This window comes from Dermacentor andersoni, chromosome 3, assembly GCF_023375885.2.
Source record: "Dermacentor andersoni chromosome 3, qqDerAnde1_hic_scaffold, whole genome shotgun sequence".
NCBI lineage: Eukaryota > Metazoa > Arthropoda > Arachnida > Ixodida > Ixodidae > Dermacentor > Dermacentor andersoni.
In genome coordinates this window covers 192,056,255-192,117,202 of record NC_092816.1, presented here as the reverse complement: position 1 = coordinate 192,117,202, position 60,948 = coordinate 192,056,255, and the positions used below count along the sequence as shown (strand labels likewise).

Below are 60,948 nucleotides of genomic sequence, written 5' to 3'. Positions count from 1 at the left end.
ACCGCAAGCAGTTGCACCAAGGAAACACATAGCAGAGCAGCCAGAGCAAAGAACCTTTTTTTGGTCACTTAAATAGAAACGTGCATGCAAGCAAGAAAGTCACGATCACACGAAGTGAGCTACTGGTATTCTCTCGAACGTGTAGTTCCTTATTCTAACAAAAGTTCTTGCCGTATCGAATACAGTGTGCTCTCAAGCCGGTACAAGCGTCAATACAAGTGCACAATTGAATGCAGTTTTATTCTACGCTTTTGATGCAAATGAGCAAGAGAAGTGTCACTCGGAAAACTGCGATCGCGCTACCATTCAAAACTATCGGAAAAGATAGGTGATTTTTTTCCCCATACATGCGTCATTTTTGCCCTAAGATACTGCTTAGCGGCCTTTTGAAACAATATTTCTGTTCGCGACGCCGGCTTAGCCAACATTATTTTAACACCTACGTCATGCAAACGAAATAAAATTGAAATAGGCTTACCTCATGAGCATTAGTTATGAGCGTGCGTTCAGTGCTGAACTTCAGTCGTGAGCAGGCTATGGCGTGTCCAAGCGCATACATGGTACCCGAACACAGGACAACTTCTTCGATGCGTGCAGTTTTGTAAACGAAGTGAAACACATTCACCATAAATATCCCCGTGCTATGACGGCACATGTCGAGCACACAAGCGTGCAGCACACAGCGACAAAACCGGAACTTATGCCAGTTCGAACATGCCGAGACTCAAGCAGCGTAACCATGAACCGCTTCTGTTCTTCGCTCCCGATGCGTCAATCTCTCTTCCTCCTTGGGGCCTTGCTCCACTCTTGAGTACAAACTAAGACATATTTACGATAAACTAACAACATTTACAACAATAAACGATAAAAGCCGGCTCACTGCACACGTACAGCTTCGTCTACCGCTCCTTAGACCGGATGGATGGATGAATGTGATGAGCGTCCCTTTTAGAACGGGGCGGTGGGTTGCGCCACCAAGCTCTTGCTATTATATTGCCTGATGTCCTACCAAGGCTAAAAGAAAGACAAAAAAAGACGATGAACTCCCACTACTGAATTTTCTGACCCGCTATTGTGAACTTTGCTTTTGCACGTCTCCGTTTTTTGTCGTTTCCCTACTTTTCTTCCACCGATCTTCCAATCGCTTCTTACTAATCTCTATTGCGGACATGTTTACTTTGCCCCTGCTCTCGCTGAACCCAAGGGTTCCAAGGATGCCAATGGTGCTAAATCGACCGCTGGGAAGATGTCTTCACATTCTAATAAAACATGCTCCATCGTTTCCTTAGCTTTACCGCAGCAAGCGCAGCAGGCACATAATTCTTTGTCTCTCCCAAAGCAGACAAACCACATCGTGGGGGGGTGCCCTAAGCACCCCCTTCTCCCTTTCTTTAGGCAATTAATATCTAGTGAGGAGCAGTGGGAGGTTGCCTTGCACAGCTCCAGGTCCGATCTTCAGGAGGCCATCCTGGAGTGGGCTGAGAGGATAAAGGAGGCCTACTTCAAGTAGTTCCTCCCCCCACCCTCTATTCCATTGCCCCCTTCCCTTTAAAGAGGGATAAATAAAGTTTTTCATCATCATCATCATCATAATTCTTCTTCTTTCTTATATCTCGCGTAGCAGGTGCGTGTTCTAAGGCATCCTGATCTCGCTTCGAAAAGCAATGAGCTTCCCTTTGCGTTATCATAATTTCTTTCTTTCCTGGTTTCATTTTTTCTTCTTAATTAGTTACTCATGACAGGTTTCCTTCCATTGCCGCCACCCATGAGATTATTTCAGCCTCTCTGACTTTCCGCTTGATGTTCTTTGTTGCTCTGTTGCTGACCCTAAAGACCGCATACTTGCTGGTAAGCTTCGTAGTTCTTTTCCTCCACAGTGAATCAATGTTCTTTCCTGTACTACTACCTCAACATTCTGCCAGTCCATTTACTTTCTTCAATATTCCTCAGTCTTTCTTCATAATAAATTTTATTGTGAGCTTCCTTCACTTCAAAACTAGTTCAGCCCATGCCATCCTGCACAGCTTCATTTGTAGTCTTCCCGTGAGCGCCCAATGCGAGGCGACACACTGACCTTTGGTTCCCACCGAGTCCTGATTATACCCCTGATTTAAAGCAAACAACCACATTTCCAAAAATAAGTCCTGGAACCATTACACCTTTTCACACACCGCGGAGCCCCTCGTACCTATTGCATTCCCATATAGCGCTCTGTGCTTCATTATGGCTGCATTTATTTTCCCCTTTACTGTTATTGTTTTTTCCTGTGTTTCCATATATTTATTGTCTTCGTTTATCCATATAGCAAGGTATTTATATTCGTTGACCCTAAGTATTTCGTGGCCCTGTATTGCCACTGTCTGTTCACTGTTTTCATTGAATACCATAACACCTGATTTTCTAACACTAAATTTCAAAGCTATATTCTCGCCTTCCTGTCCACTGATACTAGCGAGACGTTGAAAATCACTTTGCTTGTTAGCTAGCAACACAATGTCGTCCGCATCAAATAAACCTTGAAGCTGCTGCTCTACTACTGCACCCGCCTGTTTGTATGAGAGATTAAACCCGATATTACTACCTTCCAGCGCTCTTTCCATCCTCACCATGTACATCATAAAGAGCAGTGGGGATAAAAAGCATCCCTGCCTCAGTCCTTTGTCGATGTCAACTTTCTCCATGTTCCTCATCCCTTCCCATCCAGCGCAAACGGTATTTTCTAGGTAAATATCTCGCAAAAGCTGTAGAAAATCGTCACCTAAGCCTTCCCCTTCCAGAATTTTCCACAAAATGTTGCTGTCTACGTTGTGATACGCTGCTGTAATGTCTTAAAAGGCCACATGCAACGGTCTGCTTTCTACTCTTGATATCTGATTGATTGATTGATTAAAAACTTTATTGTTCCACCGAGCTGGGGTGCCCGCCTCTTAACCTAACGTAGGTAGGGGGGGAGGACGAAGCAGTCCCCGCGCGTTGAGGACGGTGAGTCTTCACGGCCTCAACGGCCAGGCGGATTGCTCGACGCTGGTCGTCTTCAGCCTCGCTCTGGAGCAAGGCCTCCCAGGCTTCTCTACTGTCAATGTTTTCCTTGGCCCTTGGGGAGCCAGCACACTCCCATATTATATGGTCTAGCGTACCTTTTCGCTTACAAATTTTGCAGAGGGCGCCGTTATAGTCCCTCGTCTGTGTTAAGTAGATCCAATGTGGTGATGTATAATTGTTTCCCTGGAGGCGTCGCCAAATGCGAGCGTCCTCCAGAGAGAGAGACCGATGCGGAGGCAGAAAGATTCTTCTTACGGCTTTGTAGTGATCGACAATTTCCCTGTACGTGATCATGCTATCTTTTAGCCCTGGAACTGGCTGCTCTAGAGTTGCCCGGTGGTAGAGTGCTCGGGCGAGCTCGTGAGCGGCTTCGTTGCCTGGGACTCCTTCATGGGCCGGTACCCAAATAAAAGTTATGTCCCTCCTGGGAGGGTTTTTGAGTAGAAGGTGGAGGGCTTCTTCCGAGATTCTCTCTTTGTTAAAATTTCGGATAGCTAATTTGTTATCGCATAATATTACTTCCGCTTTTGTACCCGCACAAGCGAGCACTACTGCAACCTCCTCGGCTGTACAGGCGTCCCTCGTGCACGTGGAGCACGCTATCTTAACGCACCCGTCGCCATTAACCACCGTCGATACCGCAGCCCCGCCTCTGCCGCAAGCGGCGTCTACGTACGCTACGTTATGCGCGAGTGTGTTTTTAAGTTTATTTACTAGAGCCTTAGCCCTGTGAGCTCTCCTCTCTTTGTTGTAGATAGGATGCATATTTTTAGGTAGGGAGGCGATTTGGAAGCGTTTACGCACGTCCAACGGAATGTCTTTCTTGTCAGTCGGGGCACCCCTGTCGCATTGAATTCCTACCCATCCCATGATTTTTCTCCCCGTTTTAGACTGGCCTAATCTTTCCAACTGAGACACTCGTACTGCCTCAGTGAGTTCAGCTAGCGTGTTATGAACCCCCATTTTGAGGAGGAGGTCTGTCGAGGTCGAGTCTGGGAGCCCTAGGGCTCTCTTAACGCTCTTCCTAATGATCGCATCTATTTTATCTTCTTCTTCTAGTTTAAACACAAGATACGGTGTGGCATACGCTATACGGCTGGTAATGAAGGCTTGCATGAGTCTGAGGAGGCTGTTCTCTTTGAGGCCCCTGCCTTTGAGTGAAATTCTCCTAAAGATCCCCGGGACCTGCGCCACGTATCCTTCTAGCTTTTTGATTGTCGTGAAGTTGCATCCATTTCTCTGAATATACATGCCCAGAATTCTTATTTCCTCCACCTTGGGAACCTCATTTCCGTTTAGAAAAACAGTGATGGGTCTGCTACTCCCAGCGTGTCTCCTTCGATGTTTTGGCTCAATTATTAACAGCTCCGATTTCTGTGGCGAGCACGCCAAGCCTCTGCTGGCCGCATACTCTTCCACCATATTCGCCGCTATCTGTAGTTTAAGTTCGATGGCTGCGTCACTCCCACTGTTAACCCAGATGATACCATCCGCGTACATGCTAAATTTGTTCGCTTTAATCTTATTGAGTTCCGCCGGGAGACCCCTCATCGCTATGTTGAATAGGAAGGGTGAGAGCACCGACCCTTGCGGGGTTCCCTTGCTCCCAAGTGTGATGGGAGGGGATTTTACATCCAGAAATTTTATATTCGCCTCCCTCTGTGACAGAAACTCTTTGACGTATGCATATACCCTGTGTCCCACACCTACCTCTTCGAGACCTACCAAGATAGCCTTATGGCTAACGTTGTCAAATGCCTTGGTGAGGTCGAGACCTAGGATCACCCTGGTGTCAGTTGAGTCGTATCGGTCTAGGATACCATGCTTAAGTCTGAGCATGACATTTTGTGTACTGAGCCCTGGCCTGAAGCCAACCATTTCATGCGGCCAGAGATCATTCTCCTCCATGTACCTAGTCAGTCTCGTTTGAACAACATGCTCCATCAATTTCCCTACACACGAGGTGAGGGAGATTGGTCGCATGTTGTTCAAGCCGGGTACTTTGCCTGGCTTGGGAATAAAGACTACGTCCGCCTGTTTCCATGTTTTTGGGAGTTCTCCTTTCTCCCACACCTGGTACACGAATTTGGTTAATGCAATGATGGACTCATCGTCTAGAATCCTAGGAGCTGTGTTTGTTATCCCGTCCGGACCGGGGGCCGATCTCTTTCTGAGGTTATTAATCTCTGCTCTAACCTCTGTCGTGGTGATTGGAGCATCGAGATCTGGATTGGGAGGTCCCTCGTAGTCCCTAAACACCTCGCTCTGATGATATACAACGGAAGCGCAGCGCGCACTGCCTCCTGGTGAGCACTCTGTCAGCACAGAGAAAACAGAATCGGTTTCGTTTTCGCGTTTGTGCTCCATTTGCTGGAACAGCAAAATAATTGTTTGACAAATAATTGAATTCTCAAAGAGGAGAACGCTTTCTCTCCCACAAGGCTGTACATTTTATAGAAAAAGGTGAAGAAAGCAAGAAAAAGAAAGGCAGGGAGGTCAACCAGACGGTTTGCTACTGGGGATAGGCAACCACAGTGTTGCAATGCAGTGCAAGGCAGTGCACTGCGATGCGTCAATAAGCTCTAGTATAGTGTTAATTTGGGTTGGTTGGTGCATGTAATGAGGGGATAAATAATGAGTTATGTCAAAACATTTACCTATCGATAAAGCTCATGGAACCAATGGTGTTGCATGCTGGGTCAAAAAGAAATAAAGCGCCAATTATTACGCAAACTCGGCACTGGACGTTCTTTCTTTTTTTTTTCATTTTGACAGTACACACAGTACTAGCACGGTACTAGGTCCTTCATCTTCAGTCACCTCCCCTGTAGCTTGTACACATGTCGGTGCATGCTCGCGATCTTTATTCTGCCGTACAAGAACGTGTCTTGTTTCAAGATGCAGCGCCAAATGTTTCGATTTCAGCTTACCGTAAGAATTGACAGCACATGAACAGTAAATATTATGCGTAATCCTTGTGTGCCAATGAATGGACAGTTATTGACAATCCTTGTGTGCCAATGAATGGACAGTTATTGACAAAGACGAGATATTCTGGAATTATGGGAATGAGTTAAACCAACTACATTACAGTTCAGCAAACCCCTTTCACTCGTGGGTTAATTGCTTCACGGATTCAAAAATTTCTTCCAGCCGTTGTACTTGGATCGATAGGCCACCAGTTCCCTTACCGACCATTTGTTGCTAAATGTAAACGCAGTTACGGTCATTATACCACTTCTTGCGTTTCGGTACTGACTTGTAGTGCGCACAACTTTTGGCGTAGAGCACCAATGTATCAGTGCACCAGCATCTGAGAGCCGCAAGTTTGTTTACATTAGCACATATGCCCACGGCTCTTCGTTCGCTTAAACCTATATGCTGAATTGTTAACTACAAAGCGCTTAATTTGAGAACATTGCAAACACACGCATATGTTCGCGCATACGATCAGAGTTACAAGGCCCGCATGCGCGGCAAACTGCGACGGGTATAGAGGATGCGTGTATATATATATATATATATATATATATATATTGATACGATCTGTTATTGCAGCTTTTGGTAGAAGGCTAGCTCTCACGTTTTGTACGTATCTTCGTAATGCGTACAGTTTGCGTGTTCAATAAAATATAGTTAGATGAAACTTTGCTAGTACAAGCGTTCATTCGGACAGCGTGTATAGCTTTCCTCGCAAAAATACGTGTGTTCGCGCATAACAAAAATACAGAATTCCGTCTATTTCGTGCAGAGCATTGTAGCCACTGTATTATTACAGCTATATTTCCGTAGAAATAAAAACGGGGAGCATTTCCGTATATTAACGGCAGCTTTTGCCGCATTTTGGAAATACGGCATACTTTCCGTATTTTTACCTGCAATTCCTCTGTATGATGACGGAAATCCTCCGTATAGTGACGGAAATTTTTTAATGTGATAGTCTAGCTGGGAAATAAGGTCAGGTGGTTTCCGGTATTACGACTGACATAAGTAGGAGTCCCCTTCCGTCCGGCTACAGCCCAATTGTAGCGTGTCCACTTGGGAAGATAGCTGCCTCCAAATGAAGGACTAGGAGCCAAAGGCAAACTCAACTGCTTATGATGAAACAAGAACAATGAAACGATGTAGCAAGTTGCTGAGGACAAAAGGGCTCTGACAGAGAGCAACGCCCACAGCCCACAGCCCACAGCACGCTCGATGATGAGTGTGTGACGGCACAAGGAGCACGGGCTGCGGTGGTTTCTTTTTCGGGGGGGGGGGGAGTGTGACTGTCCCTACAGCCTTTGGCTCCTTGAATATGCCACTGGTCAGACGTCTATCATGTTGCATGACAAAAGCAATATATACGAGTGGCAGGATATGCTGGCGCGCCTTGCATAACTTGCGTACACTATATATCTGCATTTGTGTATATCGTGAGCATTACAGAACCTTTAGTTGCGAGTGTACGGTGCCCAAGTCGTCCATTTTCCTTTCACTGTTTTTATATTTAGGTGTTCACTGTGTATTCAGTGAAGTTTCCTAACGGCAGCACATGATTTGAATCACTGTACTCCACTAAAGTGCGAATTTGGGCCGGTTGGTACAAGCGGCATAAAAAAAACGGGCAACAGTGCAAGACACAAGACGGACGAGTCGGCGATTTGTCCACCTCCTTCTTACGTCAGCTGTGTTTCGCTCTGTTACTTGTTTCTTATGCCACTTGCACTCGACCACTCAACCTTGCACTATAGGTGCAGTGTGCAGCTGTTGGAACCGATATCTGTTGCACCTGTGTTGATTGATACTGTATGAACACTGACGGTTCTGTTTGTATACGTGTGTACAAATATGGAAATCACTTATATAGCAGGCAGAAACTTTGTTCCTTGTGGCACGACGCCAGATGCGCAACATCTATAGATTCATTAGTGCATCGAGCATGGAAAGAACTGTTTTGCACACCGTCTTGGAACATTGTAGGGTTGTACAACATTCCGCACCGCACGTTTTTAGTATTAACCATGCGACATGAAATTACTGCACAATTGTGTACTATGCATTTCTTCTTTGTTTTTGCATCGTCGATAGAGACAGACTGCCCCCTGTAGCACTTGCGCGTGGGCGACGTAGTTCCTCTGCGGCGTTCTGGGGAGGGTCAACACGTACACATTTTATTCCTTTTCACTCGCGCATTACCCAAAAGCAAATGCATGCGTGGACGGCGGTGGTAATTTTCACTATCCCACCCTTTCCCTCCCTTCCCTCTCGACTCTGGATCGCCGAATGGCGGTGGTGGTGGTGGTGGTGTGTGTACAACAGCGGTGGGCCGCGGTGGTCAAGACCGCCCCGCTCCTGGTGACAAGCTCTGAAGAACGCCACCACACCCCGGGGGGGTGGCAGGTGCCTGCGGTGGGCGGAGCTCCGTGCTGCGCTCATCAGACGGCGGGCGTGTAGATGATGAGCGTGCTGCTGGTGGACTTGGGCGGCGACTCCTTGGACGGCGTGCAGGGGGGCGACTCGACCTTGTCTGTCGCGCCTTCCTCGGCGGCGTCCAGCTCCGGCGGCTCCTCTACCACCACGGCGCTGCGACACGGGCAACAGGTGTAACGCCACCGATGGCTCTCAATGCAGCCACCTGACGACGCCTTAACTACTGTTATTTGCTCTAGAGGCCGACCTCATCGAGGTGTTGAGTCGAGCTCGTTATCGCCCTTGCACGTAGCGTTTCTTGTTTTCTTCGAACACTTCTTTTTAAAGGCGCATGCAAGTTACTGAAATCAAGTCGCGACAGACGAATTATTTGCCAAGGCAGTTATAATTTACGACTAACACTGAAACAATACATTGACCGCTTAACTTAAATAAATCAATTAAACTATTCGTTCCAAACTTGACGGCACAATTTTATATAGGAAAATCGAAGGGGAATGGCATAAAAGCTTAGTTCCGTGTTTCTACGTTTCACGATGGCCATCTAGGCCGAAGTAACTGGTGAAGATTCCGCACGGAACGCTCCTCGCTGTGCCATCCTCGCGGGACCTAGTGTGGCGGCGTAAAAATGACGCTTGGCTAAACGGCAGCTCAATGCCACATACCCCTGTGGGTCAAGAACCTGTAAAGCGCCCTTCGGGATCTTCGGGAGTGGCGCACGTATGGGGAGTACTTAATGCCTGCTTCACTTCCGGCGGGGGTGTGCCCCGTATTGCACTATCTTCGGGATCGGTCCACGTATGTGGTGTGCTTAATGCTTGCTTCACTTATGGCGCGGGTCGGCCCGGCATTGCACAGCCTTCGGGATCGGCCCACGTTAGTTTTCGCTGCCGTTCCGTCTTCACAGAGTGGAATGGTTGTCAATTTTTTCACTCCTTTTGGACGGTGATAGTTGTCGGCATCTCCTGGGGTGTGAAGGCCAGTTTTCTCATCGAATCGGTGCCCAAGCGATTAACTCGAGATGAGTTCAGTTGTCACCATCTATTCAACGATCACGCGCATCGCTGTTGCTTCATTAATTCAACCTTATTTGCTTATACTGATCCAGGGACCAGGAAAGGCATTCGGTTCTTAGTCAACTGGTCTGTATGTTCGCGGAACGAGTTGCGGCCGGAGAAAACGCCAGTTGCGTTTAACTTTTCCTATTGCTTCATTATTTCTTCGAGTGACGGCTCGCCGCGACGCTGGCAGATCCTCAGAACCATATAGCCGCGATATGGGTTAGATAAGATGGCAAATAAGATAATGCGAAACAGCGTCCATCATCAGACCCCTGCAATAATTGTTAAACCCATAAGCAATATGACTGTCATTCGTTACCTCGTCTGGCTGTTCCATAATTGCACGGCACTCTTCGTGCAAAATTGACAGCAGGAATCAAGAATCGCAAGGAGTTGAAAAATTAAGCGATCTGCTAAGGGAAAGAGACAAGGCAACAGCCAAACAAGAAGGAACCGCGAAAATTAACAAATTTAAGCGTTGTTTGTGAAAATATTTATCGATCAAATTCTTTTAACTTGCAAATGAAGTAGAGAAAACGCCGCCGGAAGTGGAGAACAATTCCGCGTGTTTTGAATGACGCTTCTACAGTTATCAGTCGAGCCACCTGATGTAGCCACATTTTTGCTGTGCTGATGTGGGTGTTTTTCTAACCCTCCGCGGCTGGCGCAGTGCGTCTAGAACCGCATTGTCCTGCGCTTTACGCGGTTGTACGGGACGGCTGACGCAGGCTCCCATATAACAACACGAGTCGGTTTTGCCACTTGGTAGAGCAGTAAACGACGGATCCAAAAGAACTGTGATTGTTCCACAAAGATATATTTCGCTATAATACTTCCAGAACTAATTGAAAAAGCGCTACTAGAAATCTTTATTTTATACTCTCGCGTGTTTACTTGTTCTTGGCAGTTCTCTTCTTGCGCTTCTTTCATGCGGGATTCCATTTGATGTGGGTCCTTATTTGCCAAGGAGCGGTGTATTTCACAGGCGTACCTGTGAGATACACCTCATTTCAATTTTCTTTTGCGCGTTTACACGTCTTTAGGGCGAATGGTGGGCATTGTTCACATTGTGCTAGTAAAAGTACCTTCGCCCCCCCCCCCCCCCCCCCCTGATTTGCAAAGGATAGTTACCTTGGGTTGGCCCAACGCGTGATGCGGAAGCGATGTGGCTGAGCGCGTGGATCGCGTATGGGAGAGAGTAGACCAGACTGATTGTGGCGAGGATCGATTATGACGAGGGCGCCGCTTAGAGTTAGCACGTACTGAACAGCGTCTTGAAAAGGTCAAACAACCGTTGACGCCTACAAGGCCTGCTCCCAACAGTCACCGCGTAGACAGGCCCCGAAGAGGTAGTAGCGGGCTGGCGTTAGAGAAGGCTGGCTTGCCGACACTAGTAGGCTGGCGTCATGCTCCCCTAGTAATTTTTCTCTCTCCTCCATGGCACCCAAGTATACTCGTGAAAGCTACATCACCGATGTTGAATTTAACTACGATTCACGAGAGCACTTCTTAAAGTCAAGCTCCCGTCGTCGTTCGCTAAGGTTGCGTGGATACTGAGCATTTAGGAAATCCGGCCGCTTCATTGAAGCAACAAAGAAGCCACGATGAATGAATGAATGAAACCACGTTTATTCCACATTAAAATGCGTCGAAGACGCTGCGGTGGAAAGAGGAGGGGTGTTATTGGAAAAGGGGAAGGGTAAGGCTGCCTCCGTTTTATTAATGAACGTCCTGGAGGCAGCTAAGTGGGGGCGTCATGACGCTTGTGCCTGTCGCGGATGTCGGACATTTTAGCCCAGGTTGGCCACGAGCATCTCGAGAGCTGTGGTCAAGGGTGAGAACTATGCACAAAAAGTAACAAAAAAAGGAGCCAGGTTGGAAGAGGAGGAAACGGCTCAGTGCAGCCCAGGCAGTGCGTGTCTTGGGAAGAGGAGAGGTAGAGGTTGAGACCAGCCACAAGAGGCCGGGCGGGTCCCATTGTCCGATTTGGCAGAGCAACTCACGTAGCCTGCACACGTGTAGAACACTGCAGTGCACCCATCATGCCATCGAGCTCTGGCGAGCACTGCTGCTGTTCCTTCAGGACCTTGCAGCACCACCCAGCCACGATGAAGGCATTCCCACAAGCGCAGACGCGCAGCATGACCAGCAAACGACCAGTGCCGCGATTCGGTCGTCAGTCGCGTTTAACTCCCTCCAGCGCGCCTTTCGCGCGTAACGAAGCGCGCCAATGGCGTTCAGTCCAGACGAAACGGGAGAGGTCGAGGGAGCGTTGGGGAATCCTCTTGTCACACTTGAAATCAACTCGCCGGCTGCCATCACGCTTGCTTCTCGAAGCACCATAGCGCACAGCGCCATTGCGTCTAGCTATCAAGCAAGAGGCAAAGCATGCACCACGCGCACGTGCTCGGACGTTGCACGCTTAGCAGCGACCCCCACTTCCCTTCAAAACCTGCCTGCAGCGTTCCGCGGACGCGCGTAATGACCCTTTTAGCGGCGATCCCGTGGGCGCTGCCATGTTTGATCACGTGCTGACGCGTCTATTGCTTGCCTCAGCGGCCTCCCTGTTTGCAATGCATGTGTGTGACGCAGGTGCGGCTCAGCAAACCACTGACTGGGCGGATGGCACGAAGCTTTGGCCACAGCTTCAGAGAACACGGATGAACGCTTTAGGAGCTGATTAAGTTATGTCCAAACGGCGCGAGCAGCGTATATGGTGCCTGCTTTAAAAGCGGGGCTAAATATATACAAAGCTGTCCAAACTTTCCGCTTATGAATTGAATCAGGATCAGTGTGCTTTGCTCTTCGTTCTTTATTTGCCAAATACCTTGAAGCAGCGGCTTGCCACATTTATGACTCAGTAAAGTTCCTCGGTGCAGTCGCTATCTGATTATTTTCTGCCTAATCGCTCGCGGGTGTGCACAGTTCCGATAGATTTTCTTTCTTACTGCCCACAAGGCTTGAAACGCAGCTGTTATACACATAGTAATACCTTGTAGCAAATATGTGTTATCGATAGTAACTCGCTTTACTCTTATGGACCGTCGCGAAACATTCTTCAGCTTCGACTATTCGTGGTCTGTCATTTATTGTGTGTACGTATGTATGTATGTATGTATGTATGTATGTATGTATGTATGTATGTATGTATGTATGTATGTATGTATGTATGTATGTATGTATGCATGTATGTATGCATGTATGTATGCATCTATGTATGCATGTATGTATGCATGTATGTATGTATGCATGTATGTATGTATGTATGTATGTATGTATGTATGTATGTATGTATGTAGTGTGCGCCCATCCACTTATTCTTGATAGGTTGGCTAAGTTTGCGTGTCAGTTGGGGTAGGTGTGTGTGTAGATAATGTGAGCCAAACTTGCGATACTAAGCGGCGCCACTACCTTTCTCATTGCTTAACGAGCGGTGCTCACTCTTGACGAAGTTCCGGGGTTGAAGCCCTTTCCAAGGTCCATCCAAATAGGTCGCGAAGCTTCGGGCAAAACGCGGTTCAGAACAAATTGACATCAACAAAGGTGCTTGTACCCGCCGTGGTTGCTCAGTGGCTATGGTGTTAGGCTGCTGAGCACGAGGTCGCGGGATCGAATCCCGGCCACGGCGGCCGCATTTCGATGGGGGCGAAATGCGAAAACACCCGTGTACTTAGATTTAGGTGCACGTTAAAGAACCCCAGGTGGTCGAAATTTCCGGAGTCCCCCACTACGGCGTGCCTCATAATCAGAAAGTGGTTTTGGCACGTAAAACCCCATAATTTAATTTTTTTTTAAAGGTGCTTGTGGGAGCAGCGATTGAAGCGCGACAATGTTTGGAGGGAACAAACATTGGGAAAGAAAAAAAACGTTTCTGAATCAAAGTGAGATAGTTACATTCATTCAACGAAAATAAAGTTCCTTTACATAATTTTATACATGCGTGACGAGTAAAGAAAAGACAACTCTTTTATTTTATTATTATTGATAAACACCTCTTTTCAGTGCCCATCGTAAGAGGGGCGTTGACGCTGCGCTATCGCATCACAATGCAGCTCTTGAAGTGTACAGAAAGGTGCGCTCGTAAAGTTCACTACGCCACCCCGCCTCACACCTTGTGCTGTTTTGCTTGTCGACGTTTGTCTCAATCTGGTGACCTGAGTACATTCATCGTTTCTTAACATGTTCAGTCGAAAGTAGTAGTGACCGCGCTGGCCGACGGGCTTGGCATTCGACGATAGGACCAGCACTCTACATCCTAAAGCTTTCGTCGGCCTACAAAGAAAGTATGTTCTGTTCAGGGGTGCAATGTCGACACCGGTACGGCTAGCCTTTTCCTGCATGGCTCTCCGCGCTGAAAGCTCGAACCGCTCATCAAGTCGAATGGCGGGGCATTTGAATATGTAGCTCTAACGACAGGCCGCCAAAACAAATTTCGCGCTTTCGAGAACACAATGACGTCACTTCTGTTTTTAACGGATATGGCGTCACATAATTTTTTCTTCCGACGGAAGTGTTCCCTCGTCGCACAGAGATGATGAAGCGTCATGTTTTGAACGTATGGGCTTCTATGGAAGCTTCGCATATTTACCTTGCCCTTTCTTTGAAGGTTAGCGACACAACCCTGGCGGATGAGAAAATTTCTGTATCTTCGAGGAAAGCCGTACATTTCGAAGTGCCGGTAACACGGACAGTTATGGCAGCGGTCCGCGAACTTTGCCACACAGATTCATTCCATTCCTCAATATGCGAGTGACTATTTTCGCAGCAAACTACTGCACAGGTGTTCAAGCCAGCACTCCACAATTTGCAGCCTGATTTAAGCACAGTGCGTCAGCGAAAACTGAGTTGCATTTCCGACAGCTGATACAGAAGCAAGGTAGAAACGGCAATGGTTTCGCATGTGTGCGCTGTCGCTGAGGCCACGTGCGGCGCGCCGCCGAAAGCGCCATCTCGTTTCTTCAGAACAATGTGCTCCTCGAAAAGGGTCAATAGTAAGAAAGCGAGAAGCAGAAGAGATACTGGGAGGGGAGGGGGAGTCGAAGTGGGGCGACAGTCTATCGACTAGACAAAGTGCAACTCCGGCAATTTTTTAACGGTGATCACATTTTTAGGTTACCTTTAGGTTGACGAGACTTCCCTGTCACGCGTCGGATAGAAGATTTGCTCCGCAAATTCGAAAGTAATTTTAAATAAGCGAAAACGAGTGCAAGACCGAAACCTGGTCCAGCAGCCGAGCGAACTTCACGTGACGTCAGGAGTGGGGAAAGCGCGCAAGGCACGTCTCCCACCAGCACGGAGAACGAAAGCGGTGAAGAGCAGACGCTCGGCTGATTTGTCACAGCGCTGGAAGAATGTCTTCGGGTGACGGTGTCAACTGCGCCAGCTCTTAGGAGCTGTCAAACAGTGACAGCTACGATTCCAACGAACTCAACAGTCATGAGCCGCACCGCCCGCCACCGCGAGAGCCAGCGCAATTACACATTGTTACTGCAACATGAACCACTGATTTGATACTGACTGCTTGCTCTTTCAGGCGTTCTACGCCGTCTAAGGGAACAGTTTCTCACACTCCCTATTTGTCATGGAGCGTAGCTTTCCGCGCTTGCATGTCGATTTATAGAGCGCACAATATCCCGAGGAGAACGCCACCGAGTGTCCAAAGCAGTGACCGGTGCATTTGTTTGCATTGGCGTGGTACAGCGACCGCTCGCCGTCCGCTCGAATTATAGTGCAAGACGCGCATCAGTGACACCACTTCTAAATAATACCACCACCACTTCTGAACAAATAACGGCAGAACATAGCAAAGCAGGCGCATGGTGTGCTTTCCATCAGTGGCGCTGCTATGAGCGACCGGACACCTTCGAACACCGCGAGCAGGATGCAGCATAGTACGCGCTGTTAGGCTGCTTATGCCTATCATTCTTCGTACTCTTTCCATGCACACAATTCATGTGTTCTATGAAGTGGACAGACTAATACTTTGCGCGTGCGATCGTTCGTTTAGAGAACGCGTAGTGGAGACGCCGCTGCCAGTACTGACGCTGTTGGCAGCTGAACGCTGTTTGTTTAAGCTGCTGTATCGAAGGGGCCTCCGCATGTTGCCCATTTGGGATAAGAGGCACACAGTGCCAGTCGGAAGGTAAATAATGAGTCAGCATAAGAATACGTAAAGATGCACCCGTGTCTGTGGTCACACTTAATTTGGGGAAGTGCCAGCGAGCGCGACTGGATGCCTTCCGAGAGCGACAACGTACCAATTTCGATACTATGCCGTGTCCTCCCTTTTCGTATGTGTACTGTACGAAATGAATAATAGATTATTTCAAATTATTATGGTCAAAACTGAACTGCAAGAGCAGTTTTCTTCATCCTAATGGCTTAATTAGCTTCAGGTCAGTTGGTCAGGTCCACCGGTAGCATTAACACCCATACTTCTCTTTCTTCGGTTACCGCTTTTCGCCAGGAAACAAGTGTTAAACATTATCGCTCGGCGCAGGGAGTGCCTGCATGTATCACCACTTTTTTGAATGTTATGGATCCGTTGGCTGTGTCACAAAATCTTTTGTAATCTGATTGTACGCGCGATTCGAATTGCGTAGTACTTTCTGGAAACCGCGCGGGCATCAGCGATTACGTTAGAGCCTTCGACCAGTCGCGCACAAAAGTCGACGCGTTTGACCCACAGATCAGATTTTCGACGATCGCCGACTGTTCTCGTCGCTCTGTTTGTGCTTGACTGTAACGTGTTCTTCTGGGCACAGATTCGCCCAACAAAGTATTGAACCATAGCGAAAGAAATTCAACAAGATGGGACACTCTTCAAAAACTGGCAACAGGAAACACGTCACGCCTAGTTTCAACAACATCCGTTAGTTGACGCGATCAGAAAAAAGGAATGTGAAATAAACTTCCAGACAACGTTCTATTTTTTTTATTCCTTCCAACTAAAAGTGAAAAAGTTTTGCGTGTAAATGAACTTATACTTTGCAACTTTTTGTTGCGTTGCCTAGCAACAAGCTAGCGGCACGCCAGACGCGCGTGCATACGTCATGCGCCACACAAGCCGCAGGAGTGAGCGAGGCTGGTCGTACGTGCGAAACTCGCGAGCTCGGCGACCCGTCTGTTTTGGATGTAGCCCATTTTTTGGTCTCCCGGCCTTCTCTATGCTTCTCTTGCGTATCGTCTGCATTTCGACACGGCACCACTGCACTACTGGACTACGGCAAGGTGAGAAATTGTGTTTGACAGTGTGCGGCGCATTTTAAGCACATTTAGGCTTAGTTCGAGTGGCGCAGTTAGCGAAAAACAGCTCCGCCGTCCTGGCGCAGTTAATTTGAGGTAATGCCTCGTCCTGGGAGATGTTCGCGACGCTTTCTATGAGCCGCAACATTACTGTAACTTATTTCGGTAGTTTTTGGGCACGCTTGCCGCGCCCGGCTTATTGACGCAGTAAGCGAAAACCAGCTCGGCCGTGTGACGCATTTGCGCGTGTACAGTACATGCGTGTACTACGTCGTAGCGCCTAAGACAGACAAGTTTTCGCGCATTCTGTGGCCCCCAACATTATTGCAACTAACGTCGTTATATTTGGGGTAGTTTAGAAGCACAGTTGCCGCGCCCGGCTTACTGACGCAGTTAGGGAAAAGCAGCTCGGCTGTGCCGCAGTTAGTTTCGCGTGTACTGAATCTTACTGGTAGAATTTCGTGACGCATTCTCTGACCCGAAAAAGTATTGTAATTTATTTGGTAACTTTTTGGGATATTTTGAGGCTTGCTCGCCGCGCCTGGGATTGTGAAGCTGTTAGCAAAAAAGCAAGCCGGCCATAGTGAGTTAGTTTTGCGTGTACTGAATTTTAGTGGGACAAGTTTGTGACGCATTTTATAGCCCTGTAACAACATATACCTTATTTCGGTACTCACGCTTCTCGAAAACGCGACGAGCGATTGCCGAGTGTGATAACACAGGAGTGTTGCATGCGCCGGCAGGACGCGTAAAAGATAACACGGAGGAGCTCAAGAACATGACATTTATGTATTCTGAGCGACTGAAAACAGGCTTTGCACCCACGAGTCTGACTTGAGTGCGATTAGAAGGCATTCTGCGAGCGTGTAACATGGTCTGGCTGAGCCTGTGTTGTAGCCACCTTTGTGTACTTGGAGTACCATCGTGTCGACTGAGACCAAGTTGTTTTGGAAACGCGCAGTCACCCGTGTATTTGTGCACTTAAAGTGCAGTAAATAATGCCCGGGAAAGGAGGGGTGCTTGAAAATTGGATGTTCAGATTTTATGGCATTGTTTGGGAGGAGTCTTTGCTGCAAAATGTACGTAAAAGTGAATTTATCTGTAATGCCGCTCATTCACCACTTACGCACGTTTCGCCTCTACACGTAATACTCCTGTTAGGTCAATATATCGGAATGATACATGCTTGTAATTTACTTTCTTTCAGCTGATGGCATCCGGTGGAGCATCGTACGGCAACGACTGCTGCTTACCTGGTGCCACAACTTTGGATGAATGCAGAAGATGCCCGGAACGAGCATTTATATATAGCAAAATAAACATTTCATCATTTCAGAAGACGTCTTTCGTTTTCTTTATGAAATTGCACCTGACAGATTCGGCGCAGTCTTGTAAAGGTCAATCGCAATCATTTCTACTTCATAATGAAACGATTCCACGCCAAGGCCACGCGAGCTTCAGCAGAAGCGAAAAAAAAAAAAAAAAATGCCGCGCCGAGCAGCGGAGCCGGCGCGGCGTGTACCAACTGGTGTTCAAAACGCGCGCGCCCAAAACCGAAACCGGAAGGAGTCAACAACATCCGCTTGGTGTGCTACAGTCAATTCGGACGCTGGGCTCTATGGGAGTGTCCGCTCTTGTTGAAATTTTTCTCTCTGGTTGAACTTTTAACTGACTGATTTCGCACTGCGTCATTCTTCACCGTCACTACAACGGGACAGTACAGACGCAGGAACTCGGCGACTGTGATAGGCCTAACCTCGGCTGAACGCGATCGACATCTGCTGAAACTGTATGCGGCCGACAATGCAACACCACTTTCCACTCTTCACTTACCAGTACACACAGAACGTAACTTCTCGCGACAGCAACTCCTCAGGCCAAATAGTAGCTCACGATGGCGGGCTCCTCAACGCTGTCGTCTATGACCTACTGAACTCGAGACCTGCACAGATCTCCCTGCTCCAGCACGCCTAGTCTAGTTAGCCCCTTTTGCCGCTAGGCACAGAGCGTTCGAGCAGAGCGCCGCTAGCTATAACCTGTTCGCTGTAGTCTGCTTCTGCGATCTGTTCAGCGCTCGTGCTGCCATTTCGGCAGGCGCAAAGCGCTTGCATTGGTGGTAAATGAATAACTTCACAAATATAAAAAACAAACAAAAATTTCCAAATGCTTTGCGTTTGAATAGTGAAATTACAGGGGGGGGGGGGCGGAAGGAGGAGCGGTGCAAGAAAAGTAAACAACGAGCATAGGTGGCGGTTGCAGTGCTAGACGGCATAAATTTCCCTTTCTATATAGTCTGCGTAAGAGACTAGAAAAACGGTTTTAAAAGATTCATATGATAATGTAGCTTTTTTGAGTTGATTACAGATAGCATAATGTCGTAGATGACATTAGGATTTACTGCTGTGTGCCGTAGTGAAAGGTAGATGACCTGGTAAACGTATTCGCAAGTAATACCTGCACCCGATATGTGCAATAGGTTGATCGAGTTTGTTTCAAGGAAAGGTGAGCATAGCTTGTTTTTAATGTTGTTGGATGTCTAGCTCAGTAGAAAGCTTGAAAAAAGCTATTCCTATTGCTTTAAAACCTGCTGCACTGCAGGTCTTGTGTCACGCAAGTCTTTTCCAACTACAAAGCTAGCTTTTCTGCGTGGTACGGCGGCAGCATAACGGTAGTGCGAAACATACGTACACAGTGGAGCATATGCGCTATTCTCTTTTTGAACTCCCCACGCATTCATGGACAACTTCTAAGAGGTAAAATTAGTGTAATAGATATGTCGCCGAACGCTATACGGTGGTTTCCACTTTCAAATGAGCGCAGAAGCGAACTTTACAACGTACACAATGAAACTGCTGTGCACTTTACGAATTCTATAAACAATGTGACTTATGATAATCTGCAAGACCTGTGCTGTTTGCCACAGCCTGGAAAAGGCATCAGGAGCGGGTATTTAACGCTAACTTAGATACCGGCGGTCTGCACGCACCGACATTTTTAAGGCTCGGGCGGTCAACTTTTGGGGCCAAGGGACCTACCAAAGCCTTGTGAGGTCACTGTCACTGTGTTCACAACAATCATTAACTAGGCAAGCAGTTCGTTATAACATAGCAGTTGCCGTACTAATTGCAACGCCGCACCAGTGAACCGCAGAGTAGCAGACGAACAGGTTATAAAAGCGACCCCAACGGCCAACGGTTGAACGAGGGTGGGTGGAAGTGGCTCCCATAGAAGCCGGATAACTGTGCAGGTCTGGAGTTCCAGCAGGTCGTGCTGTCCTCTGACATTCATTCCCAGCCTGCTTTGCGTGTGCCGCCTTTTACATCATAACACAATGTGGACAGTAGCTTATGCCGGTTTCACAAGTACACTTCTGATCGCGATCAGGGCTGATCCGGATCGAATTTCTCTATCGCGATCAACAATGGTCGCTGCTACACGGTCCAGTGATCCGGATCGAGTTATTATCGTCTGCTGATCGTCATAAACTCTCAGAAGTGCATAATCTATTTGCTACAAATTCAGATTTGAAGCTAAACATTTCGACAGAATTGCCTGTCTGGTTGGGAAATTGATTAGGACTTGAGACTGACTCCAACCAAATAACTGAATTTTATTAGTCCGACGTTTCGGAGCCCATTCGGCTCCTCCTTCAGGGGGTTGTTCTTCGGGGGGTGGCCGCCACCCCCCGAAGAACAACCCCCTGAAGAAGGACACGGACACCCGCTCACACCCTCGCGGAGGACGGCAACAACGAGGCGGCACAAGACGCGGCTCGAGGGGAGCCGCAGTCGCAAGTGACGCCCCGGCACCATCCGGACGTGACGGTGCAGTAAATGAGTGGGAGTGGGAAGACAGAATCACCACATATAATGACATCCCGAAACACTATACGTTACAGAGGGACATATTCCCGCGACCTCACGCAAAATTGACAAAAAGCAATCTGTCGCATGGCGGCAGTTACAAACTAGGACGTATCCGAATCCTGCGCCCTCGCACATCATATATCCAGATATATATCAAACGGACAAATGCACGTCACGTGAATCCAGAGTCACTCTGGGGCATATATTATGGGAATGCCGAGGGATATAACGAGAACGCGGCCTGTAGCAACAGCCTTTGCCCGCGCTAGGAATCCCCTCCCTCGAGGATCAACTATGGGCCGTCCAGCGGGCCGAGGATGCCGCCAGGACCCACGGACTCCTGGCCGTCACCTAGGCGGGGCCTTTGGCCCTCCCCATCAACTTGCAGGGCACATAATAAAGTTATTTCCTCCTACACTCTGTAGACGCCACTACTTATGATTACGGCGCCTACGACGCGCCAAACGTAAGCCAAGCGCGTTGTCCTCAGCGAGTCAGAGTGAGCTTAGCCAGTGGACCCGTCGCGGCACACCGCGTCGGCTGCGGTGTCTACGCTACGTAGCAGACCGTATAGCTGCATGCAACTGCAGTGCATATGTGCAGCGTTTGTTCTGTCCACGACGGGGCTTCAGTGCGTGCTAGAACTCATACGCTTCAGTCTGGCCTTGCTACGTGGTGCTGACTTGACCGACGGGTAGTATCTACCAAAGGCGGAGAGTTTTCATTTTTTTCCGGAGGGGGGGGGGGGCGCTGGGGCTCAAACAACTTTCCGAAACCCATGTGTGTGTGTTTGTGTGAGTGTTGTGTGTGTTGAGCAAAAAGTCCGGCGACTCATCGTCATTTGTGAGGACTCAATTCGAGAAATCTAGACGATTCTGTAGGTTCCTACTTTCCAAGCATTGGTGCAGGTTAAGGTGGTACGGTTGAAAGGCCGTCATTAGGATCCTCCAAACTGATGACTTGGAAGTTGGTTCTTGGGCGGTCGCGTCCCGCATGCTAGCACGAAGGTTTGAGGCATAAATCCTTGAACATCCATGCGCGGGTTAGGACTCAAAGATGGAGTCCCCTGCCGCTGTTCTTTGAAGCTGGCGGTTCGCCTCAGGGTTTCATAATTTCTGATGATAGTATATGCGTTTGGTCTACCATCACACTTAGATGACTAATATACATATTGTTACGAAGAGTTGCGAATAAATGGTTTTATTTACAGATGGACGATAATCGTAGCGTTATCGTAGCGCAGCCCGGCCTCTCCAACACCTCGTTCTCTTCGTCTTCTCTCTTTTTGTCCACGCCTTTCGTATCCGTTACATTTCCCCGCAAGCAGACGAAGCACGTGGGGCTAGTCAGGATGGACAAGCAGGGTAGAAAGGCTTCAGGCGTGCAATATGAGTCAGCTGAGTTCTGCTTGATCGCCGACCATGGCACAGGAGGCGAGCTATGACGTAAGTGAGTTCGCTCAGGCGGTCCAGAACTAAAAATTGGCCTGAATATTGGGACAATAACTTTTGGCACAATCCACGCTTGCGTTGCGATGTCCAAAGAAGGACCAAGTCACCTTTTTCGAACGATACTTGTACGTGACGGTCGTCCCGTACAAAAATGACTGTTGATTAACCATTGATATATTGTTGGGGAATTGTTGAAACAACAGACTTCAACAAATTTTCAAAAGCAATTGAGTTCGCTCAACACTTGCACAATACATTACCGTTGAGGGTTCTCAATAAACAATTTATTGGGTAATTTGTGTTGATTTTTGTAGTTGTTTTTTTGTTGTGTAGCAGTTGAGTCCCGTATCAATAATTAGGACTCGCATATGAAGACATTCCTAAAATTTAATGCGAAGCGTTCCAACCTCATTGCTGTCGCTTTGAGGCAGGTAGGTTCTTCTTTCGCGTCGTTTTCATTAAGAAAGATGTGCGACTGATGGGGTGGCATTGAACGTCGGCCGTCGAGCCCGGCGCTCTAACCATTAGGCCACGAACGCGAATGCTCCTCTCGTTCGAAAACCAGTAAGTTCTGAAATGCTTGGCGCGTGCGCAGCGTGCCACTTCCTCGTGCTGTCGCTAAAGCTGGCGCTTTCAAGCGCCTATCTCCGGGACCGCCCCGCTTTCGTAGCCGTTTTCTCTATGTAAAAACTGCAGCGTTAGACTAGCTACATGACCGCCCAAATTCATAACGATTTATTTCTTCGCCGGTGTACAAATGCCATCGTCGTTTTAACATACATTATATGACATAGCAATTGGTACGATCCAAAATGAGCACGTTTCGGGGAGCAGAAGAATGCGAAGTTCACTCGCAAACACGGTGACTACGCGCATGTGGAGTTTCCCCAAAGTAGGCACGGCGGCAGCGCGGCCGGCGATAAGACAGGCGCCGACACGCGACGACGCTACCTTCGAGCATCCGACGCGCTGTGGGAACCGTAGGCTGCAAGCGGCGCACACGCTGCAAACATACACGTGAGAGATCTTCGAATTTCCTGCGACACACCCTCTGTCCGGAAAGTAAATATAGCTTTTTTTATCCAACGGCCGTGGTACTAGAGATCAAACAACGAACACGTTTTGAGATCGCAGCGCGCAGCCGCTATAACCACTGACTTCAAAGAGCTTCTGATTCAGAAACAGCCGCAACAGTATCGCAGCTAATTGCTGTATCTGCGGCTGCTCCCGACTCTCGGCTTGCAAGAAGCATGCGATTTATTTGAGCCTCGCCGAACTGTCCTCCTCTCGTCTCCCAAGCCTGCAGGACAGGTCCCGTATGTTCAGTCAAATAGAAGAACACCAAAGGGAAATGACAGAAATTCAGGTAACGGACTGTTATCACACCTTACTTGTCACCTCATCACCTGCAAAGATGCTACAAACTATTCGAGTAGCGTTACTTTTGTAAAAATAATAAAATTAGTAGCAATTTTTACTTCTAGGTGGCGCTACCAACGTCAAGGTAGCGTTCGGGTGCGTGTGTGTGTGCGCACGCGGTTGCAACCGTTGTAGCTTCGGTTTGAGTACGCTTTTGCAACAGTACACATCGTTACCGCTAGTTTCGTAGCCACATATTTTGGTCGTAGTATTTGTTGTTTACGCTACAAATTAGGTTGTTCTTAAAACTATATGAAGGTAAGTGGATGAAAAATTATTACTAATTAATTAGTCGTTTTTCGGTGGGGTTATTTTGTGTTTGAAATGTCTTTATAACTCCATACGACAGTGAAGCTGTGAATGGCTTTCGGACTCAGTTAGTTGCGTGGTTGCCTTGTGTGGTGGTTGACGCCTCGTGCTTTTTGATGACGGTATTTTGTCTTTTCGGACATCATGCCACACATTTTAGTGAAATGCTTTAACGACGATAAGTGGGACGTTTATCCGTTGAAGTCGTTGGCTGACTCAGCTACTAGTCTTCGACTGATGTGCGAGCCTGGCTGTTTTGATGAGTTGCGCGGCAGATGTCATGATGCCTGTTGGAGAGAAGGCACCCCGAAAGAGTCGCAGCGGAACTTCTGCAGATAGGTAAGCAATCTCGTTTTCTTGGGCACGTAGCCTTTTTTCTATTTTGACATTGACAAGCGTGAGATGTGAAGCACACCGTTCACTTTCTTCAAGCAAACCGTATACCCCGGAGCGAAAGCGCGCGATACTAACGCTCGCTGCCGCCATCACTTCGTTTGAAACAATAGTAGGCGAAGAGGCAGCGGCGCCCCACGTGCGTAAAAGTGCATTGCTTCATTTGTTCCTCTCTAATGACCTTTTCTTAACTTGTATGAGAGAATACAATTGGAACATAATGATCAGCTATGAGCAGTGATAATTTTGTACAGTGGCCACGCCATCTTTCATAGGGGCTCACGTGGGCCGTCTAAGCGCTTGTTATCGCGTTCCGATACGTGAGAGGCGCGCTGCCTTTCAAGGTACTTAGGCAGACACTACGAGCTTAGTAGAACCGCGACAAATAATTGTGCAGCAGGTGTGCAGCTGTGCTACTTTTGTACCACACTAGTGCCGGAAGGTGGTGTTGCACGTCACGCTTACGCATTTCGTAACTATGGCGGCCGCCGTGGCAATTTGGGGCTCGAGGTCGTGGATACGATCCCTGCAGCGGCCGCATTCCAAAGGAGCGGAATGCAAAAACGCTCGTGCATTGTGCATTGTATGCACGTAAAAATTTCCAGGAAGTCAAAATTAATACGGAGTCCCCAACTACGACCTGCCTCATAATCAGATCGTTCGTTTCGCACGTAGGACATCATAATTTTTTTTTTTAATACGTAGTGGCTCGTCGTATACCGTACGGTTAGTGTGATCACCTTTTGTGCCGTAGCGGTTAAGCGCGCCTCGATTTAGGTCGCGCCTAGTGGTGCGGCGCACCGCAAAATATATTTCACCTCTTTGGGATTTGCGGAGAACGGCCAACCGATAAGTCGCAGCTTCCGCGCGGTGACTGTACACGGATACACAGCGCAAATGAACAGAGGTGTGGTGACGACGTCGGCAAACACAGCCGCCGACGGTCTCGCCTTATGGCCTATCACTACCAAAACTACCGCAGTAAGCATCTTTATCTAGCGCGGCGCGTTTCTGTTGAAGGCGCACTGCACAATTTTAATTGGCGATAACCGAAACATGCCACCGTACTCTGTTGCCTCTGAGTTGGACCGATCCGAATGTGCGTTGCTTGCAGAAGCGAAAGGAGCGCCACGCGGCGCGTTGTCGCCTCGAGCACCGTTTGCGCGGTGAAGAATGACGCGTGCATGAAGCTAGCTCACTGCGAAGACGCTACCGCGCAAAACGCGCAAGGGCGTGTACGCGACGTTCTGCACACAAATCGCGTGGGATGATCGGAGACACGACGGAGCGGCTAGCTTCAAAGAAGCGGTGCATGTTCTCACTCGTACAGGCACGCTCACGCTCGCATCGCTCTCGGCGTATCTTTAGGTCATTCCTGCTGCTGGACTTCTACCCAAAGATTCGATATCTGCTTGGTGTCGGCTATGCACTGTCGCGTGGTCTTTGGTTCTGCGAGAGCCGGGAATATTTCTCCCCGCTGTGAAAGATCGCTGTGCGTGTCTTAGCTAACATTTACCGTAGCAACCCATTTCCTCCTTTTCTAGACAGCACTCGAAAAGAGTCGCAAATTTTTACTTGCCAGTATAGTGTGTACTTCTATTTTGTGCGTAGTTATGTGCAGTGTGTGACAGATTCTGAATCCGCGCAATCTCATTTTCTGTCCGCATTCCCTTCTCACAGGTTACGCATGCATGCAAATGGCCAGATGCTAAAGTGTTCTACGTCAAGAGCAGCTTGGCGTCGCGCAAGAGACACCCGTCGATATGTGGCTGATTCACTAGCAAGCTCGCATCTCTGTTGCCACTCTCCATCAAGCGGGATTTTTAACTATTTTTTTGTGCTGCTCTGTGGTGTACTAGCTGCCGCATGGACGCTGTGAAGGCTTACTTTTAATTTGCTCTGGCTTTTAGTAGTGAAGGATGGGCTACCTTTTGAGGGGAGGTATTTCCTTTTGCTTGCGAGAATGTTTACCAGCCTAACCAAGTGATACGTGCGTACTGGAAACAGCAACGCGAACAGAGGCGGACGACGGGCGACGAAATAGGTAGGAGCACACACGAGCGCAATTTCAACTAAGTTTATTTTTGAAGACAGGGGTAATAAAGACGCTGGTCAACTTGACAAAGGTAAAGAGCCGTGCATGCGTGGCAGAAACAGCCACGAGCGACAAGAAAAAAAAATATGAAGAAGCCATGTCATGTAGAATAAACGTGCGTGAAAAACGAGAACTATTGGACAAATCTTTCGAAAAAGCGATATATTTGTCCGATGAGTGATACTACCCAACGAGAAATACACTTGAAAACTGCAAGTCTTTCCCACTAAGGGCAACAGATAACTTGGTTATGCACTTGTCTCGTTTGTGATCAATAAATATTGCTTCTGGAACTCCTCTGGTGTTGACGTATAGAGCAGAAAGAACGGTTGTTTCATCACAAAGACCAGAACACAAGAGGACTTATGGAATAATTATTTATTGATCACGAAGAAAAATTCATAAGCAAGATTTCTGTGACCCTTAGTGGGAAAGAGTTGCTGCAGTATTTCTCGTTAATATCACTTACAGGACAAACCTTTCAGTTTTCATGTGTTTTTGTTTTTGACGCACATGTTTGTTCTACAGGACATGTCTTTCGGTCCTTTTTTGTTGTGCCGGGCTGTTTCTGCTGCACATCCATGGCTTTTTCTTTGTGAAGTTGGCCAATGCGTTTAAAATCTTTGTCTTCACGAAGAAACTTCTAGTTGAGTCAGCGTTCATGTGTGTTCCTACCTTAGTTCATCCTTCTCGTCTCTGTTTGGGTGGTTGTCAAATATAAACGTACACCGAATTGGCGAAGTGTCCATAGAATTGATACATGAAACATTTGCTCTGTTTATTTCAAGAAGAACGCTATAGGGTCTTATCTTCTCTGTTTTTAACACTGATGTACATTTTTCTAGTCAACTTCAAGGAGTCCTCTGAGGAAGCCAATAAGAGTGATGGTAACTTCATTTGTGTGAGATTTACGAATTTCATCAATTCAAGGCATGACATGTCAGATGCCTGTAGGTATGCAAGTATTCGTATTTTTTTAAACATAATAAGCTCTAGTTTTCGGTTCTCCTGACGCTGCTTTGTACTTTGCTGCATTCTCCTGACGCAGGAACCTTCTTTTATGCCGTCAGTGCATGGGTTCTTTTTGTATATATTGGAGAAAAAATTGTCTTCAGCTTATATATGCATGTATATCACTTGCAATCTTTTTTTCAACACGGGTGCTGTATCTCCCTCCGTCTTTGTTACTGCTTTGTTCCAATTTTTATGCAACTTTTATGTATATTGTGCAATAAAATTTTGGTAGCATTTTAATAACATTTTACCTGCGCAATTGAGGTCATCGGTTTTTCGTATACGCATTTATTTGCATTTTCACTGTCTCACCAATCTGGCTGTCCAGTCATTGAAACCTTTTCCCATCCTTTATGACGATTTCTGGGGTATTTGATATTGCAAGTGCAGGTGACCATCTATTTGGCTCTTTGGAATTGTGTTAGCCGTGTGTTACTGCTAATTTTCTGTGCTAAATAATTGTTTTCTCTTATCGTTTAAGGTATTAACCTTGCCTTATCTCTTTATTGACTGAGGTACCACTTAGTTGCTGGGTATAGTGAAAAAGGCCCCGAAAGTGCTCTAATTAGCTTTGTGCAAGTCCAGAAAAAATTAAATGAAAATGAGCTCACTAAATTGAGGAAATACCACCAACAAACTCTTCTGTACCTCAATTTAACATATACGAATGGTGTACTGTTGCAAACCTGGCTCGTCAGAAACATGATTCAGGTGTTCACTATGCCCAACAACTTTCTAAATGATGTCTCATCAATTAATAGCTAAGTTGAGTGATCTTATTTTGTAAAATAATTGGACAACCTAAAAATATATACATCTCGAAGACAAAGCTCAGGCAAGTCTACTTTGGTAATTCATTAAATTTTAATCGCGGTGAAAGACGTGTGCTAAAGCTTGTATATATTTACGTGAAGTCATTTGTTTCAAGTCTGTTATTTTGCCTTCTCACAGTCAGCCGTAACTGTTCCTGTGATGGATTAGTGTGCGAAACATTTTAATGTAACGTATTCAGATGTCTTGTGTGTATTCACACGCAAGCAGCTTCAAGTGTTAATGTGTTCAAAGTTGGTTGTTAAAAGGGTATGCTTAAGCCCTGCGTTTTGAGTCGCTTTGCCTTCTAGTCATAAACTTAAGACGCAAGGGAAGACCAGAATGATCGTTTTGATTTAATTCATATGTATAGGTTTTTTCAGATGTATTTACACTGTTAAGAGTGCTGTAGGTACTAGCCTATGTCTCCAGGTTTGGTGTAGTGGTGCCTTATGTACTGTAATAATGTTTCATGGGCACGAATGTTTAGTGTAAATAAAGGTACTTCAAATTGATCAGTCTCTCCTTTGCCTTTGTTTGTGTTTGTGAAAGTTATGAGCAGGCACCGGGGCATGCAAGTGTGAATAGCAAAGCAATTTCAATATATGAATAAAAATCCACTAGCCCAACGAAATGACAATCATAATTCAATGGCCACTTCTGAAATCTCAATGTCATCTCAACTGGGCCACAGTGTACTTTTCAGTGCTGTGACAACAATAACTCAACAACAGGTCAACAGAACTACCACAACATCAGTTTAATACAGCATCAATGGTAACCCAACAACCGTTCAACAAAATGAACACAACGAGCCGTCTAAGCGCAATAGAATTTCAATGGTAACTTAACAATTATTCAACATTGAGACACCTAATGGTGTTTCAATTAAATTTCAGTGGCCAATATTCAAGACCACTCAACAGTCAGCCCAAGAATTCTCCAACAAAATTTCCACAATTTCTCAATGAAAAACTTAACATTGACCAATAATAATTCAATGCCTTCTCAATAATTGTTTTTTGTACGGGGTCGTATCGCTCTTTCGAACGACTTTGCGGGGCCAGAGTACGAAGACGAGCTATTCGACGGGCTTCTTCGGCGAGACACAATGTGTTCGATACAGAATCGTCACTGTGCAGTACGATGGGTAAGAAAGTGTCCAGAGGGCTTCGCGGTAACCTTGCATACAGGAGATGAAATGGGCTATAGTTCGTGGTTTCGTGTTTCGCCGTGTTGTACGCGTAAGTGATGAATGGAAGCACGTCGCCCCAGTTCTTATGATTGGAGATGTACATGGCAAGCATGTTGGTCAGCGTTCTGTTCGTCCTTTCAACGAGGCCATTGGTCTGTGGATGATACGGCGTGGAATGACGGAACTGTGAAGTGCACAAACGAAGTAACTCTACAATGGTATCAGCAGTGAACTGGCGACCACGGTCGCTGATGATGACACGTGGTGGGCCATGACGAAGGACCACGGAACGCAGCAGGAAGACCGCCACGCAAGCAGCGGTGGAAGACGGTATGGCTGCAGTTTCTGCATACCTTGTAAGATGGCCTACGCAGAGAATTATCCAACAGTTCTTGTTGTTAGATAACGGGAATGGACCCAAAAGGTCAATGCCTACTTGCTCGAACGACGTACTGGGCGGTGTCAATGGCCGAAGGGGACCCTGGGCCATCTCGGGCCAGCATTAGCGCTCCCGCTTGCGGTGCAGCGTTCGTACGAAGCCGAAATAGCCGGATGTCACATCGTCATGCATGGCGCGTAGAACATCGGAGCGGAGACACTCGGTGACAACAAGCAGAAAACGCGCTCCATGCCCGGAGTAATTAGTTTTGTAGAACAACTTATCACGGACAGTAAAGCGACCGCTGCCTTTGGAAGTACGGGCGGCGACAAAAAGGGGATCGAGGCTAACATCATTCCGTTGTTCTCGCTGAAAGTCTGACGCGTCAGGGAACGTAGACGTAACAGCAGCGAGATAGTCGCCAAAATTCTCAGCATCGCAGTCGGTAGTCGCAAGAGGAATCCGAGAGAAGCAGTCTGCGTCAGCGTGACGACGGCCACTCTTGTACGATACCAGAAAGTCGTATTCCTGGAGGCGCAGCGCCCAATGTGCGAGGCGACCAGAGGGATAACGCAAACCGACCAGCCAGCATAAAGAATGATGGTCGGTGATAATCTTGAATGGTATACCGTAAATATAACACCGAAACTTTTGTATGGCGAAAACGGCTGCCAGGCATTCCTGTTCCGTAACGGTATAATTGCGTTCAGATTTGCTCAGGCAACGGCTGGGATATGCGATAACGTGTTCTGCGCCACTGTGACGTTGTACAAGCACCGCTTCTATCCCGATTCCACTAGCATCAGTGTGAACTTCAGTCGGGCAAGATGGATCGAAGTGACGCAAGAGGGGTGCTGACGTTAGTATAAACTTCAGTTGAGAGAATGATGCGTCACACTCTGGTGTCCAATTGAAGGATGCATTCTGTCGCAAAATACTTGTCAACGGGTAAACGATGTCGGCAAACCGGGGAACAAAACGACGAAAATACGAACATAGGCCGATAAATGAGCGGAGTTCTCGTGCTGACTGCGGTGGCTTGAAGGAGCTCACCGCTTCAATCTTACGAGGATCGGGTCTGACGCCATCCTTGTCGACTAAGTGCCACAGGACCAGTGTTTGACGTTCGCCGAACCGACACTTCTTTAGTTTAGAACCAGTCCAGCTTTCTCAATGCAGTCGAGAACGAGGCTGAGGCGTTCGTTATGTTCTTCAAACGTGCGGCCAAAGATTACAACATCATAGAGGTAACACATGCATATCTCCCACTTTAGACCACGTAGTACTGTGTCCATGAATCTTTCAAAGGTGGCAGGAGCATTGCAAAGGCCAAAAGTCATAACATTAAATTCGAATAGGCCATCTGGAGTCACGAAAGCGGTCTTTTCCTTGTTGGCAGGGTCCATAGGTATTTTCCAATACCCCGATCGCAAATCAAGTGTTGAGAAGTAAGAAGCAGCGTGTAAGCAATCAATGACGTCATCGATTCGCGGTAGTGGATAGACATCCTTCTTCGTCACTGCGTTTAGATGTCTGTAATCCACGCAGAATCTCCAGGAGCCATCTTTTTTTCGGACCAGGATTACTGGGGCTGCCCATGGACTAGACGACTCTTGGACGACATCTTTGTTCATTATCTCCTTGACTTGCTCTGCAATAACTTCGCGCTCGGACGATGACACTCGGTAGGGCTTCTGGCGGATGGGGTGTGCTGAGCCGGTATCTATTGTGTGAAGAGCGCGGGAAGATGGTAAATTAAAGGGTGCATCTCCATGCGTGAAGTCGAATGCAGCCTCATGCCTGGCAAGGAACTGTACCAGTGCTTGCCGTTGAGAGCCTTGCTGATCATGCCAAGCATTAGCTCTTCAGAATGAAGATTATTGCAAGGAGAGCAAGCTGTAGAGACCTCCGCAGTTAGTGCCGCTATTGAGCTACATGCGGCTTTATCGAAGAGAGCGATTTTCATACCGCGAGGAAGGACAACCGGCGTGGCGGAAGAGTTCAGCGCCCACAATGTGGCGACTCTTTTCGTCATGCACTAGACAAAACAGGGCACAAGAACATCTTTTTTAGCACAGTTTGTGGAGAGGCCTAACTACAAGGTCAACACAATCAGCATCAACAGTAGTTGCAGAAACACCAACGGGCGTCAGGCACCACGACGGTGCAATCACTTCATCAAGAACACTGAGTGTGTCTGTGTCCCTGTCTTCGCCACCCGAGCTTTGTTCGGAATGTGCTGATATAACTACCTTGTTCAATGATATTTAGCCACAACCACAGTCCACGGAAGCGCCGCACTGTTCAAGAAAATCGATACCAAGAATAACATCGTGCGAACAACGAGAAAGAACAAGGAATTCCGACACAAACACTTTCCCAGCCAACAAAACACTCACATCACAAACACCAAGGGGATGAAGCCATTCGCCGCCTACTTCACGAAAGGTAATACCGTCGTTCCAAGAAAACATAACTTTGTGGCCTAGACGGTTTTTGAAAGCGAGGTTTATCACAGACACAGTCGCCCCATTATCAACTAACGCCATGGTCGGTATTCCGTCAATCGAGACATTCACTTTGTTTTTGAGCATCACAACAGGCAGAGGTATTTCTTGCAGAGACCGTCCGGCGACCACACCTCAATTGGACGCGGATGCTAGTTTCCCGGTGGCGGTGAGGAAGAACGGCGCCGAGGGGACGGAGAGCGACGGGGACGGTTATTTGGTGGCGTCAAACTCCGCTCAGATGCTGGCGAATCGCTGCGTCTGGTCTCGTCTGAGAAGTGGTTCACTGGAAGCAAATCGGTCGTCCGCAAGTCATATGAGGTACGGGTTCTGGGTGGCGAGAACATCGGCGGTGTCCTACGTTATTGACGGCCTTGGCGACAATACCGAGCTATATGGCTTGTGGAACCGCAGTTGTAGCACACGGGAGGGTCGCGGTTCACAGCGTCTTCCTCGAAACGAATAGTAGGCGGCTGCGGGCGGTGAGGAAGTTCGTTGTCATGTGGATAACGTGTCTCTGCTGCTTGCTGAAATCCGTTATATCGTTCATAAGTCACGTCGTGGTAGTAGGGCCGGTGCTGTTCTTGTCGCGGCCTGACAGAAGGCACAGGGCCTCGGGGGTTAAAACGCGGCTGCTCTCGTTGTGGCCGAGCGTCATAAGTAGGGCCTCTGTCGTAGGGACGTGGCTGCTGTCGGGGCGCGAGTTCATAATGCTCAGTGCCCCTTGCCGCAGGATACGGGGAGAAGGATGCCACGTTTGGCTCGAAATCTGATGGTAGGCGGAAGCTATGAGTGCCTGGATGCGTCACTTGCACGTGCAGGCTGAGTTCTTCCCGAACTATTTGTCGGATCGTTGATGCAAAATCAAGGGGCTGGTTGTTGTCCACGCTTGCAACCGTCGTCACATTGGCTAGCCTGCCAAACTTCGGCGTGATGCGCCTCGTCTTTAGTTGCTCGAAAGTGCGACAGTGCCGAATGATGTCAGCGACGGAAGCCAGGTGGTCTTTTGCGATGAGTAAATTGTGAACATCCTCGGCAATTCCTTTTAGGATGTGCCCGACTTTGTCTTCCTCGGACATTCCAGAGTCCACCATCCTATACAGTTTTATTACTGCCTCAATGTAGGCCGTGCTGGTTTCTCCTGGCACTTGCGCACGTTGCAGTAGCGTCTGTTCGGCCTTTTTCTTTTTCGTCGAAGAGTCGCCGAATCGCTCTTTTATTTCCGAAACAAATCTTCCCCATGTTGTGAACGTTTCCTCGTGATTGTCGAACCACAACAACGCAGTATGCGTTAGAAAGAACACGACGTTCGAAAGCTGAGAAGCGCTGTTCCACTTGTTGGCGGGACTCACCCGGTGATAATGGATGAGCCATTCCTCGACGTCTTCGTCTGATCTTCCGGCAAAAGGACGCGCATCTCTCAGTTGCAGAACAGAACTTGTCGGCGCAGCAGTTGGAATGGGCCGTTGTTCTTCTGCGTTATGGGACACATGCCACTCCGGTGGATTCGGTGGGAGTTCAGCAAGGCGACGGCTCCGTCGAATAACTTGTGGTTCAGCCTCCGTCTTCGGGTGTCGATTACGCCGCACCTTCCACCACAACTGTTACGAAGGGTTGCGAAGAAATGGTTGTATTTACAGATGGACGATGATCGTAGCGTGATCGTAGTGCAGCCCGGCCTCTCGAACACCTCGTTCTCTTCGTCTTCGCTCTTCTTGTCTGCGCCTTTCGTATCCGTTGCTATATATATATATATATATATATATATATATATATATATATATATATATATATATATATATATATATATATATATAATATTTGCGGCCTTCCTCGTGTTGCCATTTGCAGATCCCAAGGCAAGCATCATGTTTATCTTCTGCTCATTAGAGAAAGTCATGACGAGTGGGACGAAACAAAACAAATCTTTAAACCTCTGCACTGACCTTGTCGATTCGTTTTTGTGGTGATAGGTATTGTGCTCACCCCACAAAAAAATAAATAAAAATGAATAAAAACATCGGTGCACTTTGCGCTAAGACAACAGCTACCACAGCTTGTTCCTAACTAACACTAAACACGACGTGTTACTTCGGCTGGGGCGCGGCAGATAAGGAACCAGCTCGATCACGATGTTTTTCTTTATTTTCTTTATTTTGTTCTGGATGACTCAGAGGGCGCTGCTTCATGATTCGGGTGGAAGCACGGTCACGTGGGGTCTATCAGTCGGAAGAAAACTAACAAGCACTTAGTACTTCGCTGAATATACCGCAGTTAGATGTCCCTTGGTTGTGCCTTAAAATGCCTCATTGACACTTTCAAAGTTAGGATAGTACGCCTCGAGTAAGACAATTAATTACAGTTACCTAATGAAATCTCAGTAATGAAAAAAATACTGCTAATTACTCCATTGTACTGTAAACGATATGCACTAGGTTTTCTTCGAGTAACGCATTGCTTTTTTTTATGTCTTGGTGCATCATAGGACACCCTGTACATATTTGTGACCTTTGCATGCAAGTGACTATATTTCCAGTCCTAATAAATGTTGTAATTTATTAGAAATGTTTCTTTATCGAGTCGTTAGCATTGCTTACTGGAAGGAGAAGCCATATTGGGACACACAACATTCACATGCATTTCACATGCCATTGATAAAAGACTCTGGCGAAAGGTTCACTGATGTCTATAGGTTTGTATCATGGTCAAAAAAGCATGCAAAGCAATTTGAAGCGTGGTGAACATACAGCAACATGTTCATTTTCTAGGCATAGGCTATTCATACATTTACAAATAATCTTAATTGGCTACCTCCGTCTCTTTCTAAATATAGTAAACTTTGTCATGTGTCTATATTTAAGTCTATTGTATATGTGGATGGTGTTTACAGCGGAAATTTAAAACAATGTTGAAGTGAGAAAATACGGATGAGGCAACAGCCGCTAGCACTAATAATGCGCGTGTCCGGCTATTGTGAGGACTTGCATAAATAAAGCGAAAGTATGAATTAAAAGCGCCCGCGCAAACAATGATGCAGTAATAAAATGCAACAAAATTTCAAGTGAGAAGGTCGAGGAAAGCCAAAAAAGAAACCTCAAATGATGTGGGCGGCAAAGCTCTGGCAATGGCACTTTAGGTGTGTGCGTGCGGGGGGGGGGGAGAGGGGCTTCGGCACCGCCTGAGGGGGGTGGGTGACTGAGCCCCCTCCCCTCCCGCCCCCCGGAAAACTTTGGAGGGGGCTCAGGCTACGGAGCCTCCCCCACCCGTCACCCCCCGTAATCGGTGCCTATGGTAGCCACATTCAAATTTCTCATATTGAAGCGCTATCAACAAATCTGCCAAGGCGTCTAACATGGAGCGGTCTGCGTTTCGAGTGCTTTGAGGCTAGTTGAGCGTTCAAAGCTAGTCGAAATCAGTGAGACGGCCTGACGGCTACGACATTAATAAGCAGCGTGGCGAAAGCTTAATCTCTACGCAGGCGGCTTCGTCCGAGCGTGAGCAGACGATAGTCGGCTTCTTCCGGAAGTACCTAATTATTATCGAAATTCGAAAGCACAGTTTTGCTTACTTCAGCCTCTTTATTAAACTTTGTCTATAAATGTAGGCAGTAGGAAGAAGCACACTGATCAAGACACCATTCTTGACAGATGGCAGCTATTGTCCAAAAGCAGTCGCGGATGGCAATCTGCTATAATACGAAATAAAGCGTCCAGAAAACAGTGAGGAGCAGGCTTCTGTTGAAAAGAGAGCGTTCGAGAGAAAGGCAACTTCGCGCTCCGCTGGGAGCTCCAGGCGTAGCGCATGACTGTAAGACTCGGCCGAGATGTTGACAGAAGCGTGTGATATCCGCGGACTATGCTTTTTTCACCGAACCCGAGGGGCGGTTCAGGACCTCTTTCATCAAGCATCGTGGCCTGCTCTGTCATGCTGCACTTGGAGCCTGATTACGACGACGCAGCGCCGAACTCCAGCTTGGCGACGTCATTAACTCGAATCGCCGACCCGGGGTTTTGACGGTGACCAAAATAAAACTCTTGGAGGGCTGCAGCTTAGTCAAAAAGTGCTTCAAACCACACTTTGCTTTCTTTATGGGTTTACTTGAGCAGCTTGAGGATAACGTATTATATATGTACTACTGGGCGCAAATGAAGAGGAGCGTGTTCGCAGTGATCGAGCAGCTGGGCAAGCCCACACTCTTTCTCACTTTCAGCACGCCCGTACTCTACAAAGAACGCCTACTCGAACGCGTCGAGGGAGTCAAGACGCGCCCCTCCTCAAAATTAACCGGCATACCCCCCCCCTCCACCGCCCCCCCCCGCACACGCCACCACTCCTCACACACATTCCTAAAGTGCCGCCAAATCACTGTTGAGACTTGACAGCTATTCGGCGGTCAACATTTTGCTGCCTTTTTCACTCCTTTTGTAGGGCGGTAGTTATTGGCCTCTGATGGGGTGTCAAGGCCAATTTTCTCATCGATTCGGTGCCCGCGCGATTAACGTGAGCTTCGTTAAGTTGTCACCATCTATTCAACGGTCACACACATCGCTGTTGCTTCGTTAGTTCAACCTTCTTCGTTTACACTGATCCAGGGACCAGGAAAGGGATTCGGTTCTTAGTCAGTTGGTCTGTGCGCTCGTGGAACGAGCTGCGGCCGGAGAAAATGCCAGTTGCGTTTAATTTTTCCTTTCGCTTGATTATTCCTCGAGTGACGGCTCGCCGCGAAGCTGGCGGATCCTCGGAGCCATATACCCGCGATATCGGTTAGAAAGGTGGAAAATAAGATAATGCGAAACAACGTCCATTATGAGACCCAATAACCGTTAAACCCATAAGCAATATGGCTGTCGCCCGTTACCTCATCTGGCTTTCCCTAATTGTACAGCACTTTTCGTGCGAAATTGGCATCTGGAAAGAAGAGTCGCAAGGAGTTGAGATATTAAATGATCTACTGAGGGAGAGAGTCAAGGCTCAGCCAAACTGGACAGAAAAGCGAAAATTAAATTTAGCTGTTCTTTATGAAAATATTCATGGATCAACATCACTTTATTGAAAAAGGAAGCAGAGAAAACGCCGCCGCAAGTGGGAAACAATTCCGTGTGTTCTGAATGACGCTTCCACAGTTATTGTTCGAGCCGCCTAACGTAGCCACTTCTCTGCTGTGCTTATTTATGTTGGTGGTTTTCTAACCTTCCGCGTGGCGCAGTACATCTAGAACCGCAGTGTCCCGCGCTCTACGCTGTTGTACGGGACTGGCGACTACGCATCGTTACGCAACTTTCCAAATAACAATAATACGAATCGGTTTGGGCACTTGGTAAAGCAGTAAACGAGGGATCAAAAAGAACTGTGGTAGTTCCGCAAATATATATTTTTCTAGAATTCTTCCAGAGCTAATCGAAAAAAAGAAACGCTACTATAGTCGGATACAACTTCTGCAGTCTGCAGTGAAGCCCCACCGACGCCCTAATAACCACCAGCCACTGTTCCTCCGCGAGGCTGCAAATAATTCGTACTTCAGACTTTTCCTGTTACCCAAATAAGGCGGTAACCACAAAAAATAAAATTATTAGCGCGTAACTTTACACGTTTTCTCTCGCCTATTATAGTGAAATGTGAACGCCTAATTCTACATTGAACTACACTGAAGTGCTTGCTTCGCTGCAACTATTTATTTTCAAGTTTCTGTTCAGTTGGCAGTGAAGTTTCATGAGTAAAACGGGTTCAGCAGTGAAATGAACTGCAGCGCAGACTTTTGAAGAGTATAGGGCTCAGACACCATACATTTTGTCCATGTCTGTTGCACACCTCATTGCTTCGGCCGGTGAAGAGACTTCAGGAACAGCAAACGCTCCGGAGGTATCAAGTACGACGCCATTTTGAAAAGGCCGCATGACGACGATTTTGTTTGCTTCTGTGATTGGCTGGGGGAATAACACAACTCCGCGTTATGGTGGCTGAAGTTATAGCCACCATAACGGCGCGGTCCATGTGCTTTGGTTGCCAAATGCTGTTTTTTAAAGCCGTATCCTACTATAGTAATCTTTATTTTACGATTCTTTCCTGCGTGAATCCATTTGACGTGGTTCCTTGTTCGCCAAGTAAAGGAAAGGAGTGACTCACAGGCGTACCTGTGAGATACACCTTATTTCTTTTCCGTTTTGCGGATTTACGCGTATTTATGGCGAATAGTGTGCGTTATTCACATTTGTACTAGTAAAGGTACACGCCCTCCTCATTTACATAGAAAAGCTACCTTGGGTTGGTCCCACCCTGAAAAAAAAAATTATTCTGCGTACGTGCCTGATGGTAGCTATGACTACGACAATAGCCATAGTATTACACTCACCTGCAAAATGCTTCGCATAACTTCAATTGCCACAGTACGTGGGATCTGCATAATTTTTTATTGTGATAGCCATTACATAGACATTCCAGGTGAATTCCCGTCATCGCCATTAAAAATAAATTATGGGGTTTTACGTGCGAAAATCAATTTCTGATTATGAGGCATGCCGCAGTGAAGGACTCCGGCAATTTCGACCACGTGGGGTTCTTTAACGTGCACCTAAATCCAAGGCACAGGCAAATACTTAAACCTGACAACACAACATATGTTCAAGCGCAAACATACCACGCAACAATGACTATTTCTGCATTCCGTACTCGCAACAATACCGCGCTATCTGGAATTGGCATATCTCGAAAAATGAAGTCGAAATTTTCCGCGGCACCGAACCACTGCATATACGTGCCAGGTATTTATTGCCCTTTATCTCTAAATTTTCGTTTTAATTGCATTCTACCCAACGCAGACGGCACGGATTTTTTATTCTACGCAACGTACAATGAAAAATTATGCAGATCCCATGCACTGTGGGAACTGACGTAAGCGAAGCTTTCTGTGCTGTTTACTTCATTTGACCATAATTAGCGCTGATGTTGACGGCGAATGTTTAATTTGTTCAACGTTCCGTCCAACACGAGAGTGGCGAGTTGATGTTAAACGTTACCTTGCGTGCACCACTGCTGTTTGTCTGCGTAGTACACAAAACACAAAGCGAGAGGTATTTGCTTGAGGCGTTGTTGCGCGCAATATTTCCTAACCTCTCAGAGGGTTGAGCATTGTCATTGCCTCACATGGCACATTGCATCGTGGCAGAAGCATTGAACGTTAATTGGATTATGGGGCTGTACGTGCCAAAACCACAATCGCATAATGAGGCAGACCGTAGTGGCGCACTCCGGATTAATTTTGGCACCGTGGTGTTCTTAAACATGTCCCTAAATCAAAGTGCGCAACGGTTTTATTTCGCCCCCGCCGAAATGCAGCTGTCTCGATCAAATCAGCGACCTCCAGCAATGCACTGTAATATAATTTACACCCTTAAAAGTTAAAAACGGTGTAAATGTGTCTATAACTCACACCCTTAGGGTGTCATTATCTAAATCACACCCGAAGTGTGTGAGTTAGATTTACACCCTGTTTCACTTTTAAGGGTGTAAATTATTTTACAGTGTATATAGCCGCAAAGCTACCACGGCGGGCACAGAATTGGTAATTTGACGTGCGACCGCTTCCATTGTATCGCCTAGACCCTGCGGTGCACTTTGGTCCTGCACGCCCGGCGTAAGTTGTCCGCTAGACATATTTGCATGGCTTTATTTTTCAGAAATAGCAGAATCATACCGTACCATACCTTGAACTTAAGTTTATTCGGCGATGCCTTGCCTTCTCACGTCATATTTTCCCTATCCCCCTCCCCCCTTGTATTTGTATGGGAACTGCGAGCGAAAAGTGGCAAGACTCTTGTTCACTCGTTTCGCGACTACGTCGGTTCTACGCATTCTCTGCCTCCTGTCGCCGTCCTCTTTTCCATTCTATCTAGCTTACCTTGGACTTGCGCGTTGGTAGAAAGGTAAACGCTTGCGGGGGGTTACGGATAATCACAGCTGTGAAGAGGCTAATGTGGCGACGACCCGGGTGCTCCAGAGGGCATTGTGCACATGGTGGTGCAAACGATTTCCTCGTGTCTTCCCTTCTCTGTCGCGCTCCTTCCATGTACATACACGCCCTCAACCACCCTCCGACGCGGTGTGCCGGACAGCAGCAGCCACAGCAGTGGGAAAGCAGACGAAAAAGGCAAAGAAAGCAAAGAAACCGCCTTTCCATACTGTGTAGATGGGCGCAAGCGAAGCTAGGGTTCCACGGCTCTTCGTTGTCGTGACGCCTCGGCTTGGCGCTCCCTCACGGCGAGCTCGGCACGTCGACGACGAGCCCATTCTTGAGCGAGTTACCGGTGGCGTTCATCAAACACCGCCTGTTCTTCAGCCGAACGCACGAGCGCGGCCCGCTCCCGCTGCCGTTCCTTCAACAGAGTCTGCTCTTCGCCAGAACGAACCAAATGCGGCCTCCCCATCTCATTGCTGGGCCTGAATTGGTGGGAAATGGCGGGCGCGTGGCGAGCAAACATGCGATCCCTCTCCTTCCCTCCTCGGGAGGGAGGAAACGCTTGTGATTGGCTCGCTTCTTACGCTGGTCTATTTCATACATATAAAACCCTGCTTTAAAGGCCGCATATGATGAACCGACAGTGGCTGAATCGGTTGGCGTGGTGGTCTCGCGACCCGAAGGTCGGTGACAAGCACAGTATCGTCACCTGCACTGAACACATGAATTGCATCGTGCTCAATTGGTGTAGCTTGGCAGGTGGTCGAAGGGGGCAAAGTCCATGGTATGCGTAAGCGTGGTCGGACAGGGTTGAGTCAGCTCGACTTCATACTCGACCTGCTCGGGCCGAGTTTGTGTAAAGAAGCTATAGCCACGTTCAACCACGGCGCCGACTAACTCTCTAGCACCTACATGGACGGCTGAATTAAAAGCCACGTGTGGTGACAATTGCGGAGTGACTTGTGGGCGGAGAATGACCACGAGATACCTGAGGCCGTCGTCTATGTCGCCGCTCGGCAGGGCCTCTGGCTCCGCCACTTGCGCCATGGCTGCCGCGGGCTGGTCGTCGCCCATGGACGCGTTGGTTTTCACCAGCAGGTTGACGTGGAAGTTGTGCGACCGCCACTGCTTCCAGATCGTGTAGTGGTACCTGCACGAGTGTTGAGTGCGCGCGTTGAGAGCGCACGTCGCGAAAGCACTGAAAAACCACGCATTAACCTTAATCGTCAGCCACAGTGCGCGTTGTTTCAGCATTCACCACGTGAACAACGTAACGGCACACAGACAGAGGTCACTAACTTTTTCGGTGAGGATCAAAGCTCATTCCAGGTGCCATGATCTAGGGCACCACACTGATGAATGCGCAGCACAGGACAACGTATGCAGACCACACAAGCAGTTTTCTTCATCCTAATGGCTCAGTCAGTCAGTCAGTCAGGTCAGTCGCCCAGATCCGCCAGCTGTAGATGCACGAACTTGGTGACAGTGATAGGCTTAACCTCGGCTGAACGCGATCGACATCAGCTCAAACTGCGGGTGTCGATGGCGAGGGTTTAAGTTCGTGCCGCCAACAACGCAGCGCTACTTGCTTCCCACACAGAGCCCAACATTTCGCGACAAGAACCTCTCATGCTAAAGACTAGCTCACTATCGCTAGCGCACTCCTCAGCCCTGTCGTCTGCCATTCAATCCCAGCATGTTCTGCGTATACCGCCTTTTACGTCACAACACAATGTGGCCAGTAGATGAAGAGCAGGCAGGGCAGATGGTACGAGGGAATGAACGAAATTCATTTGTGAAAAATCTGCGCAACTCTCAAGCCTGATGTTTTAAAGAAATGACGGAAGCGCGCAGAAGAACGCACTCAGCCAATTTTATGCAGATCCGTGGATTTCAAGAAATCGCAGGAGTTACCGTTGAAGTAGAAGAAGACTATGCTAAATACTGTCGAATGCTTTGCTATATCAAGGAACAGTGCACAGACTACTTTCTTGTGTTGAAGCCAGATTTAAAGCGCCTAAAAGAAACAAAACTGGGATTGCTCACCTGTGACTAGCAACTTGGCCAAGTACGTTAGTTCCCATGTAATTTGCTGTAATTTTCAATTGTCAATGAGCGCGTGAGGTCTTCCGTTATGCACCCAGCCCGTGCGGCCAGCGTAACCTGCCTGCACTTTTTTTTGCGCATACGGACTCTTAGCTCGCACTATACATGCACGGAAGTAACCACATCACGTCAACCAGTGGTGCACCAATAGAGCCTTCTAAAAAAAATATATGTGTCACCTTCCGTATCTACTAGAAATTATTTGCATGAATTCTCGAAACCCGATAAGTTTCCAAGTAGCCGTTCGTAAGGAAATCACAGACTCTGTATAATACATATGTAAGAATGACACGGCAAACAGCAATTAGGAATTCATGGGGACATTTTTCTGCAAGACTTGGATTAAGTAGCGCAACCCACGCTGTGTCCAAACTTCTCGGGTCCAACATCGGGCCTTGCTCCACGTATACGCGCAGCCTGACTAAACCTGACGATTGATTGTTCGATTTGTCATGTGCGCCCGTAGGCGAGTGATCACCTGTAGAGCAAGGTGACCCACACGCAGAAGACGACAAAGAGCACGATGGTGATGAAGACGAGTCCCGCGCTCTCCCAGGTGGGGAAGCCCTCGTGGCTGAACTGGATGGCTCCCTCGGTGCAGAGCCACAGGGAGAACACCACCAGCGGCGTGAGCAGCAGCAGCGCCACCATGTCGCCCACCAGGTTCTGCTTGTCCTCGCGCGTGCTCGAGTTCATGAGCCATTCGTGGAAGCCCTTGGGCCGCCGCGCCGTCATGTAGTGGTACTTGCAGATCTCGCACTGGTCGATCGCCTGGTTGCCCAGCCACGTCTCCAGGCACGTCTTGTGCACCTTGGCCAGCGAGCCTGCGACGAGGCGATGTTCGCCGCCGTTTTGCATGAGTATCGTCGTATCCCGGCGAAGGGTGCCGAGACATCAGCGGCGGCTGTGAACGGATCTATGTAGAGTACGGGCAGTAGGACACGGGCACAATGAAAAAGAGAACAATGCAAACGCCAACTTTCCGTGGTGGTGCAAAAAAGAAGGAAAACACAAAATCACTGCGCCCACATGAAAACGTGTCTGCAATTGGCGGGTGACGCGCTGCCACGCACATGCGCACGCCAAACATGCGCACGCAAGTTTGGCGTCTTCTACTTTCTTTCTGTCGCTCCTAGTTGTTTCACTTCATCGTTGGCGTTTGCGTTCTTCTCGCTTTGCACGCCTGTCTTGCCGCACCACGGGTCGTTACCAAGCCGCTCCGCGCGGTACAGCAATGCGGCGAGACGCCGTGCTTGCCTTTGCACTTGCATGGCGCCAGTAGCGATTCGGTGCTGACGCCGCAGAAGCAGATGCGGCAGATGTCGCCATTGCTGCACGACTGCACCTTGGAGTCGGCGCTGTTCTCGGACAGGTTCTCCGGCGGCGTCAGCTCGGGCAGCTCGGACACCATCGAGGCAGCAGCGGTGGAAGCGGCAGCAGCAGCCTCAGGCGCCCATGCTTCGTCGCCGGGTGCGGCCCGGTGCGCTACAAGGCACCATAGACCCGTGTCAGTCCGTACAATTCAGAGATCTTCGTTAACTTCATGGTGTTGCGTTAATTATTATTACGATGGCTAGTTATGCGGAGGGGGTAAGTTTTTATACCACTCGCTACCCGCGAGAGACGATTTGTCTAAAATGTCTTTTTATTAAGCTCTGATATTTTGACACGCACAGCATGAAAGCGAATTCTTATGCGAGCGTGCGCCCACTCAATCATCAACGGATGAAAAACACGATACATCGCAAGCGTTACTTATCCGTAGGACACATTCTCAGTTGGCAAAACGATGGCAAGCAAATTGGATGCAGCGGAGTTGCGCAGCAAACGGAACACTCTTTACCTTAATGCAGTCATCAGGGTGTATGGTTCCCTACATACAGTGAGGTCGAGTGCTGTCCTTATCGGATGACGCACACGCTGGCACAGCAGAATTGTGCTCGTTGATGAACGTGCGTACACATGAGCAACGCGCACACACATGCGTTCAAGCACGCAGCTCAGTGCGCTGTTACAGGGACACGACGGTCGTCATTTCGGAACCTCCGGGCAAATATTTACGTTTGAGCGCCGACACCTCCTTGCGTCGAGCATTTTGATCGACAGCTACACTGCGGCAAGCTTTGCCGCGCGGATGAAAGCCCGACAGTATGAGGTAGCTCGACTCAGCCCCGCCCACATGAAAGATGCGCGTAGACGCGGAAGCGCCCGCTTCACCGCCAGCACCGAAGCGCACGACACATCTAGGCGCTGTCTGCGGGGCTTCCGAATCGGCCCACTATCGTCGGATTCGTATAAGAAGGCTACGCACACAGGGACTAGGCCAGTTTAGAGTAAAGAGACAGATATAATCGCGCAAGGAAACGGGAGCCTGCTTGGTGTCGTGGCTAATAAGAGGGGTAAATCGTTCGACTATCATAAGGCGGACAACATGTGAAGCATATAGATAGAGCTGTACAGTGCCACAATCAAATTTAAGGAAGCGACCATTGCTGCAATGCCATCGGTACGCCAAGATCGGGAGACTTTTCTAGAAAGGAAAGCAACCACACCTATCGCAGAGCCATCAAACATCCAGTCGACCTCGTGAGCGCGGTCAGCAACGCGGCACGAGTTAAACGCGACGACAGGCCGCCTTACGCCGCAGCGAAACTCACAGCGACCGTCAGCTCACATGCAAGCGCCGCGTGATCGCCAAGAAGAAAGCGCGCGGTCATTCACCACTGTGCTCCAGCCTCGCAAGTCGGTGCGGTCCCGCTCAGGGTCCAGCGGCTCGGCGACCGGCGGCAGTCTCTGGTCTGTCGTCGGACCGCAGCAGCAGCTCGCCAACGACCGCGCAACGGCACTCGCAGCAGCGCCGCCTCCTGGGCTCGTGTTCGAACCGCCGCGTGCCCGCCGGTGGGCCCGGCGACGTGGATCGCGGCTCACTCGAAGCTCACTCTCACCGGTCCGCGTCAACTTGAAGCCCGGCTGCGCTCTTCACCACGGGCTACGACGTCTCGCAGCCACGCATGGGACAGCCAGATGGAACACGGCGAAGACGCTACGCGTGCCGCATAGTCGGAGCACGAGCGCCTGCAGGAGGCGCCACCGGTGGGCAGCCGCCTGAGATTGCGAGGCGCGGCTGTGCAGGCATCATTGCACGAAACTCTGCGTGTAGAGGCCGCGCCACAACGGCGACGTGTTTTTGACGTCTCGCTGGCCACTTGTAGCAAACATGAGGCACCGCCAGTAAGCTTCCTTTTCTGAGAAGACCGGATGTTAATGCAATTGGCGATATAGCTACCGGCCAAGCAGAAGCAGAAGAAGACGAAGACGTTTCTTTGGTAATGTGGATACCACCTTCCCTTGCGGAGTTCTTGTTCCCTAGTGAAATGACGCAACCCACTCAGAGGGATCGGCTATGAATCGGGCACTGAAGTAACTGTTTGCATTTTTTTTTATGAATAAATTAGGGTGAAATTAAGTAAGTATTTTGTAATTGGGATTTAATGTACCCACTGTTAGAGGTATGACTGATTAATTATCTAGATATGTTTTGTGAACGTTATTATAATTTTGACGAATTCTAACATGCCGGAGTCGACCACCGCGATCGCGAAGCCGTTGAGGTCGGCATATTCGGCTGCATCCACGTATCTGGCGCCGGTGCCTTCCGCGTGCAGGTCCGTCAGTGCCTTGGCTCTAGCGCGTCTTCTGCCTTCGTTGAATTCCGGGTGCATGTTCCTCGGCAAGGCGTCAAACCGCACGTTCCGTCGTACGTGGTCGGCGACGGGGCATTTCGGTCCCTGCTGTTCGTGATAACGGATGCCTAGACTGCACAGGATATTTCTGCCGGCCTTTGTTGATGACCGTCTTTCCAACTGAGCGGCCCTTTGCGCTTCGGCGATCTCGTCGAGCGTGTTGTGTATGCTCAGCTGGAGGAGACGTTTCGTGTTGGTAGTTTCGGGTAGACAGAGGGGTGTCTTGTAAGCCCTCCGGATTAGGATGTCTAGCTTGTTCTTTTCGCTTTTCATCCACTTGTCGAAGGCTGCCACGTACACTATGTGGCAGAGTACGAAGGAGTCTATAAGTCTGATGAAGTTTTCCTCCTTCATGACTCCCTTCTAGGTGGTAACGCGCTTGAGCAGTCTGGTGGCGTTGGTCGCCTTACCCATGATGGAAATGACGGTGTCTCCGTTCCTGCCGAGCGCTTCGATCGTCATGCCCAGGACGCGGATCTTGCTGACCGTCGGTATTGTGTTACCATCCCTGGTGCGGATCTTGATCTTCTCGTGTTTCCTTTGCTTCTTGATTCTGTGCGTTTTGATCGATTGGTAAAGCAGGCGCTCCGACTTACTTGGGGAGCAACGCAGTCCCGTATCTTCCAGGCTTTCTTCGATCGTGTCGACGGCCGTCTGTAGTGTGGATTTTATGCGGGCATCACTGCCCCCGTCATCACTGCCCCCATTTGAAAAAATGATTAATCGTTGACTCGTACATTTCCTTGAAGTGCGGTCTACGAGCCTACAAACATTCTGCGCACTACGAGATCTACGAACATTGTTCAGCCGGTTTCTTTATTGGAACGTTTACACTATACGTTTACAATATTAGGGCTGGTGTGTGCGCGCAGGTAAAAGAGAGTGGGTGAAATACGGGCTTTGCTATAGCTTCCATCATCCCCAAAGTCAAATAGCATTGTGTACCAAAAAAAAAAAAACTAGAATTGTTCGCCTTTATTTTTGGCCACGAACACTACATGGATTTGAACAACACCAAAAATCTACATAATTTAAAGGTTGGGGGTAATAAAGGGTTATTTTGTACTGCGTTTTTCAACTCTGCACAACTGAAACGCCGCTCTAGAATACCTGTTACACTACTTTGCGCATTGCACTGTGTTTCCCGCAGTATACAGCAAAATATAAAGTTTGAGGCAACAGCTCAGTAACTATGACGTTGCGCTGCTGAGTACCAATGTCGCCGGTTCGATCCCAGCAGCAGCGGCGGCTGTATTACATTGGGGGCGCAATGCAATAACTCTCGTGTGCTGCGTCTTTGGTGCTTGAAATTAATGCCTAATTTCTGGACGGAAGCGGTACACTAGTCAATTACAAACGGATTCCTATAGAAACCCCAGACTCATGCACTCCATGTATCCAGACATGTACACTACAAACAGATGAACATCGTGTGGCGAGGTAGTGGCACCTAATCGCATGGTATGGGAGTGCCAGGACTTAACAAAGAAGTCGGACAGTGCCGGCTCCGCCATGTCTTCCACCGCCAGCCACCGCTCGCGCTGGAAGACCGCACTGGTCAGCTCGAACCTGCCAGCAGCACTCTGGGCCGTACAGCGAGCCGAGGAAGCCGCTTCGAGGCAAGGTCTCAGAACCCCGTCCGCGGCGGGTGCCCAGACCCACTAAAATTGATTTGAAAATTTTACGTCCTTCTCCACTACGGCATGCCACATAATCAGGTTGTGGTTGTGGCCAGTAAAATCCCAAAAATAATACTTTCCTCAATGAGGTAGCGGGATCAAAACGAGGCCGAGGCGGACGTGTTTTTAAGGGGGCGAAACGCAAAAACACCCGTGCGTCAAGGCACGTTTAAGGTCCCGTCGTGGTCAAAATTAATGCGGTGTCCCCCACTCTGGCGTGCCTCAATATCAAACCGTGTTTTGGCACGTAAATCGCCGTAATTCAGTTCAGTATTATAGAGGGTAAACAGCAAGCGGAAGCACCAAAAATTTCCAACACGCATATTGCAACTTGGACACAAAGTAATGAAGGATGAAGGACAATATGATCGTGTGCAATATGATCAAGCTGCCACAATGTGATCTCCAAATGACCTAATCATATCGAGTTTTGTGACGTAATGCAATCGCAGATGTAGTACCAGACAAGAGCGGGTACGGTTTGCTATTATACAATATTCAATTACCTGAGAACAAACTGTTTTTCATAGAAACGCAAGAAAATTACAACTTACGTCGTGTCCTTTTTTGTTCATAAGGTAATTTTCAGACAGTTTGGGCGAGTTTTCGTAATGGTTCCCAAAGTATGCCTCTTCTATGTGCATGCAGATAGACCGCATATGCGAACATTTAATCATCTCATGTACATACATATGTGCAGATGCCTCTGTAATTTATGATGCAAGTAGCACATTAAAATGTTACTGAGCACTAAGGGACAGGAAAGTGCAGCGAATGAAGCCGCAGCTATTCAATCTACGGCTGCAAGTTTGAATAGCGTCTGAGATGAACGTCTCAAAACGAAGACCTGATAGTGCGAGCGCGTCGATGACTTGCATGATGCAGCGTGTACGGTGGACGATAACGACAGCCAAAAGGGAGGCCGCGATGGAAGACAAAACGAAGGGTGGGGAGACCTGTGCTGCTCGGGCTAACTCAGCTCGGTCGCCTAGGAAACGGTGGCGATTGCGCGAAGGCAGCTGGCATAGGTGTGACAGAACGCTGTCGGAGCATGGCTGCGGTCGACGTGGCTGCGAGTGCGGTGAGTGGCACTGACATTTTTTTTCACTAATAAGCCGTAGATTGTGTTGCGAGCATGGTTACTCTATTGCGATCGTCCAAAGAGTAACAACACGTTGGTTGAAAGTAACGCCACACTATAATTTTGCTTAGAAAAGCTGAAAAACGTTTTCGCTTCCTCTTGCTAAAGCTAACGATAGCCTCGCCAATGAAAAACATACGCTCTCTTTGTCGCAAGCTCTTAATGCGACACTTGCCTTCCGTCACAGAAAGTTTGCGTGTAACCTCTGAATGAAAGGATTTTAGGAAACTAATCTGAGTGTGTCCGTTTCTGTGATAACAGCGGTTTATGATGACTGACACCTACAATTACAATTCACGGCCGTTGCCGTATTTAGGGATTGCGTTGCGGCTAGTTGAAATACCATAATTTTAACACAGTGCTGTTATATGTTATGTTATACTTAAGCTGCCGACAAGCTTTACGCGCATTGCTGTGCTGGGCATTTCTGGCTCGAATTACTCGGATGGTTCTAGCTTAATGCGTCTTCCTTCCAAAGGATGCAGTTTTTGCCTATGTAGGTTTGGCTGCGCTTAAGTGATGGTGATGGCGGCTGCGCTTAAGGAGATTTGACGTGAAGCTGGAGTTCACTGCCATGATCAGCCGAGACAGCCGGACTTGTACCCTCAATTTTGTTCTCATTGGTCGTGATGACATTGATGGAGCTTGGGCAAGTTTGTGTGACAGTCTTTAAGAACGCAAAGGACAAGGACGAGACAAGTGCACGCACGCACGCAGCGCAAGACAGCGCAGTGCATGTGTGTTCCTCTCGTCCTTTGCGCTGTTCAAGAGGCGATGACATGCCTTCGGGTCATGGTGACACCACCATGACACTTTCTTTCTTCCGCTATCCCTTAAACTTGTCACGTGGCGTCACTTATAAGCTCTGAAATGAAAATGCGGTTAGTCTTGCTCTTGGAGCCAAGACTATTGCGGCACGATCCTATCAGAGGTGCTTGGCCGGAGCGTTTATGAGCGGCGAATTCAGTGAAACAAACCACGAATATGTTGTTCACTCGATCATACTGTTCTGTTTTGTTAGAATCGCCATGCGCAGGGCATACTTTCTCCATTTACCGGTTCGGCTTCTACAGGAATGTCGTTCTTATGAGATCATTCCCTGAGGCAAGACATGCTTCGGCTGCATAACAACTCTGTGAATGTTGTCGCCAATTTGATAGCAAGGAAGCCCTATCTTTTAAGAAATCGTGTACAGTCGACCGATTAATTAACAGTACCGCCCGAACAGCGCCGCCTGAGAGGGGGGGGGGGGGGGGGATCTGCAGGAGCAGAACACGCGCATCAAGTTCACTGGAAGCCGTTATCTCCGATATTCCGGGCATCTTGCCCAGAGTTAAACGTGGCAGGAGTTGCTATGTCATGCTGGTATGGGAAGAGCCTAGCAGACGAGACTTGCGTTTCCTGCGTATTTGGCGCGCATGCGCTGCTCGTGCCGATCTGGTCGCTTCGCGCGGTTTGAGGTCGCTGAATGGCCGCCCAGTTCATGCTCGCGGGGTCATTGAGAAAAGCATTTAACGAGAGCGGGACACCAGGCGGATTGGATTAACTGGTTTCGGTTTTCGAGGCGCGCGTTTTGCTCGCTAGCTGGCCGCGCGCTACGCCGGCTGGGTTGCTCGGCGCCTTTGTTTTCTTTTTTTTGCTTTTGGTGCTCCATTGCGCGCGGTCTTACTGCGGAATCGTTTATTTATGTAAAATGATTGCGAACGATCATGACAAGTACGCGCACAACGCGTTGTAAAAGCGGAGGCGCTCATATCGCTCTATATAAATGCACGTTCCTCGCTTTTTGTGCGTTCATCGAACATTGTGGTACAGGTAAGCAGCAGTAGGTCCCGTAGGAAGTTCCACCGGACGGCATCACCTAAATATAGTAGAAGCCATGTGTTATTTTGCTATTTAGACCTTATAGGAATATGCGTGTGGAGAGGAAACGTGCGAAAGTGGTTAATGGGCGACAGTGCAAACAAAAGCAATTCGCTTTTACATATATGGTATCGAAAATACCCGGCTCATTCCAATCCGTAGTATAAATTATAAAGAATATATCTGATTTCCAAGCATTCCCGGTTATAGTTTCCTGCTCTTCAAGAGCACAAATGCACGGGCGAGTGCGCGCTAAAAAGAAACTTCGCGTTAACAGACGCGACAGTACGCTACATTCAGAGGTGGCCACAGCGCGGGCTCTCGGCGAGACTACGCTAGAGGCTCGCAGAATGCCTTCCACTCGCACTGAGAAAAAATGCGTCGGTGGAAAGCCTGTTTCCAGTCGCTCAGATGACAGAACGTTGAAGTTCTTGGTATTGAACCTCTTTGGCGTTGTTTTGTGCGTTCTCCAGGCGCAATCACTCTTAGTAATTGCTCCTCGCGTCTTCGACAAGCGCGACTAGCGAAAGACGGTGTATGTTGCGCGGCCATAGACAGTGTCACAAACTTCTCTCACTAAGATTCAGTACACGCTGGATCGTCACCACGGTCGGCTTGCTTTTTTGCTGCGTCACAACACCAGGTGCGGCGAGCGGGCCTCAAAAGTATCCCAAAAAGTATGGACGTCTGCACAGGGACGCTGACTGCCTCTCTCGTCATCCTCTCCCGTGGTTCCTCCCGATTCTACTGCGCATGATTCGGTGACCTGCGTGATGGCATTTACTGGCACGACCGATAAGCGCACTAAACGACGCGACGCATACTTACAGTCCATCAACGCCGGAGTGCAATGTGGCACCACCGACGGCACGTGCCGCATGTTCTTGCTGCATGATGGCAGCCTTTACCGCCGCAATATCAACCCTGACGGCACTCAATTGCTCCTTGTCCTTCCTCGTCATCTGCGATCCGCCAACCTCGAACAACTTCATGGTGCATCGGCTGGCGGGACACCTTGGAATTTTGCGCACATATGTCTGCGTATGACGCCGGTTCTTCTGGCCGGTTCTCTACGGGTCTGTGCGTCGTTATGTCACAACTTGCGAGTTGTGTCAGCGCCGGAAGAAACCTCCTCCGCCATATGTCGGATGACTTCATCCCATTGAAGTTCCCCCTGAATCTTTCTTTCGCGTAGGCCTTGAACTGCTTGGCAATTTCCGAGGACGAGTAAATGTAATAATTGGATCACCGTCGCTACTAATTACGTGACATGCTACGCGATAACAAAGGCGCTGAGGACTAGTTGCTCAACTGACATTGCCGATTTTCTCCTTCACGACGTCATTCTCCAACGCCCAGTTTAGCCGACGTATACCTTGCCGTAGTCGCGAAGACCAGCTAAACGGTTCCGGTTTGATCTGCTCACCGAGCAAATCAGAACTGATGGTGTTACCAGCGAAGTACGCCAGACGTAACAAAATCGAACCGAGGGATTACGAGGCCATCAAGATCGTGACGCAGAGCGGCCAATTGATAACGGGGGTCAACTAAATCCGGGTGCTCGGCATGATTATAGACAAGTGACGAAGCAACGGCGAGACCATTTCCCGCATTACAGCCAAGATTACCAACGCAAAGGGGAAGGCAGCTGGGGAGGATGAGGTAACAGATTTGTTGAAGGATGGTGGACAGATTGTTCTAGAAAAACCGGCCACCCTGTATACGCAATGCCGCATGACCTCGAGCGTACAGTAATCGTGGAAGAACGCTCACATAATCCTAACCCATAAGAAAGGACGCCACGGACTTGAAAAATTAGACCGATCAGCTTACTGTGCGTTGCCTACAAAATGTTTACTAAGGTAATCGCAAATAGAATGACGAACACCTTAGACTTCTGCCAAGCAAAGGACCAGGCAGGATTTCGTAAAGCCTACTCAACAACAGACCATATTCACACTATCAATCAGGTGATATAGAAATGTGCCGAATATAACCAGCCCTCATATATAGCTTTCATTGATTACGACACAGCGTTTGATTCAGTCGAAACCTCGGCAGTCATGGAGGCACTATCGAATCGGTGTGTAGAAGAGCCGTATGTAAAACTACTGAAAGATATCTATAGCGGCTGCACAGCCACCGTAGTCCTCCATAAAGAAAGCAAAAAAAATCCCAATAAAGAAAGGCGTCAGGCAGGGAGATACGACCTCTCCTATTCACAGCGTGTTTACAGGAGGTATTCAGAGACCTGGATTGGGAAGAATTGGGGATAAGAGTTCATGGAGAATACTTTAGTACCTTGAGATTCGCTGATGTTGCCTCGCTTAGTAACTCAGGGGACCAACTGCAATGCATGCTCACTGACCTGGAGAGGCAAAGCAGAAGGGTGGGTCTAAAAATTAAACATTACTTTAGTTTTCTGCAGATTAACAGTCTCGGAAGAGAACAGCAGTTTACGATAGGTAGCGAGGCACTGGAAGTGGTAAGGGAATACATCTACTTAAGACAGGTAGTGACCACGGATCCAGATCATGAGACTGAAATAATCATAAATAATCCGAAGAATAAGAATGGGCTGGCGTGCGTTTGGCAGGCGTTCTCAAATCATGAACAGCAGGCTGCCACTATCCCTCAAGAGCGGCGACGGCCAAGGTCCTCATCGACTTCCACGCCAAGGACGAGGACGCAAGGTTCGTGGATTCTTGGCATGTTTTCAAATGAAACTATTTTACCTATACTCTACTTTCAGTATGTGTTCTGTTTTCAATGTCAATATATAGCTGCTCAATTTGCCCAAGTGGCTTCTTTGCTTTCTAGAGTTCTTTGAGCCTTTGGAAAGATCGTTTAGCTCGGGCCCGACTCCAACAGTGCCTATTAAAATGATTTCCTGACTTTTACATACAATTGGAGATAACGTGTTGGGTGATGTTATCGAAATTTGCTGCGTATAATAAACAAATTCAAATCCTAGCAACTGCTGTAACTGGAATTTTAATGTAGGACCTGAATTTGTTTTACAAGAACAGTTGAAAGCTCATAAGTTTGAATAAAAGACAGAATTGTCTCGTCTACCAGTCTGCCACTCCAACCGCCTTAAAAATTCTTGATCCTATTCATCACTTAGGTATCCGGCTGGCTACCGGTGCCTTCAGGACGAGTCCTGTAGAGAGTCTCTACGTTGAAGCCAACGAGTGGTCGCTTCATCTTCAGAGGTCCTACTGCAGTTTCCTGTACTTTCTGAAAGTTAACGCGAACCGCGACCATGCGTGTTACGAAACCATAAACCACCTCGCATCTGCAAAGCTGTTTGATAATCGACCTGCAGCTAGACAACAATTTTCTCTGCGCGTTAGAAAACTTTCTGAGGAAATGGAAGTTCCGACTCTTGAGCAAAGCCTTATGGTCCCAGCAAAGCCACTGCCACCGTGGCAGTGGCAGCATATAGAATGTGACACATCCTTCGTAGACGTTACAAAACACGCCCCAGAGGCTCTAGAGGATTTTTTACCGCTTGAACTTTTCATGCGGAAGGACACCTGCGAATAATTTTTTTTCTCGGCCAACACTTCAATATTTTGCTAGTTTTATCAGGCATACAGGCTCCAAGTACATGCTTGAAATGGGCGAAAGTTTTGTTTATTCAATATCGTGTCACAACATTACTTCGATAAATCCCAAGAAACATAATTAGATCACTGGGCGGTTCTCAAGAGAACTAAGATCAAGAAAAGAAAACAGCTTGTTACATTACCAATTTCGCTATGTCAAGGTCTACTTGTATTCGCATTCGGTTCGTGTTTGAAAAAGCTGACGTTCGCCCACCTCCAATAAGGTGGTACTTGCTGTCTTATAAAAGCCGCAATATAAACTTGAAAATTTTGGCAAATAGTGCAGTGTGGCTATTCCAGTTTGTGGCAGTTTGTGGCTATTTCATTTTGTAGCAGAACATTGACTTTTGTACCAAAGCTTTTTGGATAAGTGAAGTAAGAAAACTACTTAATGCAAACTGTGCAACTCCTAAATCATTTTAAAGAAGCTACTAACACACAGAAACAGAACAACCTTTAATTTAGAAGGAACATTACTAAAGCAAAGCTTAATTAGAGACACCATGTGATGAGTTAATGAGTTACCAAGTTATGAATTTCCCAATGTTGTAATGTGCTGAGCACGGACAGTAGAAAAACAAAATGAAAGATTAGGTACGAGAGGCAGAGCCTCACCATGGATGCAAAATTAGTATATCCTTTTACTTATTTCGAAGGCACACCAGGCTTGCAAGTGTCTCTGACAGCATCTTCTTGGACTCGTCTCACCCCTCTGGATACCTTTGGCAACTAGGAGCTCAGCATTGCTCAATCTTTTTCTGCTAATATGATTTTATCATGGATTTTTCTTCCCATTTTATGCTCACAACTGATGCCTCTGCATCTACGCTGCTGTTGCTCCTTCCAGGCAGCCTTTACTTTGAGCAGTTTTCGACTTAGTGGAATCGGTGCACTTACAAGGCCTGGGACTATGTGCCTCCCCTTCCTGTTCTCGCGTTTCAGTATGCAGAGACAGACTCGTAACCACCACACATAAGCTCCAACGCTGCATAGTGCAAGCCCTGTCGTTATCTGAGTTTACATACCGTTCGGTGGAGAATGAAACATGAAACACTGACAGATGGACGCCCCCCCCCCCCCAACATTGTATGCACCCCAACTTTGCTTCGGTACATTGGGAAAAAAAGTGCGTTCTTTACTCGGGTATGCACGGCAGTACCCAAAATAGTCAACTACGAAGTGCCATATGTGAACGAAATTTAATCGCAAATTATACTATGGTTCAACTAAGAAGTTTAGCTTCCTCAGCTATAGAGCATACTTAATTATGTAACCTTTTGGGTTTTATATTCATGGTGGCCAAGATGAAAGATGTCAGATTTTGTTCTAGTGTTATGTCTGTTCTAAACTATTCAATGACACAAATGTTTGAATATTACTAGAAATATCAGATTTGCAAACAGCAGTTATTCAATTTTAGGATTGAGTTAAAACAGGCAACATTTCATTCATATCTGCACACCCCAAGCAGAATGCAAGCAAACCAATATAAAATAAGTTGCATTTGCTGCGGTTTGCCAGGTTGGTAAAAGTCAGATGCTTCAGTAACGACGGGGCTGCTGTCAAGTCTGGTGCAACAATTACTGGGAGCCTATTACCAATTAACGCACTCCTGCAACTTGCAGCATTGCAGAAGAATGAAACACTTGCACTGCTGCCTCAACACAACAGTGATATCAGAGCAATCTCACAGTAGCCACAAGTTATTGAACACAGCAACTTGTGACACATGCCTGCCGGTGCAGCCGTTGTTTTGTAGCCCTCATAGAGCTAGCCGTGCTAGCTGCAGCGATACGGCTGAGACGTCTGCCTCCAAGCTGCTTTTCTGGCGCTGCACAGCGTCCACCTCGGCACTGCAGGGATCGAAGGCACATTTCATGAAGCATGTGTATTGCGTTAGTACTGTCGATACTCATTACAACGGACCATAATATTCCAGCCAGAGAGGTTCGTTACATAAAATATTTGGGCATTTTGAGATCGTTGATGGTTGTTTTTGAAGCGCTGTAGGCACTATTTCAAAGCGAAACCAGGTAAGGCCTAGCGACACGCTTGGCATTTTCTCGGCACTGAGCAGACAGCAATGGCCAGTGGTGAGCCAGTTGCGTCGCTGACCAGAAAATGCCGATGGGATGTTGCGTGGCACATCATTGAGGGAAGCATGACACTAGTAGGTTTGTTTTTTCAAGGAGAACTAAACCACTTTTTATCGAGGTTTTGATGTTAAAACTGCTATTTCAGAAATACTTTGCCACAAAAGGTACTTTATAGCCTTCAGTAGAAGCGGAGTTAATAGCAATCCAAGGTGACGTATGATGCCCCTTCACGCTACGTCCGTTTCTTCTTCAAAGCTTTGCACTGCGAAGGCCATGGCAGAGTGGGGTGTTCCCACAATGCTCCTCCTAGTAAATGTCACCGTGGCTTGCAGCTCAAATTAGATTTCGGATGTTCACGTAGATGCCAGCACTTCCCATTTTGGCACCTACGATGCACCAATCGTGGCTGTCCTCAGCGAGCAACAGTGCGCTCAGCCAATAGACTCGTCGCAGCATCTATTCTAGGTAGAAACTGCAGGTACATCAGTGGTCCCACTGACAAACTGAGATTTAGAGCAATTTTTGGAGCAGCAAAATCCTAATTATGGAGCAGTTTAGAGCACCACAATACAGATTCCGGAGCACATTGGGGCTAATAAAAGCCAGCTGCTGGACATGTCCTCGGCTATCTCGAACTGTCACGGTATGTACAGAAGTGCGCGGAAAACAAGAACAATGCTGTGTTCACCACACAGTGGCGCGACGAAGTGTTGAGCTCGAGTGGTGTGTGGAGCATGCCCGGTTCTGTGCTGCTCGGCAATGAAGGCCAGCCAGTTCTCGCTGGACGCCCAGTCCAGAAAACCCTGGATCCACCACTACGCCATTCTCTGATGCCAAGGGCCTGTGTTCCTGCTGGGCAACCCGTCCAGGGAGCCAGGCAAGGTGGCTGCTTTCCCAGGCCACTGATGACCAGCCTTGCTACCGGAGGCGAGAGCTGCGGCTGGACCTACTGCGCGGCTACCGTGGCTATGTCGGCTACCATGCTGTCATCACTGTCGCTGCTGGTGGAGAGAGCAGTAGCTGGAGCTACTACACAGCTACCGCGGCTACGTCGGCTACCGTGGTTATGTCGGCTACCATGGTTATCACAGTCGCTGCTGCAACTGCATGTTCCATGATGCCGTGGGGAAGCCCATGGTAACGTTGACCAAATGCCAGCCAACCCTTCCTGACCAACACTGATCTTGGCGGGTTCCCCACGCAAGAAGGCACGGCGAGAGACTATATCACGAGAAAGAAATTTCAGTTAAATTATGGGGTTTTACATGTCAAAACCACTTTGATTATGAGGCACGTCGTACTGGAGGACTCCGGTAATTTCGACCACCCGGGGTTCTTTACCATGCACCTAAATCTAAGTACAGAGCTGTTTTCACATACCGCCCCCATCAAAATGCAGCCGCCGTGGCCAGGATTCAATCCCGCGACCTTGTGCTCAGCAGTTAACACCATAGCCACTGTGCAACTATGGCGGGTACGAAATTTCAGTTATCAGCTACAGGACTGTATTTGTTAGTTATGCAGTTAAACTTCGATATAACGAACTTCAATATAACGTAATTCGATATAACAAAGTACTTAACTTCTCATAAGCTCTCATCCATAGAACACCATGTATTTAGGATCTCCATATAACAAAGTGCGTTTGTATGTGATTTCAATATAACGAAATTACAGTTCCGATGCAGAGGAATGCTGAGACTGATGCTGAGATGATTTAATCGCAAGCAGCTACTTGCAAACGCACCTCTCAAATCGCTCACGGCACGACAAGAGCGACCGCCGAAGTGAAGCCGCATTATGTTTCGTATAACATCCAAGTGCGAAGATCCTACCGCGGCCCATGCACGTTATGCTTTAGGTGCAAGTAAAAGTGCGCGAGAGTGAGACAAGAAAGATGGTGGCTTCATGATTGCCGCTTTGCTGCACGGGCGAAGGAAGCTCGTTCGTGGTAACGCGATCACGCACGTGCGAGGGAGGGTAGTAAGCTGGCACTTTGCGATTTCTGGCATGTCTCGGCAGTGGCCGTGCATGGCTGTAAATGCAGCTGAGTGCATACACACCTGCACGCGCTGCTTTAGGGATAATCTGCCGCGTGTGCAAAGAGTGTGCGTGCCAAGACAGTGTGGCATCATGTTAACTGTCTTCCCACAAATTTTTTTTTGGAGATTGCGTCATCTCAAGTTTCAGTGATGCGTTGGGGCGAGAGGTAGACAAAGCATTCGCTCATGCTGCCGGTGCTTTTCATGATAGCGTCGTCCCAGTGCGGGTGACACCACCACCCATACAGGCTGAGTGCACGCGAAAGTGTGGCTGGCTTCGCTTAATTCGTACCACCTATGTGACGGTATCGTCGACGTAGCATGAAACTCACTCATTGCAGACTCCCAAATTCGTGAAAATAAGTTTTCTCATTCAAATTTACTTTTTTTCATTGCCCGATAATTCCAACATTTCTGCGGCCCCTTTCCTTGTAAGAAAAATCAGTTGGCGACAGTATACCTTACTTGCATAAAAGGTCGACTTTCAATACAACAAAATTTGGATATTACCCATTTCGTTATATGGAGGTTTAATTGTAATACCTTTAAGTATACGTCTCTCCTCAAGTTTATATTTTCTCCTGCAAATGTAGATTCTGTGTTGTGTGTACTCGGGTGTCATTGTGTTCTTTGGCGAGTGGTCCTGGGCCTGCCAACCAAAACAATGCTGCTCTGCCTATAAATACAAATAGAGTGACCTAAATTTAAATTAAAGGAGTTCACAAATGAAGACAACAAGCCTATGCAACACCATGTTGTTATTAGGTTACTTCAATTTGAGTGAAGCTGCGCAGACGTTGCCTTCTACATCTTATGAATTTTTCACTGACACCTGCCAGCTTAGCAAGGTGTTCAGCAAGGCTCTAGCATCAATCTTAAACACCTGGCCAGTCTCAACATCACCAATCCTCTTCTAAGCCAAGCCAGCTTTGAGTACTTTGTTATGCTAAAGCATTGCTTTAGACAGCACCATGTACTTTTTAATGAACTGCTTTTCCTCGTAAAGCTGAAGCCTTTCTTCAGCAACTGGCCGATTCACAGCTGGCACCAACCGATTTAGACACCAGCAATTCAAACAAGCTTGTTTATTCCGCCTACTTCGAGACAATATCACTAACTCATAAATTTATTGTATGACAGAAATTTAGGACAATTAAGTCACGCTATTCAATAACCCACACTCCCGCCTGCCCAACTGCAGGCTAACGTGACCACCACATTGAGTGGAAGGAGCGATATTTTTACTGATACGTCGCTGGCTGGGTCGTCGGCCATGTTGCCAACACCTCCTGGAAACCCAAACTAGCGAAGCCTCCAGCACTGACAAAGCCCAAACCGTAGGGTACGCGAACCCCAGCAAGCCATTCACAATTTCTGCGGTGTTGGCTCCACACGTCCAGTGTTTGTCCAGTTACATGTTAAACAGCGACACGGTCACGGCGACTTGAAGTTATTTAAGTGGTGCCAAATCTACCGTCGATCTCTGCGCCGTCGAAGACAGTGACTGTCGCTTCGAAAAATGATCAATGATTACGAGGCTCCTTAATGCGAAATTTCAATGCAGATCTATACGCGTTTTTATTTCACGATATATTGAGGCATCACACCGGTCACTGCACTAACTGGCAGAGCCACGATACACGGCGCTATATATTGTCACTTGTTTTCAAAGGGGACTCGCGACGTTAAGTGCAGACAGCTGGCTTCCGAAAAACACGGTGGTGGGACCTGACTATCGAGCGGGCAGGGGTTGCTTGCACACTCTTTGCTTGTTCTTGCTTCTCTTGTACAGTGCCCACTACTGCAGGTGGCATTTTGCCCCTCACTCGAAAAGAGAATCGGCTCGATGGTGAACAATGATGATGATGATGTATGGGGTTTCATGGCGCAAGGGCCAGGAATGGCCAAAGAGCGCCATGCCTGTGGAAGTGGGTGTGCGGTGTAACTATGATTACTATGAAATTGGTGTGTCGTGGCTGTAAAGGGGCCTTAAAATATACGCTCTAAAGCGCGTAAAATCTGTGTAATAAAATTATGGCGATGACGTATGACTTGTACTATGAGCATTTAGATGCATATAAAAAGAATGATACGATAGGTAAAATATATCATATTATGAGAAATGCCAGAGCACTACTGCCTCCTTAGAGCCCTTGAAACACAAGGGCCTGGAGGTATGTGCTATTCAAAACAATTATCGCAGTGGCATCCTCTCGAGAGAGGAGGCGCTACGAATTCATGGGACTAATAGCATGTAAGACCACATCTCTAAGATAACGTAGCACTGTGTCTGTATTAAAAAACGGTTCTGGACCAAGGAGCATTGCAGGATGAACAGGAATGTGCTGTCGGTATGCTAATGAAAAAAATCTCTTTCTCTCAGATTCGGCTTCCCGACACTCCAGGAGGACGTGGAGTACGGTCAGTAGAAAATTATGTGTGCCAAACGTGTGTCCTATTCTGAGACGACAGAATAGGACATCTGTTCGGCGTGATTTTGCAGTAGAGGGCCAGAATC

The 60,948-nt window shown here is 47.9% G+C and overlaps 1 protein-coding gene across 1 annotated transcript; it reads right to left on the bottom strand.

Annotated features, from left to right (window-relative positions):
• Positions 1-8,054: 8,054 nt before the first annotated feature.
• Positions 8,055-45,680, bottom strand: LOC126524408 (E3 ubiquitin-protein ligase MARCHF3-like). Its single transcript, XM_050172732.3, has 5 exons — positions 44,977-45,680; positions 43,513-43,740; positions 42,734-43,079; positions 41,138-41,299; positions 8,055-8,607 (listed from the first exon to the last, which is right to left on the bottom strand). The coding sequence occupies exons 2-5, from the start codon at positions 43,664-43,666 to the stop codon at positions 8,460-8,462; spliced, it is 810 nt and encodes a 269-aa protein (XP_050028689.1). The 5' UTR covers positions 43,667-43,740; positions 44,977-45,680; the 3' UTR covers positions 8,055-8,459.
• Between the last annotated feature and the right edge of the window lie 15,268 nt (positions 45,681-60,948).

What these genes read in the sequence shown, in the direction of transcription:
- LOC126524408 (XM_050172732.3), bottom strand. Translation starts at nt 43,666, where the DNA reads ATGGTGTCCGAGCTGCCCGAGCTGACGCCGCCGGAGAACCTGTCCGAG. An exon ending in GGCGCCATGCAAGTGCAAAG is followed by an intron (nt 43,080 to 43,512) that starts GCAAGCACGGCG and finishes GCCTCGTCGCAG; the next exon opens with GCTCGCTGGCCAAGGTGCAC. An exon ending in GACATAGACGACGGCCTCAG is followed by an intron (nt 8,608 to 41,137) that starts GTATCTCGTGGT and finishes CCCGTGTCGCAG; the next exon opens with CGCCGTGGTGGTAGAGGAGC.